General features: G+C 32.4%; 6 protein-coding genes and 1 long non-coding RNA gene across 10 annotated transcripts in view; 2 read left to right on the top strand and 5 right to left on the bottom strand.

The window, feature by feature from the left end:
• Positions 1–3,011, bottom strand: part of LOC132280738 (pentatricopeptide repeat-containing protein At3g02490, mitochondrial-like) — an 8,051-nt gene extending 5,040 nt beyond the window's left edge. For 2 of the 3 annotated variants that reach the window (XR_009471685.1, XR_009471686.1), the window contains exon 1: positions 706–3,011. Coding sequence is in view for 1 of the 3 variants with exons in the window: in XM_059782459.1 (XP_059638442.1) it covers positions 775–2,745 (1,971 nt within the window). In the remaining 2 variants the exon portion in view is untranslated. Of the gene's footprint in view, positions 1–606 lie in introns of those variants that run through there. The other variant, XM_059782459.1, reaches the window with a different exon arrangement.
• Positions 3,012–22,799: 19,788 nt separating this feature from the next.
• LOC132285700 (stress-induced protein KIN2-like) lies at positions 22,800–23,522 on the bottom strand. The gene is made up of 3 exons (XM_059787888.1): positions 23,389–23,522; positions 23,176–23,244; positions 22,800–23,061 (listed from the first exon to the last, which is right to left on the bottom strand). The coding sequence occupies exons 1-3, from the start codon at positions 23,440–23,442 to the stop codon at positions 22,990–22,992; spliced, it is 195 nt and encodes a 64-aa protein (XP_059643871.1). The 5' UTR covers positions 23,443–23,522; the 3' UTR covers positions 22,800–22,989.
• Positions 23,523–25,458: 1,936 nt separating this feature from the next.
• On the bottom strand, positions 25,459–26,343 carry LOC132282405 (uncharacterized). Its single transcript, XR_009471757.1, has 3 exons — positions 26,255–26,343; positions 26,079–26,135; positions 25,459–25,850 (listed from the first exon to the last, which is right to left on the bottom strand). It is a non-coding gene; the product is annotated as an uncharacterized LOC132282405 (long non-coding RNA).
• A 5,766-nt stretch (positions 26,344–32,109) lies between these two features.
• On the top strand, positions 32,110–36,417 carry LOC132286640 (uncharacterized). Its single transcript, XM_059788997.1, has 5 exons — positions 32,110–32,254; positions 33,473–33,631; positions 33,846–34,138; positions 34,691–34,829; positions 35,498–36,417. The coding sequence occupies exons 2-4, from the start codon at positions 33,586–33,588 to the stop codon at positions 34,808–34,810; spliced, it is 459 nt and encodes a 152-aa protein (XP_059644980.1). The 5' UTR covers positions 32,110–32,254; positions 33,473–33,585; the 3' UTR covers positions 34,811–34,829; positions 35,498–36,417.
• On the bottom strand, positions 35,182–36,203 carry LOC132282170 (F-box protein At5g07610-like). The gene is made up of 2 exons (XM_059783791.1): positions 35,380–36,203; positions 35,182–35,284 (listed from the first exon to the last, which is right to left on the bottom strand). The coding sequence occupies exons 1-2, from the start codon at positions 36,201–36,203 to the stop codon at positions 35,182–35,184; spliced, it is 927 nt and encodes a 308-aa protein (XP_059639774.1).
• A 17,844-nt stretch (positions 36,418–54,261) lies between the features above and the next one.
• Positions 54,262–62,159, bottom strand: LOC132284088 (uncharacterized). 2 transcript variants are annotated; one of them, XM_059786154.1, is made up of 9 exons: positions 61,997–62,159; positions 61,149–61,402; positions 60,210–60,405; positions 59,088–59,258; positions 58,897–59,013; positions 56,851–57,048; positions 56,711–56,770; positions 56,528–56,626; positions 54,262–54,918 (listed from the first exon to the last, which is right to left on the bottom strand). In XM_059786154.1, exons 2-9 carry the CDS (start codon positions 61,286–61,288, stop codon positions 54,811–54,813), a joined length of 1,089 nt encoding a protein of 362 aa, XP_059642137.1. In that variant the 5' UTR covers positions 61,289–61,402; positions 61,997–62,159; the 3' UTR covers positions 54,262–54,810. The 2 variants fall into 2 exon arrangements, with proteins under 2 accessions (XP_059642137.1, XP_059642138.1); XM_059786155.1 differs by lacking the exon at positions 61,149–61,402 and having other exon boundaries at positions 61,997–62,158.
• Positions 62,160–63,412: 1,253 nt separating this feature from the next.
• On the top strand, positions 63,413–64,329 carry LOC132285793 (late embryogenesis abundant protein 2-like). Its single transcript, XM_059788016.1, has 3 exons — positions 63,413–63,532; positions 63,796–63,864; positions 63,977–64,329. The coding sequence occupies exons 1-3, from the start codon at positions 63,470–63,472 to the stop codon at positions 64,049–64,051; spliced, it is 207 nt and encodes a 68-aa protein (XP_059643999.1). The 5' UTR covers positions 63,413–63,469; the 3' UTR covers positions 64,052–64,329.
• Positions 64,330–72,089: the final 7,760 nt, after the last annotated feature.

Below are 72,089 nucleotides of genomic sequence, written 5' to 3'. Positions count from 1 at the left end.
ATATAATTATAATGACAAGTTAGGAGAGTAATAGCATTTATTATTATTATTATTTGTATCCATTAGTTTCATCTTCTAATTTATGCAACTTTAGCAACAAATAATAGATTAATCAAAATGCTATAATTGTCTTAGATGTATAAATGAAATTTTATATTTATATTAGCCTTGTCCACATTGTGTTTGTGACCTACCTATTTAAAATTTGATGTGTTGGTGTCCCGCGATACTTAGCTTGGAACAAGCCCAGTTGGGCAAGGCCTTCAATGAAAGCAGCGCACATAGCATGCTAACAGTAAAAGTAGCTGTAAGGAAGTTCCGAAGCTCTAGACAACTAGTGAACAATGAATACTATAGCAGATTTTGTCTTTCAATGACCTTAAACAAGCATTACCTGCATATTCTAAAGCTCAAGCGAATTGAAACTAAATCTGTAGTCTAGATGTTACCTTCAGCGAAAAATAATAACAACAATAACAATACAGATGAAGCCAACAGCCTATAATTCATTTAATCCTATGATATGTTTACTCATTCACCAATCTAGTGAGATGTTACAGGCAACTAAAAAAAAGAACATTGTTCAAAGAAAAAAAACAAGAGAAATTTTAAAAACCCCAAATTTTATTTGTTGAAATATAATATTAAATTTGATCCAACAACATCAAATTTAAAACAGGGAGACTGAAAAAAAATATATCATACCAAAATTTTCAAAGCTTGCATACTACTTCATCCTCGCAAAATACAATACAAGATACACCCAGCTAAATCCTAAGCAGCCACAGCAGTGACGGTAGCTGCTTCAGCAGATTTCATGGAAAAGAAAAGATTCAAAACATCAGCATTGTTTCGGATGTATCCCGGGCATCTAGAAAGGAGATCTTGTGCTTCATTTTTCCTTCCAGCCTTGAAATACGCTTCAAAGACATTGAGAAACACTGACGCAGACGGAAACCTCTCCGAAGTAATTGCTTTCAAGAACATCATAGCATCATCAGCAGTCCCCTTCTTTGAAAGGTATTTAATAAATGGATCTAAGAAAGGTGGGAACCCCTGATTTTTCATCAAGCCCAGAAGGTTCAAAGCTTCTTTAAAACCTCCATGAACCAGTAAATCGCTTATCAATACTTTGTATGTAGGATGCCAAGGTTTTAATTCGTTCTCAGTGACCAAATCAGAAAGAAGCTTGCACGCATCCACTGCTCTGTTCTTACGGCAATATGCATTAACCAACGGTTGGAGAGCATACCCAGCAGAGGCGGCCCCCTCCTTTTCAACCATCTTTTTGAGACAAGCAGAAGCATGATCAAGATCACCAGCAACACAGTTTCCTTCAACTAAAGACAACCACATCTTGTAATTTGGATTACACCCAGATGCTTCAATAGTATCCAAAAATTCACTTGCTCTGTCCTTTTCCCCATCACTACTAAGCCGGAAGGCAATTTTACTCTGCAAAGTAGCACCTGGTAAGAAACCAACTTCCTTCATTGCTTTCAAGATATTATTACATTCTCCAAACCTACCAACACTGATTAAGGATTTCAGAACTGCGTCAAGGGTCGAATTCTTCAACAGATTCCCAGAATTTGTAAAAGCCTTCACAACTTTCAGAAATAAGTCCATATCTAGCTCTTTATCGACCACAATTTTTCTCAAAAGAAAGGTGCAATCCTGCTCTGAAGGCTTATTTGCACCATTCAATGCAAACTCATACAAATCTACAGCATCCTTGATCATTTTCCTCTTAATAAAACGCCCCAAAACCTTAAGGTATGTTCCTCTCTCCATTTCATACCCAGCAACCTTCATTTCATCAACCACCCTCCAAAACTTATCAAGGCAGTCCTCCCTGCCCAACACACCCACCATAGCATTGTAAGTCTGCCCACCGTGTTCTAATAAATTACTCTCCTCAATCCACCGGAAAAATATCAAAGCCTTATTGGGTTCTGTCCCAATATTTTCCAAAACCATTGTGACCAAATTACTAGAAAATGGAATATTCAGTTCCCGTAACTGCTTTTCAACTTTATCACCCCACACTTCTTTCCGAATCACCTTAGAAACTCTGGAACACATTTTTTCGATCGAATTATCTATTGATCCGGATGCAAACAACTCTTTCAACTTCTCCAAATCACCAACCCGTCCTTCTTTCTCAAATTTCTCAGAAACCCTAACATGCGTGGCCCTTAACACTCCATAACCTTTCTTCTTCATAATTCCAACCAAATCCCAGAACTCCTTCACATACCCATTCACACCCAATATACCCAACATCAAATTATACGACTTCGAGCTCAATCGCTCGTTTTCTCTCTCAGAAATCCAATCAAAAAACCTCCGAGCAACATCATAAGACGTATCAGGATTTTTCAAGACCTTTAACACCAAGTCGTGGCTAATAACTACATTATTAGACTCTAATTCCATCTTAATATCATCATTACTTGTTTCGGGTTTAGAAAAAACTTCGATCACAGCACCGACTTGATCTGACCCTTTGTGTTCGATAGCGAGTTCAGATGAAGAGAAAAATCGAACACTAGTGATTTTAGGGCTTTGAGATTGAGAACCGAAAGATGGTGGGAACACGTGAGGTGCACGTGGGTGGAGGAGTGAAGAAAAGGAGCGAGAGTTGGGAGAAGAGTGTACCTGGAATTGAGAGCCGAATATGGAGATGGTGGAGTGAGAGCGAGAGTAACACCGGAGGAGAAGCAAACGCCAATGGTTTCTCATTTTCTAGGGTTAGGGTTAGGGTTTTTTGGAGGATGGAAATGGAGAGGTTTATCTATCAGTTTGGGATGGTTCCATTGGTTCGCAGACGGGGAAGAGAGAGGGGTTTCGAGTTTTGGATCGTTTTTTGGGCTCTGGATAGAGATGAAACAATGGTGGTTACACTAGGGTTCGACCGTTGGAGTCGCGCATGACATTGAAATGGGCTTGGTGGGCCTGTATGCCCTAATTAGGGCTCAAAATCTTGAAGAGAGATGAGTAGGAGCGTCAGCGGCATACAATGTTGTATTATTATATAAATATTAAATATGAAAACGTAAACAAACAATCCGCTGTAGCCAACTTAAATGTTGAAATCGTCTATCAGCTCTCTTACGAGAGCTCCGGGTTCAAGTCCCGGCAGCGGAAAAATCTTTTATCTTTTATTTTTTCAGAAAAACTTAATTAGAAAAGTCTTATAGTGAATATGGTTTAGGAAAGCAAGTCATACACAAAATTTTGATTTAATTAACCTGAAATTAAAAAAACATATAGCACAATCTAATAGCTAAATGCATCTCAAATTAATTGCTAATTTATTTAATCAAAATTTAGAAAAACAGATAGTGCAACGGATTCGAACTCAAGTTCGACCATTTTGATCCGATCATGTGTTAAAAAGAGGACAAATAGACACTATATTTCAATGATGATGAATTTTTTTGCATGCTGACCAGCCTAAACAAATTAACACAGACATTATTATATTACTTCCAAAACTTAAAAAAGGTGAAAAATGTTCAGAACGGCATTCCAAGAATTTTGAATGGTATTAGTAAATAGATAAATATGCCCAACTTATTAGCTTTGTGTAAGAAAATAATAAGTACTCCTTTTTAATATAAAAATTAGGGGTGACAAAATGGGTCAGAAACTATCAACTCGCTCATATCCGTCCGCTTTTTAATGGTTATGGGTGAACCATATTTAATTTGAGGGTCAAGATAGATTGGGTAATTTTTAACCACTTGATTTGAGGGTCAAAATGAGTTGAATATGGTCACATAATAAACATACAATGCACATCTATTCTATATTGCACTCAACTCATTTCTTTCTCTAAAATTCTCTCACTTACAATCATCTCTCTCTCTAAATTTGTCTCTCATCAATCCCCTCTTTCAAAATTTCTCTCTCTACAAATTTCTTCTAAAAAAAATAAATTTTAAAAATTAAAAATAATTTTAAATAACTAAAAGAAATAAAAAATTTAAAAATAAAAAAATTTAAAAGCTTTCGAAAAAAATAATTTAAAAAAATAATAATTAAAATTAAAAAAAATTTAAATAATAAAAAATTTTAAAAATAAATAAATAAATTTAAAAATAAATAAGAAAATTTAAAATTTAAAAAATTTTAAAACTAATTTTTAAAAAAAATAATTAAAAATAATAAAAAATTAAAAAAAAATTAAAATTAAAAAAAATTAAAATAATAAAAATTTTAAAAATGATAAATACCCCAGCTGTACTTTCACTTCCCACCATCTTTATCTTCCTTGTTTGACAAAGCTAAAAAATTGATATTGAATTTACAGAATTTTTAAGTTAATAATTTTAGAACAGATGGTAGAAAATTGAAGCAATATTCCAGCGTGTTTGTTCTTTCATAAAAACAAAATTCTCAAACGGAAAATTTTGAACCTGTTTGGGGGGGGGGGGGAAAAGAAAAAAAAATTAATAGAATAGAGCTTGCATGCATCCTTTAGTATAACTGCTTCATTCTGTCCAAACTGGTTTTGGAATCAATGTCTTACCTCTGCTGTTCTAGTGCTTTGTTTGCCTGTGGTTTTATTTGTGATCTCTTGGGTTAGTGGCCTATTTTTTTTTTTTTTTTCTTGTAAGCCACCTAAGGTATGCCCCGGTGGCCGGTACATATGTATAACTTCTCTTTTATTTTATTTTATTTTTAATTTTATTTCTATACATCTTTTTATTATTATTATTATTATTTTTTTTAATAAACACATGTACAATAATTAATTGATGGTTCATATTCATAGCTCCCATTTCTTCATTACTAAAATTTCATTATTAATAAAACTGTAAACATTTGGTAACTAATCCTACATTTTTAGTTGATGGTTTGTAATCATAACTCCTATCTCTCCATTACTAAATTTTTATTATTTTTCTAAAAATATAAAAAATAATTAAAAATAATAATTAATGGGTCAATGGGTCATAACGGGTTGACCCTGCCCATTTTCAACCAGTCCATTTTAACCCGTTCAGAACAGGTTGAATATGGATATTGACCCATATTGACCTGTCCATTTTCAACCCAACCCAAATCCGACCCAACTCGTCCATTTGTCACCCCTAATAAAAATGTTAGAGATCACATACTTGGTATCCATCAGTTCACATATTGATACAGTGATACGCTAAAAAGTGAGACCACCCAAAAATAAAAATAAACAAGTCTTAAATATATTTTTTTATGTCCAATAAATTTTTCTTTTGAATTTTTTTACTTTAAATCATAAATCATTGAATCTTCCATTTATTTATTCCCTTACTAAATAGAGATAAAATTTAGTAATTATAAATTTATTAAAGATTTGATATATAATCTATATATATATATATATATATATTTCTAATCTTTAGCTATACTTGATAATATTACATATTTTATGAATTTAAATATAATTAGTTTAATTTAAATTCAATTCAAAAACTCTGGTTTGATAGCATGGCAAAGAAATCACATGATAACGGTGGTGTAAAACTAAGTCAAAACTGTGACGGTTAATTGCCTGGTCCCAAGTATTGTCCTATATATAAAATGTTTAATCTACGAGTGAAAATAAATAAATAAAAAATAATCGTTTTGCTTAAGAATTCAATAATCCCGCTTTTGATGGTTCAAATAAAACTTAAGACTAATTGCACATTATCTATTAGGAAAATGATAAGGGGGCCGAAGAATAACCCCGAAAAGATGATCGAATCTGACATGGATTTCTTGCGCGTGAAAAGTAAATTGAATAAAAAAAATTATTTTAAAAGAAAACGAGGATGGTAATGGAGCCATGGACACGTAAGAAGGTGGGTATATGCAAATAGAAATATATATATACATACACACACAATACAATTACATATATGTTAATGTTGTTGTTGCTTTTTTTTTTTTTTTTTTTTTTTTTTTTGAAAAGTAAAGCAAACACACATACACTTTTTTGCCCACGCTGAGACTCGAACCCTTCCCCTTTTCTTTGAAGATGAGGAGGTTATACCATTGGGCCAAATGCCCTTTGGTCATATATGTTTTGGTAATAAATCATAAATATTTTTAAAAAAAAAAAATCCTACAAATTTCTCAATAAATTTAAGTATTACTCAATAATTTAATTTTAAGAATTACATGATCATATTGTATTCGAATCACGCACAAAAATTCAAGAGTATTCACAACATCACTCTTTGATTCAGGATTGGCTCTCTCTCCATCTAGGTTTTTGAATCAGTGTTTTTTTTCCAACTGCAATTCAACCGGTATAGTGATTTAATTTGATATATTTAGTCTAAAATCTAAAATATACCAATTATGAAAAGAAAAAAAAAAAAAAAATCTAAAATATACTACGTAACAAGACAAAGATAAGTAGATTCCTAAAAACAAAAGATAAAGATCAAGTTCGATGATTAATTCGGGGGATACCTTTCGGTTCCCCTATCACTGTTCTATTTATTATTAGTACTAAAAAATAAAATACATTACTAATGTAGCCCTAGTCAAACAAGCCAAATTCTTAATTAGTTAAGCTTAAACTTCAATTGAATTATCAGTGGCCGAGCCAAAACATCTAATCATGATAAATTTCATAATTAATCATGCAACCTTAGAATATTTCTAATTATTTTGTTTTTCAAAAATTAATTTTTTTTCTGATTGTTCCACTCTTATCTCTTTCTCTCTCTCTCTCTCCTCTTTTCCAGTTTTGGATCGTTTTTTGGGCCCTGGATAGAGATGAAACAATGGTGGTTACACAAGGGTTCGACCGTTCAAGTCGCGTATGACATTGAAATGGGCTTGATGGGCCTGTATGCCCTAATTAGGGCTCAAAATCTTGAAGAGAGATGAGTAGTAACGTCGGCGGCACACAATGTTGTATTAGTATTATATAGATATTAAATATGAAAATGTAAACAAACAATCCGCTGTAGCCAACTTAAATGTCGAAATGGTCTATCAGCTCTCTCACGAGAGCTCCGGGTTCAAGTCCCGGCAGCGGAAAAATCTTTTATCTTTTATTTTTTCAAAAAAAACTTAATTAGAAAAGTCTTATAGTGAAAATGGTTTAGGAAAGCAAGTCATACACAAAATTTTGATTTAATTAACCTGAAATTAGAAAAACAGATAGCACAATCTAATTGCTAAATGCATCTCAAATTAATTGCTAATTTAATTAATCAAAAATTTAAAAAACAAATAGTACATCGGATATGTCAAAAAGAGGATAAATAGACACTACATCTCAATGATGATGAATTTTTTTACATGCTAACCAGCCTAAACAAATTAACACAGGCATTATTATTATATTATTATATTTTGAATTGAATTTAAATTTTTTTAGTTTAATTTAAATTCAATTCAAAAACTCTGGTACAGAAACCCAATTTTAGTACCCAAAAAAGAATTTTAATTTATAAAAAATCAATAAAAAGTATTTCTTTTCTTTTTTATTTAAATTTGATAGGATGGCAAAGAAATCACATGGTGAGAATGGTGTAAAAGCTAAGTCAAAACTGTGACAATTAATTGACTGGTCCCAAGTATTGTCCTATATATAAACTGTTTTACGAGTGAGTGATGAAAAAAAAAAAAATCGTTTTGCTTAAGAATTCATTAATCCCGCATTATTCCCGCTTTTGATGGTTCAAATAAAACTTAAGACTAATTCCATATTATTTATTTTTAGCACTAAAATATAAAATACATTACTACTGTAGCCCTAGTCAAACAAGCCACATTTTTAATTAGCTAAGCTTAAACTTCAATTGAATTATCAGTGGCCGACCCAAAACAACTAATCATGTTAAATTTCATAATTAATCATGTAACCTTAGAATTTTTCTAATTATTTTGTTTTTCAAAAATTAAATTTTTTTTATTTTTTATTGTTCCACTCTTATCTAGGTATTTTATCCTGCTCCATGAATTCACAGTATTTTAATACTTTTATCTTTTTTATTTTTTTAAGAAAAACTTAATTAGAAGAGTCTTATAGTGAATATGGTTTAGGAAAGCAAGTCATACACAAAATTTTGATTTAATTAACCTGAAATTAAAAAAACATATAGCACAATCTAATAGCTAAATGCATCTCAAATTAATTGCTAATTTATTTAATCAAAATTTAGAAAAACAGATAGTGCAACGGATTCGAACTCAAGTTCGACCATTTTGATCCGATCATGTGTTAAAAAGAGGACAAATAGACACTATATTTCAATGATGATGAATTTTTTTGCATGCTGACCAGCCTAAACAAATTAACACAGACATTATTATATTACTTCCAAAACTTAAAAAAGGTTAAAAATGTTCAGAAGGGCATTCCAAGAATTTTGAATGGTATTAGTAAATAGAGAAATATGCCCAACTTATTAGCTTTGTGTAAGAAAATAATAAGTACTCCTTTTTAATATAAACATTATGGGTGGCAAAATGGGTCAGGAACTATCAACCCGCTCATATACGTCCGTTTTTTAATGATTATGGGTGAACCATATTTAATTTGAAGGTCAAGATGGGTTGGATAATTTTTAACCACTTGATTTGAGGGTCAAAATGAGTTGAATATGATCACATAATAAACACACGATGCACATCTATTCTATATTGCACTCAACTCATTTTCCTCTCTCTCTAAATTTGTCTCTCATCAATCCCCTCTCTCAAAGTTTCTCTCTCTACAAATTTCTTCTAAAAAAAATAAATTTAAAAAATTAAAAATAATTTTAAATAACTAAAAGAAATAAAAAATTTAAAACCTTTTGAAAAAAATAATTTTAAAAAATAATAATTAAAATTTTTTTTAAAAAAAATTTTGAAAATAAATAAATTAATTTAAAAATAAATAAGAAAATTTAAAATTTAAAAACTAATTTAAAAAAAAATAATAAAAAATAATAAAAAAATTAAAATTAAAATAATAAAAATTTTAAAAATGATAAATACCCCAGCTGTACTTTCACTTCCCACCATCTTTATCTTTCCTTGTTTGACAAAGCTAAAAAATTGATATTGAATTTACAGAATTTTTAAGTTAATAATTTTATAACAGATGGTAGAAAATTGAAGCAATATTCCAGCGTGTTTGTTCTTTCATAAAAACAAAATTCTCAAACGGAAAATTTTGAACCTGTTTGGGGGGAAATAAAAAAAAAAAATTAATAGAATAGAGCTTGCTTGCATCCTTTAGTATAACTGCTTCATTCTGTCCAAACTGGTTTTGGAATCAATGGCTTAGCTCTATTCTATTAATTTTTTTCCTTTAGTAACGTACTGCTTCATTCTGTCCAAACTGGTTTTGGAATCAATGGCTTAGCTCTGCTGTTCTAGTGCTTTGTTTGCCTGTGGTTTTATTTGTGATCTCTTGGGTTAGTGGCCTATTTTTTTTTTTTTCTTGTAAGCCACCTAAGGTATGCCCCGGTGGCCGGTACATATGTATAACTTCTCTTTTATTTTATTTTATTTTTAATTTTATTTCTATTCATCTTTTTATTATTATTTTACTTTTTTTAATATACACATGTACAATAATTAATTGATAGTTCATATTCATAACTCTTATCTCTTCATTACTAAAATTTCATTATTAATAAAACTATAAACATTTGGTAACTAATCCTACATTTTTAGTTGATGGTTTGTAATCATAACTCCTATCTCTTCATTACTAAAATTTCATTATTAATAAAACTGTAAACATTTGGTAACTAATCCTACATTTTTAGTTGATGGTTTGTAATCATAACTCCTATCTCTCCATTACTAAATTTTTATTATTTTTCTAAAAATATATAAAAAAATTTAAAATAAAAATAATTAAAAATAATAATTAATGGGTCATAACGGGTTGACCCTGTCCATTTTCAACCCGTCCATTTTAACTCGTTCAGAATGGGTTGAATATGGGTATTGACCCATGTTGACCCGTCCATTTTCAACCCAACCCAAATCTGACCCAATTCGTCCATTTGTCACCCCTAATAAAAATGTTAGAGATCACATACTTGGTATCCATCAGTTCACATATTGATACGGTGATACGCTAAAAAGTGAGACCACCCAAAAATAAAAATAAACAAGTCTTAAATATATTTTTTTATGTCCAATAAATTTTACTTTTGAATTTTTTTACTTTAAATCATAAATCATTGAATCTTCCATTTATTTATTCCCTTACTAAATAGAGATAAAATTTAGTAATTATAAATTTATTAAAGATTTGATATATAATCTATATATATATATATATATATATATATATATATATATATATATTTCTAAGCTTTAGCTATACTTGATAATATTACATATTTTATGAATTTAAATATAATTAGTTTAATTTAAATTCAATTTCAAAACTCTGGTTTCCAATTTTAGTACCTAAAAAAAAAATTAATTTATAAAAAATCAATAGAAAGTATTTCTTTTCTTTTTATTTAAATTTGATAGGATGGCAAAGAAATCACATGGTGAGGGTGGTGTAAAACTAAGTCAAAACTGTGACGGTTAATTGCCTGGTCCCAAGTATTGTCCTATATATAAACTGTTCGATCTACGAGTGGAAATAAATAAATAAAAAATAATCGTTTTGCTTAAGAATTCAATAATCCCGCTTTTGATGGTTCAAATAAAACTTAAGACTAATTCCATATTATCTATTAGGAAAATGATAAGGGGGCCGAAGGATGATGATCGAATCTGACATGGATTTCTTGCGCGTGAAAAGTAATGGAATAAAAAAATTATTTGAGAAGAATACGAGAATGGTAATGGAGCCATGGACACGTAAGAAGGTGGGTGCACACAATACAATTACATGTATGTTAGTTGTTGTTGTTGTTTTGTTTTTGGAAAGTAAAGCAAACACACATATACTTTTTTGCCTACGCTGGGACTCGAACCCCTCCCATTTTCTTTGAAAATGAGGAGGTTATACCATTGGGCCAAATGCCCTTTTGTCATATATGTTTTGGTAATAGATCATAAATATTAAAAAAAAAAATCCTACAAATTTTTCAATAAATTTAAGTATTACTCAATAATTTAATTTTAAGAATTACATGATCATATTGTATTCGAATCACGCACAAATATTCAAGAGTATTCATAACATCACTCTTTGATTCGGGATTGGCTCTCTCTCTATCTAGGGTTTTGAATCAGTGTTTTTTTCCAACCGCAATTCAACTGGTATAGTGATTTAATTTGATATATTTAGTCTAAAATCTAAAATATACCAATTATGAAAAGAAAAAAAAAAAAAAAATTCTAAAATATACTACATAACAAGACAAAGATAAGTAGATTCCTTAAAAAAAAAAAGATAAAGATCAAATTCGATGATTAATTCGGGGGATACCTTTCGGTTCCCCTATCACTGTTCTATTTATTATTAGTACTAAAAAATAAAATACATTACTAATGTAGCCCTAGTCAAACAAGCCACATTCTTAATTAGTTAAGCTTAAACTTCAATTGAATTATCAGTGGCCGAGCCAAAACATCTAATCATGTTAAATTTCATAATTAATCATGCAACCTTAGAATATTTCTAATTATTTTGTTTTTCAAAAATTAATTTTTTTTCTGATTGTTCCACTCTTATCTCTTTCTCTCTCTCCTCTTTTCCAGTTTTGGATCGTTTTTTGGGCCCTGGATAGAGATGAAACAATGGTGGTTACACAAGGGTTCGACCGTTCAAGTCGCGTATGACATTGAAATGGGCTTGATGGGCCTGTATGCCCTAATTAGGGCTCAAAATCTTGAAGAGAGATGAGTAGTAGCGTCGGCGGCACACAATGTTGTATTAGTATTATATAGATATTAAATATGAAAATGTAAACAAACAATCCGCTGTAGCCAACTTAAATGTCGAAATGGTCTATCAGCTCTCTCACGAGAGCTCCGGGTTCAAGTCCCGGCAGCGGAAAAATCTTTTATCTTTTATTTTTTCAAAAAAAACTTAATTAGAAAAGTCTTATAGTGAATTTAAATTTTTTTAGTTTAATTTAAATTCAATTCAAAAACTCTGGTACAGAAACCCAATTTTAGTACCCAAAAAAGAATTTTAATTTATAAAAAATCAATAAAAAGTATTTCTTTTCTTTTTTATTTAAATTTGATAGGATGGCAAAGAAATCACATGGTGAGAATGGTGTAAAAGCTAAGTCAAAACTGTGACAATTAATTGACTGGTCCCAAGTATTGTCCTATATATAAACTGTTTTACGAGTGAGTGATGAAAAAAAAAAAAAAAAATCGTTTTGCTTAAGAATTCAGTAATCCTGCATTATTCCCGCTATTGATGGTTCAAATACAACTTAAGACTAATTCCATATTATTTATTTTTAGCACTAAAATATAAAATACATTACTACTGTAGCCCTAGTCAAACAAGCCACATTTTTAATTAGATAAGCTTAAACTTCAATTGAATTATCAGTGGCCGACCCAAAACAACTAATCATGTTAAATTTCATAATTAATCATGTAACCTTAGAATTTTTCTAATTATTTGTTTTTCAAAAATTAAATTTTTTTATTTATTGTTCCACTCTTATCTAGGTATTTTATCCTGCTCCATGAATTCACAGTATTTTAATACTGTTTACATATTGGACAAAAGACATATTCTATTATTATATATATACATGTACCATCTCAGCCACAAGATGAGTTGATCTTGGTTCAATTAAATTGCTGAGAAGATGCGGAAAGAAACTAAAAACTTGTAATTTAATTTTAGTCCGATATAGGGGGTTTGAATGGACTTTTTATAAGATACCCAATTTTCCTTTATTTTCTTCTAGCATTTCTCAACTAACAAACATTGCATTTGGCACGTTGTGGAATCATTTTTTGGTCTCCTTTTTATTTTATTTTTTCAGAGTCTGATCGATCACAAGATGCTTTGACAAATAATGAAATATTATGGTTATATTAATTGTTCTCTACAGCATGCTTGTAGCCCAAAAGACCTCTCCTCGTCAATTCAAGTTGTCACAGATTAATTAAGATACGGAGTATTAATTAGTGCATCTTATAGGTAAAACAACAATAAATATGGATCACAATGATATCAGGTCGTTGAATCATTATCATAGTCAATATAAAATAGAAATATTATGAAGGAATTGCAAAAATTAAAAAACAAGAAAAAAAATCTCATTTATTTTATTAAGATGATAAATCATCCATCAGAGCTCTCTTTTTTAGTCAAAAACAGGCCAAACGTACAAACACTACATCATAATGATGATGAAAAACTGCTAATGGTAGAAAACCAAAACTGAAAAACTCCGAATTCGGATCGGAAAAAGAAGATGATGGAGGACATGAGCTAGGGGATCCATGGGAGGAGGATCCATGTAGCTTCAATTGTTCATGCCAGCTGCATTCCCGGCAGAGTCCGCTGCCCCTTGTGCCTTGTTCTTCACCTGCTGACCAGCCTAAACAAAATAACACAACCCTAACATTAATTCCAAAGGCTATATATATATATATATATATATATATTAGTTTTGAAGTATATATCTCATATATATTGATTATGCAGTACCACAAAACCTTCCCTCCTGCGCGGAATCCTTGCAAGCTTGTGCAGCATTGCTAGCCTTGTCCGACATCTGGTTGCCCTTTTGCTGAAATGTAATATTACAATACATCAATGTCATGTACCGCAAACATAAACTCGAATCACATAAAGAAAAAGCTTCTCAATCCATCTTGGTTAAGTAGATTGCTAAGTTAAGTTCACCTGGGCTTGGCCCTTGGCCTGGCCAGCTTGTTGGCTCAAGTTAGATTGGTCCATCTTTTGATTTTCACTGCGCAACACAAATACACACTTTTGGGAATTCTTTGTTGGCTAAGAAAAACTACTCGTTTTTTGTGATGGGATACTGCATTTGGTGGCCTATATTTATGGTTTCTGAAAGTGATTCTTTGCTTGGCACGTGTCGTGCCATGTGGAAACCCAGTTTGACATGTGTTGTCTATTCCTTAGATTAAGGTTTATTCGCATTTTACCAGGTTTATATGTGATGGGCCTAGATGCCCTAAAAGCATTTACACCAAACTCTTTTAATTTTGACTCTTTAAAAATATCACTTCAACTTTTTTAAAAGTCACGTTAAAAACAAGTACTCCATCCACCTTTTTGGATTTTTACTCTCCAAAAAAGAATTATTATTATTATTATTTAATAGCTATGTTTTTCATCTTAATATTATGAATACTCTCATTTGCTCATCTAATAATCATCAATACATTCCTCTCAAACGAAAATATTTTTTAATCAAATAATATCTTATTAAAAAGTTAGAATTAATATTATAAACAATATATTATCCGATTAAAAAAATATGATTGATATTATAACTTTAAACAATACATTATTCATTATATAGATTAAATAAGATTGATGTTATAACTTTAAACAATACATGCATTATCCATTATATGGATTAAAAACGTTATGATTAATATTATAACTTTAAACAATACATCATCTATTATATGGATAATAAATTAGGACTAATGTTATACTTCATGATATGTCAATAAGTTTCTAACTTAAAATCACCACCTGTTTAACTACGAACATATCTTTAACTTCTGTCATCTACACGAAAAAATTAAGAATAAATTAAAAATAAAATGTTTAAAATATTTACGAGTTATATTTAAAACAATAAATAACTTACCATATCATCAGTGCTGAAGCCACTTGGGCAATTCATATGTTAGTCATGCACCCAGAAATTTTGCTGATTTGTTTTTGGATGGTGGACCAATGATTCATCGAAACTCCTGCATTTTGCGAAGATTGAACACCAAGATGTTGTACGTAACTTTCGATGATTCGCTCCCATGTATTTTTCTTACTTTGATATGCCCCTGCAATTGCATCGGAGGTATTGGACATCCACACCTGATATAAAGTCTCATTTTCGGCCGTGGACCAATTTAGATTTCGGATACTCGATCGGTTGTTATGTGGAAGGTTGCGAGTTACTTGGTCAAGGATCAATAGAATCGGATTAAGTTTGAAAATAATAACTAAGATTAAGAAAATAGAAGATAAAGTAGTTTGAATGATAAATAATAGAGATGTGTTAGATGTGAGGTGAATGGTGGTAGGAGTTGGAGTATTTATAAAGAGAAATGAATTTATTATTTTTTTTTATTTTTATTTTTTTGAAAAGTTTTTTTTTTAAAAATTGATATTTTAAAAAAAAAATTATAACCATTAAGACACTATTTGTGTTAGCCAAACAGTGAACAATGCCTTATTGGCCAAATGCACTATTTGTGACCAAATTTTAAAATTCAAACAAAAAAAAAAAGTTATAAAATCAATTTTTATGGACAAAAAAAAATTTTAATTTATTTTTGGCCCAAATCAAAATTTTTTTGGACAAATAGTGCCAAAACAATATATTTTTTATTTAAAAAAATTTGAGCTCAAAATAACCCATTTTTGAATTTTTTTTTACTTTTTTCCAATCAAGCATGCTGCCAAATAGTGCCTTATGGCACTGTTCAGATCGTTGCTACCTAATTAAAAAAAAAAGAAAAAAATATCCTCAAAAATGACGTAGTTTTGGCAAAGAAAAAAAAAAATTACCGCGATCCGGCTTGCACTATTCCGCGAGTCAGCCGGTGAGCTCTTGTGGGCCTGCCCAATTAGCGCGAGCCAGCTGTGGAATTATTGGGCCATTTTTCTCGCAAAAATTGGGTTTGACGATAGGGTTGCGGATACTCTAATAAGGGCTTAAAAACTTAAAAGAGAAATATAAATCTTATGCGGAGTGGCCTGCATACAATTACAATGTTGTATTAGTATAAAAAAAAACAAAGAAGGTAAATTGTACTGCCATCCTTAGGTTTGAGTTAAAAGACAATCATTTACAATTTAATTACTTTTTGGATAATGACACCCTCAAGTTTAATAAACTGAATAAAGACACTCTCAACCATAATAAAAGTACATATTTGCCTTTTAACTTCTGAATTGACTTATTATGTGAATCATTAAAGATCAAAATTTCTCACAAGAATGAAAAAACAAATAAAAGCCATCTTAATTAGTGCATCTTATAGGTAAAACAACAATAAAGATGTATCACAATGATGATGGTCCTTGAATTGATCATTATCATAGTCAATACAAAAAAGAATTATGAAGGAATTGCGAAAATTAAAGAACAAAAAAGTATCATTTATTTGATTAAGGTGATAAAATCATCCATGAGAGAGCTCTCTTTTTCAGTCAGAAAGTGGCCAAACAAACAGTACATCTTAATGATGATGAAAAACTGCAAAAATTGAAATGGTAGAAAACCAAAACTGAAAAACTCCTAATTAGCCGGCCGGGTTGGAAAAAGAAGATGACGGAGGACATGAGGGGATCCCATTCATGTAGCTTCAATTGTTCATGCCAGCTGCATTCCTGGCAGCGTCCGCTGCCCCTTGTACCTTGTCCTTCGCCTGCTGACCAGCCTTAACCAAAATATAACACAAACATAATAACATTATTATACATGCCCCCTTTATTGGCTATATATATATATATATATATATAATAGTTTTGATGTATATATATATATATATTTCATAAATAACTTATATATTGATTATGCAGTACAGTACTCCAAAACCTTACCTCCTGCGCCGAATCCTTGCAAGCTTGTGCAACATTGCTAGCCTTGTCTGACATCTGATTGCCCTTTTGCTGAAATGTAACATAACCACACATCAATGTCAATGTCACTCTACCGCCAACACAAACTCGAATCACATAAAGAAAAAGTCTTGGTTAATTGGTCATTGCCATCACCACAAATGTGGAAGGTGCATACATATATATATATATATATATATAGATTTATAAGTTAAGCTCACCTGGGCTTGGCCCTTGGCCTGGCCAGCTTGTTGGCTCAAGTTAGATTGGTCCATCTTTTGATTTTCACTGCACAACACCAATACACACCTTTGGAAATTCTTTGTTGGCTGAGGAAAGATACTCGTTTTTTGGTGATGGAGTATAGTGCATACGGTGGCCTAAATTTATAGTTTCTGAAAGTGATTCTCTGATTGACACGTGTTGTCTATTCCTAAAATTAAGGTTTATTTGGTCGTTTGACAAGGTTTATATGCGGTGGGCCTGATGCCCTAATAACAGCTCAAAATCTTGAAGGGAGAACAAACTTATATGTAGTGAGCCTGCTTACAATTACAATGTTGTATAAGTATATAAAAAATAAAAATGATAAATAATAAGCAAAAAAATCCGCTGTAGCCAACTTAAATGTTGAAATGGTCTTTCTGCTCTCTCACGGAAGCCCCCGCAGCGGAATTTTATTTTTCTTTTCTTTTTTCCATTAAAAAAACTTAATTAGAAAAGACTTTAGGCCTGTGTAATTTACATTCTAACGTTTATGGGCTCGTGATGTTGGATTGCTAAGAAAAGCAAATTCAAATATGTGGTATGGGTTAGGCCCAACTCAAAATGATACAGTGATAAGCTAAGAAGTAGACAACATAAGATTATATATATATATATATATATATATATATATATATATATATATATATATAACACCTTTTTAGGAGTTACTGACTTTTTGCAAAGGTGTGTATATATGAAAACTGAAAAGAAAGGTCATATATACCATATTTTGATTCAATTAACAAATGTTTTCATTCCATCATAAACGTAAAATTATAAAAATTGATAGCACAATCTAATTGCTAATTGCATCTCAAATTAATTATTTTCGAGTCTATAAGACTTAAAATTCATTATTAGTATTTTTTTTCTAATTAAATGATAACAAATTGATTGATTATCATTAAATACTCTTATGTATGTTTAGAAATACTGACAAAAATTGTTGAGATTTTTAAATATTAGTAAGAAGTTAATTGAATTATTAAAAAGATCATATCTAATGCTTAGTTTGATTCTAACTTCAAGCTAGACCCGATATAAAGCAAAGCAAATTTAAAATAACATACTTTGGACAAAAAAAAATATAATATACAAATTATATGATCACAATAAAAATGTAATTTTTGCATCTTAAAAGTAAAGCAACTATATTGATAACAATGAATCAATGATGATGGTGATTGAATCATTATTATCATAGCCACAATAAAATGAATTATATGGAGGAAGTATTAAATTTTCTATAAAAAAGAAATCTCATTTAGTTGATTAAGGTGAATACTTCATGAGATCTCACTACTTCCAAAACTTAAAAATGGTGCTGGTGCAAGGAAAAAGTAGGATTTTAAAAACTTTCTTAGTTTGAATTAATTATTTGATATGTTTGCAGTACATATCACAATTCTCATGTGTAGAAAACACTTTAATTTGGTGCAATTAAGTCTCCTTAACACATTTAAATCATAAGTTGACTAAATTATCCCAATTGAGCCATTTTATAAAATATATAAAAATAAATAATTTTATCAAAATACCAAAATACCCACCATGCAGTGACGTCGTTTTGCACACCCCCATTTGCACAAGTTGAGTCCGTCCATATTCTAATTCGCATCATCAGAGCGCCTCGTGTTCTTGAGAGGAGACCACAAACCATAGCTCTATGTTTTGTCGTTGGCCATTTACACAAGCAAGGAATGACCGGCGACAAAACCAGCAAGTTTGATGACAGTGATCAGAACGAGAGGATTTTAGTGGTGACACAAGACACTTCAACGACGATGACGAGGTTTAACGATTCCGGCGGGGAAAGAGGACTGAACTACGGACAATTGATCGGCGAGCAAGGATCACTACGCCACGACCATAGAACGGAACGGCGGACGGCGATGCCAACGGGAAGTGGATCTGAACTGCGGTTTTTGGGTGTTTAGTTCACAGTAGGGTCTTTGGTTTTGGGATTCGTTTTGTTAAAGATGGATTTGTGGTTTTTGCAATTTGGTTCTCGTTCAATGGTTTTGTTGGTGGTGATGGAGGTTTTGGGTATAGCAACAAAACCTTTTTTTTTTTTTTTTTTTCAATTGGGGTTTGTGATGAAGGTTTTGGGTGATGGCGGTCGGTGGTGCTAAGTGGGCTGTGGAGTTCAGGACGGTGGTCGGCGGTGGCAGCTAAGGGGTTCTGCTACTGGAATTTTTTTATTTTTTATTTTTAAAGGTTTTACAGTCTGTTCACAGGTTCACTGGTCGGGATCTGTTCTGTTTGTCTTCTGGGATTACCTACAACTCCTACAGATAAAAAAGAGAAAGAAAAATTAAGATGAAAAAATAATAATAATAATAATAATATGAAAGAAATTATTATTATTATTATTTTCAAAATTGTACCAAGATAAAAGATATAATCATCAGAGCATTAGATAAATAAAAAATAAACGGTTGTAATTCAGATATTTGTCTTACATTGTATAAAAAATAAAATTTCTTATAATCAATTTATTAAAAATGTAGAGTGATAAGCCGGTCAAATACACAATCAAGCGAGGAACCCTAATTTTAAAAATAATCTTTTTGAATTTTGTCACTAATTAATTAAATAAAATTACTTCTAAATAAATTTAATCAAGATATGGATAAAAACCTCGAATGAAGATGATCCATATAAATAAATAGTCTACTTTTCTTATATAATTTTTCCTCAGTTAAATAAAACACTCCACTAATCTAATTAGAACTTGAAAAAATAAGAAATACATAAAGAAATACAATGCTAGAGAGATAAAACATTCATCATTAAAAAAATATATGTAGAGTTTAAAATATATATATATGGGTAAAAGGCAATAAACCCCCTTGAATTATTAGAGTATTTCACAAAACCCCCCTATATTAACAATTGCCCCCTCAACTATTAAAAATGTGCAATTTAAGGACAGTAGTCTAACAGCAGTTGACAGAAAAATTAATTGACCATTTTGCCCTTACAATAGACTGGTATGTCATTTTGTTGTTTTTTAACCTTCATCTGCTAATCCCTCTTGCCAACATTGACAGCACATCAAGTTTTATCACATATTACTGTTATGTGTGCTTTTTGCTAAAATTTGCGCCAAACAATCCCCATCTCTTTGATCATTGAAACCCTAAATTTGTTGCTCTGACCAGTGACCATTGAAACCCTAAATTTGCCAAAATCAAATAGTCATAAGCAACCAAATGCACAACAAGAAAAACAATTTAAAAAAAAAAAAAACCAGTAACAGGGCAAATTTATACCGAAAGCCAGCAACTAAAAATATCCCAAACATCATAGTGTTATCTCTCCTTCGATACAATCTCTGGCTATGAATCGCAATCATTAACAACCCAATCACAAAACCCCAAACTCTAGCCGCAATATCCAATTACAAAAGTTGCCAACCCAATCACAAAACCCAAGAATATGTTGTCAATCATCAAGTAATCCCAATCGCAAAATCTAAAAAATATGTTGTCGTCGATCAACAAGCAAACCAATCGCAAAACCCCAAGAGTGATCACCAGGCAAACCCAATCGCGACCGTAAAATTCTCAACCCATCATCGCCAAACCCATATAAGAGAACTTTCACTGAAACCACTGCCGCTGCAACAGGCACATTGGTGGGTCTCGCCGTCGAAACACCATCGCCATCACGATCGCCAATTATCAGGCTTTATCGTCGTTAGTTCAGACTTTCAACCTTGTCGCCACCATGTTGATTCTTGCTGTCACCATCAGAATCTATTGTTGTTATATTCCTTGGCTGATCTTCGCCGTCATCAGATCTGCTGGTAGGATCTGCTTGAGAACGAGAGAGAGAGAGTCTGGTAGAGAGAAGGAGTTTCTTTGACGAAGCTGACTAGATTTGGGAGTTGGAGTGGGTTTTAAATCGGGTCAAAAGACAACCCGATTTAAATGGGTAATAAGGTTATTCTTGCCATTTAAAATTTATGCTTAGCTTATGTGATGTCACACACCACTTTAACGTTGAAAATTCACCGGAATTTGAACGGAATTGGGATATTTGCAAAAAAAGGGATAGTTTAGGGGGTTAATTGTAAAAATAAAAGTTTAAGGGGGTTTCTTGCTAAAGAGAGCATAGTTTGAGGGGGTTTATTGCCCTTTACCCTATATAATATATATATAAAGCAATGTACACATAACATCTTTATAGTATGAGATTAGTAGTATATATATTTTTTGGACATTTTCGAAATATTAAGAGAACAAAACAGATATTAAAACACTAATTTATGTCAGATTTTTTATTTAGGGGTATTTTTGTACAGTATCAAAAAATTAAGAATATTTATTACACACCCTTTCAAATAGTGTGTAAAAATGTTACGCAAAATATGCTTAAGAATATTTCCTGCACTTTTCCTTAATAATTTATATCATATTAAACATGTCCATTTGTGGCCTATATCTTTTTATTATTTTTTATTTCTTCAGAAGTGGGGCATTCCGAGAATTTAGAACCAGTAAATGGAAATATGTTGTATGCTAGGCCCAACTTATTAGCTTTGCTGAAGAAAGATAATTAAGTATATAAATATTAAAATGCTAACCTAGATAACAGAAATCTGCTGTAGCCAACTTAAAATGACAATTGGAATCGGCTTTCTCATGGGAGTCCCGGCAGCAGAAATTTTTATTTTTTTTCACGTTTATTGCATGGTTAGGCTCTCAGTATACTTGTACAGTTGTATGGCTTTTTGCCACGTGATGCGTCCGACGGTCCAAGACCTAGAATATTGTAAGAGCTTTTGAATTTTTTAGTTAAATCACAAATCATTGAAACTTCCATTTATACCCTTACTAAAATAGAGATTAAATTTTGTTCATTATAAATTTCTTTAAGAGTTGATATATAATTTACATATATATATATATATATATATATATATATATATATATATATATATTTGATTTTTGTAGGTCTAAATCTAATTAATTCAACTGAAACACATCCATTTTTGAGTGAGGAGATCTGACCAAATCCTACTATATATATTTTAACTCTTCTCCCAGTGGGGAAAAAAAAAAAAAAAAAATTCGTTTTGCTGAAGAATTCAATAATCCTGCTTTTGATGGGTCAAATAAAACTTAAGACTATTTCATAGGAGTATTATTTATTATTAGCGCAAAAAAAATAAAATACATTACTAATATAGCCCTAGTCAGACAAGCCACATTCTTAATTAGCTAAGCTTAAACTCAATTGAAACAAGCCCAAACGAGTTCATCATTAAAGATCCAGACCAAACTAATCATGTTAAATTTCATAATTAATCTTGTAACCTGAGAATTTTTCTGATTATATGCCATCTCAACCACGAGATAGGTTTAAATTGCTAGAAGATGCGGAAAGAAATTAAAACTTGTAATTTCACCCGACTTAGAGGTTGAATGGACTTTTTGTAAGATACCCGGTTTTTCTTTTTTTTTTTTGTTTTTTTTTCGCATTTCTAAGCTAACAAACATTGCATATGACACTTACGTGGGACAGGTGGAATCATTTTTTTTTTTCATTGTCTGATCGATCACAAGATGAGTTGACAAATACTAATGAAATATTGTGGTTAATTATATTAATTGTTGTCCACAACATGCTTGTAGCCCAGAAGACCTCTCCTCATCGATCCATTTAAGTTGTCACAAATTAAGATATTAATTAGCGTATGTTATAGGTAAAACAACAATATTTATATATATATATGGATCACAATGATGATGGTCACTGAATCATTGTCATAGACTATATTAAAAGGAATTATGAAGGAATTGCAAAAATAAAATAAAAGAAAATCCCATTTATTTGATTAAGGTGATAAAATCATCCATGAGATAGCTCTCTTTTTCAGTCGAAAAGAGGCCAAACAAACACTACATATGAAAAACTGCAAAAATTGAAAAACTCTGAATTTTGCCGGATTGGAAAAAGAAGATGATGCGGGATCCATGCATAGAAGGAGGATCCATTTAGCTTCAATTCATGCCAGTTGCATTCTTGGCAGCGTCCGCTGCCCCTTGTGCCTTGGACTTCGCCTGCTGACCAGCCTTAACCAAAATAACACAACCATATATATAAATATATATATATTAGTTTTGAAGTATGTATATATCTCATATTTATATATTGATTATGCAGTAGTACAAACTACAAAACCTTACCTCCTGTGCTGAATCCTTGCAAGCTTGTGCAGCATTGCTAGCCTTGTCCGACATCTGGTTGCCCTTTTGCTGAAATGTAACATGGCAACAAATCAATTAATGTCATTGTACCGTGAACAAAAACTCAAATTGCGTATAAAGATTAATGTCGTGTGTGTGTGTGTGTGTGTGTGTGTGTGTGTGTGTGTAAGTAGATTGGTAAGTTAAGCTGACCTGGGCTTGGCCCTTGGCTTGGCCAGCTTGTTGGCTCAAGTTAGATTGGTCCATCTTTTGATTTCACTGCGCAACACAAACACACACTCTGGGAATTCTTTGTTGGCTAAGGAAAACTTGTCGTTTTTGGTGATGGATGATACTGCATATGGTGGTCAAAATTTATAGTTTCTGAAAGTGATTCTTTGCTTGACACGTGTATTGCAATGTGGGAAACCCAATTTGACACGTGTTGTCTCTTACTAAATTTATGATTCGTTTGGCCGTTAGACAAGGGAGCTGCTGAATAGATCCATATATTAATTGTTCAATTCAAAGATGGTTTGAGGAGTTTTAGCAACTTCTGTCGATTTGACATGTGTTTGATTAAACTTTAACGAGTATCAAATCAAACTGATTCTTTGGGTTGTGTGTGCCTTTTTTTTTTTGTTTTTTTTTTTTTTTTTTTTGGTGTGTGTGTGTGTGTGTGCGCGTTAGAGCGAGAGACCTTTTATGGGTTGACAGTAATTGATTTATATTTTCAAGAGTCATTTTATGAAAATTAGGCTATTAACACACTTTTTCTATTTCCTAAAATCCATTTCTTAAGTCATCTTACACAATTTTAATTAGGGTCATCACTAGGAAAGAACTGAGTGCTGGTATAAGATATAGAGATGAAATCTGGACAAACATTTTGTTATCAACTTAGGCCAAGAAGTTTATTACCTTTGAAGGTTTGACAGGTTTAAAATGTTGAAGATTAATCCATGAATTAATTTGCAAAAACGTATGTACATAATTAAAGTTGTTATAAATGTCAAGAACTTCTCTTTTTACATGATTAAAGGTGCTATAAATGTCAAGAACTTCTCACTCCAATCCCCCAACCTCATTTTCAATTGAGATTTATCTCTAATACCATTTATCATAACTCGTCCCAACCTGTATATATATTGTCCGTTTTACATACTTAGTTAGGGTCCGTTTGATAATCGTTTTTACTTTTACTTTTACTTTGACCTGAATCAAAAGTAGTATTTCAGTTTTAGAATTTGTCAACACTATTTTGAAACTTGTTTGATAATGTAAATTTGTTGCAAGATTTTTGAAAGTAAAAAACATGAAAATGTATTTAATAAAATGTGTTGCAAGTTGAAAAAATTAAATGGTTAGTTAAAAATATCATTTTAGATTTATTTATTTAATTTTCTTTTTAACAGTATTTTTGCCACAGTACGGTAGCAACAAAAAGTATCATTTTTATGTTTATGATTTTGACCTCTTTTTCAAAAGCATTTCGATATTATTCAAATGACAATAAATATTATTAAACATGGTTCGTGCTTTTACTTCATTACAGCACACTAACAAAAATAAAAAACACAAAATAAAAACAATTGTCTAAAAAACCCTTAACCGTTTTGCTCAAACACATCTATTGGGTTAAGGGGTATCCAAGCATAGAAATAGTAGGAACTTCTCTCCCACGATGTGAGACGCTCCTAGCCTACTACCATTCACTTGTTTCCTTTCTTTTCAATGCTGAAAGAACTATATGAGCCAAAGAGGCCCTTAAAAAAATTGTTTTTGTTTTTAATTAAAAGCTTTTTCAAACTGATAAACTTGCTTATCGATTAACTGGATATTCAACCTGCTAATTCCCAATTTTATGCTTCAAATTGTTTTGATTCTTAGTGTACTAATTGCATTGACTTATACACGATACAGTTTATCATTCATACTTGTTTCAGCATAGATTATAACTTATCATGCAGTAATGTTTTAATGTATATTGATGGCTCAATTAGATTAGGGTTGTGGTCGCAATATCAGAGCTAGATCATCATGTCACATACATAAATTAACTTTTTAATTCTGAAATTGCATTAAGGACATTCTTTCAAGCCATGGAATCAATTTTATAACGTTATAAGAAAAAAATTAAAAATAATTTTTTTTTGTCTTGATAATCAAAGTTTTTTAGCAACCATTTTTTGCAGTGGGTAGTACCAATAGAGGTGTATTTATGATTAGTGTTTGATGACAAATAGTGTTAAAATTTGTTTATATGAACCCTGATTTCAATTTTAAGACATTATGTAGAGACAGAACAAGATTAAGATTATCAAATTAGATTGGCTGTTTGTGAAATTTGTCAAGTCAAAAAACATTCATAATTAATTGGACAATGATCGATGGCAAAGTTGAATTATAGAAAGAACAAAAGAAAAATTGCTTAAAAATATTTCATTACTGCTGAAAATTTATGGATCAAGTGATGAACTCCATTAAATCAACAGCTAGCTCTTAGGGTCAAAAAAAAAAAAAAAAAAATCCCAAAATGAAAATGAAATAAATATGAGAACAAATAATAAATAGAAATACAGAAAGAGATCTATGTAGATTCATTTGTGAGTCCCAACATTGATCTTCGCAGCATCTGCTGGCTCTTGTGGCTTGGCCTTCATTTGCTGACCACCCTACACAATGTAATCGATCACCACAAATTACTACACAATCAAATAATAAATTACTTGAATCGTAACGATACATCTTTCAAATACGAAGATGATGAATGATGGTAATGTAATAGGGTCCACGTTGACTTATATCACCCTCTTTGAACATTGTCCAAATTCCGAAAATGTACCATTTTTTTCAAAATTTATAGATCTGAAAGGGGTGAAAGGAGGAGTAAAGGAACAAACCTCTTGTATTGCTTCATTGAAAGATTTGGACTTGTCCATCGTCTGGTTATATTTGGTCTGAAATGAAACATATATAACAACTACACATCACTATCATTTTACCATGATCACATGATTTATTTTATGACAACAATTCATATCATAAAATATACTGTATATAATTGAATAGAGCTCACCTGGGCTTGTTCTTTGGGCTGGCGGTATTTCATGCTCTGAGATTGGTCCATAACAAAAACACACCAAGCAATTAATTGCTGCTAAAAATGTAAGATTAATTATGCAGATACCACAATTTGCAAAACTTTATATAGTTCTTGCAACAAGTCCGTTGCTTGCCGCGTGTAATTCCGCATCCAAGGAAATTTTGACACGTGTCATATATTTCCTGAGTTGATGGATTTGAGAAAATTCGTGGTACAATATAATTCATAGGTGGTTTCTGGTTAGGTTTTCTAGACTCTCAATTTTGACTGTGTTTAATGCGTGAGAGGCTCTGGTGCATGGTTTCACTATATCTATTAAATTCAGACCCTTGGATTAAACTTGAATTGTAGAATTACAAGATCAAGTGTTTTTTTTTTTTTGCCAATTACCACTTTTGATCAAGATAAGGTCAATATGGAGAGGACACAATATATATATATATATATATAATTAAACTGAAATTCTTTTATTTTTCTTTTGCTCGTTCCTTGAACACACATCTAACACGCCATGGATATGTGTCCCACACACTTGTCCCATTCTTAGGGATTTTTAAAAAAAGTTTAGAAATAATATTGAGTTGAAGTATAAATATTAAGAATTGTTTAATAACTTTCAACAATATGATGGTAATTACTTAAGTACTTAAAAGTTGTTGTTTTATAAAATAATTTTATATTAAAATAATTAGATATTTGTCCTTATATTTTAGTTCAAGGTTCGAACTCTTGCAGGATCATCTTTGACTCTCTTATTCTCTTACCAACCAAATTTCGCTACTGTTAGATGGTCTCTCTGTCTCTCTCTCTTCTCGAACCTTTCTTTTTTTTGTTCTTCACAAATCCTAGATACTTCTTTTTTACTTTGACAATAAATTTCTTTTAGCGTTTCTTTTTCATTTTTCCTCTATTTCAAATGAATTTTTTTCTCTTATATGAATTCTTGCCTTTATTTTTAACTAAGGGTTATTTCATTTTCTCATTTTCTAACAAAAATCTAATCACAATATCATCACACCACAAATTCAGAAAAATTAGGACATGGACACCATAAATAATATTATTTATGGTGTCCATGTCCTAATTTTTCTGAATTTGTGGTGTCTCTGTATCAATGATATTTCAGTGCTTCTTAGATAGGCATCAAACTTCTATGTTTCGAAAAGTTTAAATATGAGATTTTCTTGTAACACACAATAGAAAATCAACTGACAAAAAAATATGTAAGAATTTGAATTGTGGGCTGTCAACTTTTTCGAATATCGACTGTATGTGGGCCACCAAGATAACATGTCACTATTTACTAATACCTACCTCCGGTCCAACCCAAAGACTTTTAGCAAAAAGTTTTTTTATTACAGATAAATGATTCTACTGCCGGGACTCGAACCCATAGCCCTTATAAGAGAGCCGATTTCAATACACAATTTTCTTCTTCTCCTCCAAAATTTACTCAGAAGACTTGATTTGTAGATGAACTAAACGTGCCCAAAATTTTGAGCCCTAAGTTGTAGATGAAGTTTCAAAAGACTTGATTAGTTGATCGATGAACTCAGTCACGGTGGGACAATGGAGAGCAGCTCCAAAATTTGAGCCATAATAATGAACAAAAAATGGACCGTTGCTTCACAATGGTTTTATGTATACAAATATATATATATAATTGGTAGGAACAAGGGTAGTATGGAAATTTTAATAAAATTTGTACATGATGTCAGCACATTTCATTCTTGACTGACATTAATTCTAATAGAAGGGAGATACGTATAAGATATTTTCATTATTAGAGGAGGTTCGAGTAAATTTTCAAATTATAAAAAAGGTCTATGTAATTATGACAAATCACAAGAGAAGTTTGTGTAAATTATCGAAAAAAAATATATATATATTTCTTTTTGCCCTCAATATCAATTTACAACACCTTTTGTGTCGGCTTGCTTTCCTCCTCTCTCTAGTGCGAAGATCTCATCGGGTTCAGTGAATGATAGGTTACTGTAGTAATTGTGTGTTGTACTCTCTATGATGATATGGTAAGGCCTTCTTTGCACTCGCCTTCAAGGGTTTATTTTGATTAAAAAAGGTATATTTTTTAACCCTCTTTTTTTTTTTTTCTTTTTTTTTTTTTTTCAGTCTATATGGATTGAGAAATCTAGTAACAATACATATTCTGTGTTTATATATATATTGTTTTGCTTTTCATGTATTGATTGGATTAATTTAGCTTGCATTTAATTTTCTTGAAACAAAAAAAATTGTGAATCTAGTTTTTTTTTTTTACTTGCAATTTGCAATTTTATGTGGATAGTATAGTACTTTTTGTGATACAAACAAATAGTGTTTCTTTTTTAGTTGGATATTATTCCATGGACTTTCTATTTCATATGTTAACTTGGGTGAAGGTCTGTGCTTTTGTGCTTGTTTTGTGTTAAATTTTGGGTTAAGTGCAAAAAAATCTCTGATGTATAAATTTTGTGCAAAATTAGTCTTCATTTTTTGAAAATGTGCATGCAAGTCCACTAAATTCAAAAAAGGTGCATAATTAGTCTCTCTGACCACTTTTTACAAAAAATAAAACTGAAAATCCCATTTTACCCTTTTGTTTTTCATTTTGCCCCTCACCATTTGTGCATAAAAGATCTTCAGTATTTGTGCATAAAAGGCCTCACCAATTGTGCATATGATTTTGTTGCAATTTACCCCACCAGCACATAATCTGGTACCAGAAAAAGTGAAAGACCTTTCTACCCTTATAATAAAACGACAGAGTTTTAAACTTTATGCACTTATGTTGCTGACTTGGAATGTAAAATCTCAAGGATCAATAAAATAGGGACAAGTGGACAACACGTAGATAAATGTACTTCATTGTTTCAAACTTTCAGGTTAACCCGTTTTAGAGAGAGAGAGAAGCGAAAGACAAGTAACAGGGAGGAAGGTGAAGAAGCGCTTGAAACATCTGTATTTATTATTCGGTTAGGTATAGTGGTTCATCTGGATTGGCCGGCAACGGAGGAACTGCACATCGGCGGAGATGGAATGGACCCGCGGTGAAGTGGCGGCAGCGGCGGTGGAGAAGAAATGCAGTGATGAGCTCGGCCGGCTGGTTCGTTAATTATTGTGACAAAATTATTGATAAATGACTTAAACCAAACTACCAGTGCCATTAATTGGATTGTTCGTTAATTACTCCACCATTGATGCCAAGTAATTACTCTTCTGCATTAGCCTTCCAATAACAGTCATATAACATCAATGGGGATGAGGACGGCGACTACCCATGGCCGGAACAGCATTGAAGACCCATTAGTAGCCGGAACTCCTGAATTAGACCAGTAAAAATCGATGAGACCTACCGTCGAGAACAGGAAGCGCGAATATCATTGAGAGCTACAACTTCGTTCATCAACGTGAACATGTCCAGCCAGCTTCACCTTCATAGACCCACGAGCTCCAGTGAAGTTGTAGAGACAGAACTCCGACGACAATTGCAGAACGGTGAAAGTCTCTCTTTCCAGCAACACTACTGGCGAGAAACTTGAGCTCTTGATGGCCAACTGCAGTGACAAAATCAGTGAGATGCCGAGACCCAATTGCAGCAACAGTTCCGGAGATTCCTGTGAACAAAGATAGAGCTTAATTCGAAAAACTAACAAAAAGCGTTGTAATCAACACTTGGCTTCATCTCGAAAACAGATTCAACAAACCTTCAATCGATTTGGTCTGTGAAACAAATAAAACTGACCCCTTCGATTTTCTCATTGTAAATCACAGTAGGTTGCAGAGCATAGAGAAAGATTGCGATCTCCACTTTACCTTTATTTATATTTTAAAATATGAAAGGACATGTTTAGTTTTAGATTTAATTATATTTAGGTTATTAGGTTATCCATATTTTATATAATTTGAGGTTTATTTTATCCTGTTGCCAAACAAACTCCATTTTATATAAATTTGGAAAAGAAAAAAAAGGTCATTTTATATGGTCTGTATTTATAATCATTAATTTATTCAATTGAAGTGAGGGTGTTATCGTCAGTTTACACCACCAGGGACCTATTCGCACCAAATTGATAATGTATTACTTTTTTCGTGGGCTTCAGGCAAATAATATAATTTCTAGTTTTCGGTTGTTTAGGTTAAACGAGTCTTATCTAATTTTGTTTTTATCCATTTTTTTTTTACTTTTGTTTTTACTCATGACATTGAACTATCAAAAAGAAATAAGATTTTGAAAATGAATAATATATAAAGTGGTTATGAAAGGGCAAGACAAGAATTTCATCACTATCCTTTCTTTTCTTTTCTCTCTTCTATCTTATCCAAACAAGAATAATTATCATTTCTTTTCTTTTCTTTTCTCCCCTATCTATCCAAACATGACTAAAAATTATTACTATATATATATTTTTTTTAGGGTGGGATGTTGGACTTAATATATTTCTCTGGGAATTTTTAGAGGATTTTTATGTGTTAAAGCTAAATTGAAGTCCTGATGGGAGTGGAGTGTATTTGGTGATTTGTCAGAAGTAAATCAAGATTTTAGTGATTTGTCAAAAGTTGAGGCCGTCTCTCAGTGAGAGTGATGTGGATTCTTTTTTGTCCCTTGAGATCCTGCCATTCCTTGATGTCATTTATAGTGCTATATAATACGGAGTATACCAGAATATCGTAGTTAAGTGATATTTTATTTATTTATTTTTTAAAGTAAATGATGAAGATTTAAATTTTTAAAAGAATAAAGTGTGTGTGTGAATTTTTTGTCAATAACAAATAATAATAATAATAATAATAATAATATTTGATACATAATATACCAAGGTCTTGTAATTTAGTGGTATTTTATTTATCTACTTTTCATGATGGAGTGATGGACAATGAAGGTTGAGTCTTCAAAAAAATAAAATAAGTGTGTGAGCAGTGTGTGTGAGTTTTTTTGTCAATGGCCAAAAATAAAATAAAAAGTATAGGTTAGTTTTGGTGAGTTTATTTATTTTATTTTATTTTATAATTATGTGAAGTTGGTCTTTAGTGAAGTTGGCCTTACTACATAATAATATATATACAAACATTTAGAATAGATAATTAGAAAAAGTGTCGGTTGTTATCATCTCTATTAAAATTTTGACCTTTTTGAAAGGATAGCAATTAGAAAATGAGAGATTTCAAAATTTTATTTTCTCTTCTTCTTGTTAAGAAACAAAAAAAAAAAAAAATCACTACCTCTTCTTCTTTCTTTTCTTTTCCTTCCAAATCCATCTATGCAAATAAATTCTTATCATAAGATGGTACAAAATTAATTTCCTTTAAATTCTTTTTTGAACTGTGTTGTCCTAGTGAGAAATTCTCTAACTCTCTAACCATTGTCAAATAAATAAATAAATATATATATATATTCTCTAACTCTCTAACCATTGTCAAATATCTAACTCTCTAACCATTGTCAAATAAATATATATATATATATATATATATATATATATATATTTTCCGGTATAAGATAAAATACAATGTATAAAAAGAATTTTTATTTTTTTTTGGCAAATAAATAAATAAATATATATATATATATATATATATTTATTTATTTATTTATTTGACAGAAAAAAAAATTTCCTTTTTATAAATTGTATTTTATCTTATACCGGAAAAATATGCTTCTATTTTAATTACAATTCAAATTCTAGGAATTCAATTTCAATATATATATATATATTTGACAGAAAAAAAAATATAAATTCCTTTTTATAAATTGTATTTTATCTTATACCGGAAAAATATGCTTCTATTTTAATTACAATTCAAATCCTAGGAATTCAATTTCAATTTACAACGCCTCCTGTCTTGGCATGCTTTACTCTCTCGCGTGTAAATCTCATCGGTTCGGCGAATGCTAGGGTTTCTTTCCCAATTCGGAAGTGAATCAGTCTTTTCAAACATGTGCGTTTTGATATTTCAGATCTAAAATTCATCTCTGTAAGTTCAGTTCTCTCTGTCACTGAGGTTACTGTAGTGATTGTGTGGCGTACTCCCTATGATGATATGGTAATTAAGGCCTTGTTTGCACTCGCCATCTAGGGTTTTACTTTGGTTAAAAATTGTATATTTTTATAACGATTTTTTTTTTTTTTTTTCATAGTCTATATGGATTGAGAAATCTAGTAATAATACATATCTGTATATCTGTGTGTGTGTATATATTTTTTTGCTCTTCATGTAGTGATTGGATTAATTTAACTTTTATTCAATTTTATTGAAACAAAAAAATTGTAAATCTAGTTTTTTTTTTTTTTTTTTTTTTAATTTGCAATTTTATGTGGGTAGTTACTTGTTTGTGATATAAACAATTAGTGTTTTTTTTTTTTTTTAATTGGATATTATTCCATGGACTTTCTATTTCATTTGTTAACTTGTGTAAAGCTATGTGCTTGTGCTTGTTTTTAGAGCATTGATATGACTTATGAGATATGAATGTTTTTATGATAGTTTAAATTTTTAATTGTGCGCCTAGCACACCTTGCTGTGTGCCTCGCGCCTAGGCTTCAAAAGACTTCTAGTGTGTTGGGCTTTTAATAACACTGATTGTTGCCCTAATGCCAACAATTTATGCACTAAATCAATTTATCTAATCATGTGGAAATTAAAATGGAGCAATATTTGGTGGAACTTACTTTGACTTCAATTGTGTATGGTTGAAAGTGTCAATATATGATTTATGCTGAGAATACTGATACTTGTGACTTTATCAGGAAAAAAAAAAAAAAAACAAGTTATAAATGCTGTGGGATTGGTTTTATTGTACTGCCATATGTCCCCAACACTAACTAAAAAATGAAATTTTATATTGCAATATTATCTCATAAAATGGTAAAGAATTATTTTTGATACATAAATAAGTATTCTGTAATAGCATGTGGCATTATAATCTTGAAGGTATACAATTCCAAGTGAACAATAATTGAACAATATGCAAGAATTAGAAAATATACAAATAGTTTTCAATTTCTCTAATTCTGTGAAATTGAACATGATGAAGAAAAACTATCTGACAATAGATCATATAACTTTGTCCTCGTACCTTACTAATTTCTGCTTGTGCATCAGATGTGGATCCTAAAGTATTTGTTCTCGGTAATCCTTTTTATTTTGTTTCTTTCCATACTTGGTTGTTAATATCATACCAAACTTTTGCAGTGTTTGCTGTCTTTAGCTTGGCCCATAAACTCCAGCCTGCCATTTTATTCATTGATGAGGTTGATAGTTTTTTGGGTCAGCGCCGCACGACCGACAATGAAACATTAACAAACATGAAAACTGAGTTCATGGCTTTGTGGGATGATTTCACCACGGACAGTAAGTCTCTCTCTCTCTGAAGTGCATTGATATTGTCCGGCATTTCTTTTTCATCTGTTATGTTATTTTGTTAAAAAAAAGTGGCTGTCGTACTGTCTAATGTGTATACTTGAGAGTGGTTTTTGATTTCTGTCAAATATTTTACTTGTGTTCTCTTGTTAACCTAGTTGGGCCAAGGCTTTTGGCTATGATGATATTATATATTTATATACAGAGGATGCTCGGGTGATGGTTCTTGCTGCAACCAACCGTCCATCAGAACTTGATGAAGCAATACTTAGACGTCTTCCACAAGCTTTTGAGATTGGGATACCTGACCACAGGGAGAGAGTTCAGATACTGAAGATTTTGAAGGGTGAGAGGGTAGAAGATGGCTTTGACTATGACCACATAACCAGTTTAGCCGATGGGTACACTGGTTCGGATCTTCTTGAACTATGCAAAAAAGGGGCCTATTTTCCCATCAGGGACCTACTTAATGATGAGAAGAGTGGGAAACCATCTAATGTCAGTATTTCATCTTTTTATGTTCCACCATTTAGTTTTCGAGTATTTTTTCTCCTACCCTTGGTTTCTACTAGTATTTGTTATGCTTTTAATTGGAATACTTCTATGAGTTATGTAATATACTTCTACTATGTCAGTTCACTGTCTCGTTTAATTTCAGTCTGCTTTGTATATCTGTCTTTGCATTGTTAAATTATGGGTTTTTCTTGGGAGAGGAGACATGATCCTGTCTCAATATTAATGAAAATGATAAAAGTCCCAATCGGTTGTTATTACCTAATGATGTGTAAACAAACACCTAAGAGGAGAGATACTCTAAACTTATCTAATATTGACAAGAATCCTTGTTGAACTCTCTGCTCATTGGAATCGCACAAAAACCGGTCGGACTCCAATATTAATGGCCAATTAATATGTATTTGTTTTTATTGGTTCTAGCATAGATGGAACTGGATTAACATGTCTAGGGTTCTTTATTGACCATGTAAGCTGATATTAGGATATGGCAGGATCGTATGTCTTACTGAATTTCTTGATCATTTTTTTCCCCAGGAACCAAGGGCATTGTCACAGTTGGATCTGGAGAATGTTCTCGCCACATCAAGAAAGACGATGGTTGCTGCCGGTGAATACACACTAGGATTTTCGACGCAAAGGGAGCCAGATGATTAGCAGGTGCAAGCTGCAATAGGTGAGATTGCTAAGCTTGTGGTTTCCCAATTTATAAACCTTCAACCAAGTGCCCAAGATCCCTAAAGCATATACTAGAAGAATAATAACTTCATGAATATATTTTCCTGCCTTAGTGTCTGGTTATTTTAAAATTTGAAGTGTCAGATGATATATGTGTGTGACTGTGTGTAGATATATATACATATATATATGGAGAGAGAGAGAGAGAGAGATAGATTGTAGTGTGAATATGCACATTCTACCTCTTGTGCCTAACACAATTAGGCAATTAGGGCTAAAGCATATACTAGAAGATATATCAAGCCTAACATGAGAAATGTTCCAGTCACCATTAGAAGATTCTAAACAAGCTATTTCTGCATAATGCCATACAGATTGGCAAATGTAGTGCTGTGAGGAACCAATCTGGAGTTACCACCACCAGTAACCAACATCACAACTTGTCCGTCAGTCCTATCAAATATGATTATCTCACGCCCATTCGTATTAGTAAGAAATGATCAGAAAATTCTGAGACATCCCATCGTGGGGCAGAACTCTCTCCATACCTCCTAAAAATTCCAATCGTGTTAACTCCCAGAAGCAGCTTTGTTTCAGTTCCGCTGATATTTTTTATGTAGTAGTATTCTTCTATATTGCTCATCAGTAAAATACCTGTTGCTGCAGATGGGAGACAAGAAACACACTGGGTTTTCTTCTGAATGTCGAAGGTTAGGACCATCAATCTTGTTTGTCGACTTATCCTACGCCTCTGGCTTTTAAGAAGCCAATACACCCTCCCTCGGGTGTAGAACCCACCACAAACAACTTTTGAACGCTGCTCCTTATTTCTGAAGAAATAGTGCTTCCATTCATTCTCAGAAGACGAATAGATGTCAAGGCTCAAGCCTGAACCAGTAGACGCTGCATCTATTAGGTAGAATCGTGAAACAGATGGCTCGAATGCTATTACCATTGAAGGATGTCCGGCCACTTGATTCCTGAACTTTTTGATAGAGATCCGCTGCCGATTGACTGGATTACATACATAAAAGTCAAGAATGCCTTCACACAAAAGCAGGCCACGTGAAGAGCTAACCATTTTGAATATCTCGGGTATATATGGAAGGCCCTCCTCCAAAGGAATGTTATAAGAGTAATTGTCATAAGTAAGAAAATCTGGAGGGTTGACTGAATCCTGAGAGAAGAAGCCAGAAATTTCTTTGTAGAGTTCCGACTGTCTTGCAGCTAGGTCTAGATCATCATTGCTTATCCATTCATTCCACGAACTACAGACGAGCGTACATCGGAGAAATGGTTTTGCAGGTAGACGGATAATGATCTCTGGAATGACATCAGGAGGCAACTCTTTTTGTGTATCATTTCCGGCCATTATACAACCTGGAAGATCAAACAATGCAGTAAGCCCTTGAACACACACACACACATCATAGCTAATAGAGGCAGTGGTTAATCAATAGAACCATATCATTTTGTGACATAAATGTAAACAGGGTGTAATCAATAGAACCATATCATTTTGTGAATACATGTATACAGGGAGTAATCAAAAGGCCATGAGGATTATTTTATAATACTGATACGAGTTACAAAGAGTTACAAGAAACAGAACATGTATAACTCTATTCTGGATGTGAGAATACGACGGTTTTGGGTCCTTCAATCAGATTCAATACACACAAATATGTCAAAACAAAAATTAAACCAGGCCAATTTTAGAAGCTTCTCCTAAAGCCGGTTTCAAGTCCCTTGTGATTGGATCGCTACAAACTACTAAATCAGTATAACTATATCATTGCATAATCTTTACAAAGCAGTCAAAATAAAGTAGACAATTGACACTCAACTCTATGTAATCTCATTAGTTCTACGATGAGTGTATATATATTAAAAATTGCCACATGGGCATTTATGTAATTTCAACAACCTAAATGGCTCCACCATCGCTCTCTCTCCCTATCTCAACTTCTAATCCCAAACGCCGTCGCCGCCGAGAACAAACAACTACCCCCTCACTAAACTACAACGACGCCCGTTGCCGCCACCGGGAACGATCTTGCCGCCGAAGACCACGACAGTCTTCCTCAGCACCGTTTCAATTTTTCTCTACATCAATTAATTAATCAACGTATCCCAGATCGGCGCCACCGAGAACTGACTGTATTTCGGTTCATTGGCTGGGATAAAGATAAGGGGGTGAGGATGGTGGTGATGTCACCACTGGTGGTTGTGGGTGGGATGTGGTGGCGGTTGATGCTGCTGCTGCTTCCGTCACCGTTGGTGGTGCTGCGGTGGCCGTCGGTTGTGTTGGTGGCGGCCGTCGGTCGGGTGATAAAAAGAAATTGGGGACTCTTCTACATTTGTTGAAAAGTACATAAAACCCCCAATTTACGTGGAAGGTTGTCTGTGTATATTTATATATACATATAGATGCGTATTCACAAGAATCACAAAGAAGATGAAATCAAGAATCGCAAAAAAAAAAAAAAAAACAAAACCAAACCACCAAATATATATATATAAACATTTGAACAAAGTATAAAGATCGGTAAAACTTACAATTACGGTTCTTGACTTCAGATAATTAGTCGCAAAACGCAAGAAACGTACCTTTGTCTAAGAAATAAATTGCTGAGGGTCGATCAGCGGAAATTTCTTCTTTTCCAGAGACTCACTGCAGAAACCTAATCGAAGAGAGAAAACAATTCGCTGATTCTAAGCTGCTGAACTATTACAATGTTTTTGAAAACAAGAATATATATATATAAACATTTGAACAAAGTATAAAGATAGGTAAAACTTACGATTACGGTTCTTGAGAAAACTTTTTCCAGATAATTAGTCGCAAAACGCAAGAAACAGACAATTACAAAACGCACACAGGAAGTGAATATATATAATTGTACCTTTCGTCTAAAATAGTAATGGAATGATGATCGACTGCGGAGAGACTCCCTGCAGAAACCTAATCGAAGAGAGAGAACAATTCGCTGATTCTAAGCTGCTGAACTAAATGTTTTCAGAAGAGAGATTAGGGAAAGCTGGGTTTGATAAGTAACGGTAAAAAACTAGGCGGGAGCTATGTATTTAAAAAAAAAAAAAATTCCTGGCCCCTAAGCTTTAAAAAAAAAAAAAAATTTTTGAATTAGGAAAAAAACCCCAAAGTGTCTCTGAGAAATATAGTCCAGTATATATTGAGAGATTTTTTTTTTTTGGAATTTTTGGTCTTGTCAAAAATTTGATGATTGGAAAAATAAAAAAGTAAAATGAATACAGTTAATACTTGTAGATAACATAACAACAGTAATAACGATTGCACCGTATTAAAACTAACTTGAAACTCTTTTGAAGTCGACTTAGATGGATGGAAACAAAAAATAAATAAATAAATAAATTTCCCATTGACCCATGATCCATGTTTGTAACAAGTTAATTTTTCAATGGCTTTTCTAATTATATTTTTTACTAATTTAATGGACAATAATAAATTTAAAAATTAAATAAATGAATATTTATATGATATAACATTTGGAAAAAGAAAATAAATTACCTAGTACTAATATATATATATTTTGGGTACATGATTAATAGATGAAATGCCATTGCAAAGAAAAAGAGGAAAATGCCAGAATCTCAGCTCCCATATTTTGTTAATGGCAACGTAAAAAATTATTATATCCTCAACAAAAGTATTTTTATTTTTTTTTTGTCTTGTCAGATAATTTATTCAATAAAATATATATATATATATTCATACTATATATATATGTTTTGCTGTGTGTCAAACGATTAAGCCCAAAAAAAAACTTCTACTAGCTAATATCGATATAGTGCCAAAAAAAGGTCCCCTATAGTTGGAAATTCCCTATACTATTGATTTGGTGCAAATAACCCCTCAAGACTTAAAATAACAATAACGCCTTTATGTCACTAGAATAAATTAATAGATAAAAATACAAGCAATGTAAAATGGCCATTTTGTGTAATTGTCATAGGAATTATTTATTTTGTCCAAGAATGGAATAAAGGAAAATAGAAAAAGTCCAATAAAAGAAAGAGACCCAAAGAGTCTTTTGGAAATCGCTATTAGACACAAAAATGAAGGTTTTGAGTCTTTGGGTAAAAAGTTATGCCCAAAACATTTAAGCAGGTCCAAAAAAAAATTTCCTAGTAAATAAATAAATAATTATTCTTATTTGAATAGGAAAGCTTATTTTCTTCGTATAATGACTCAAAACGAATTTTGCCTTTAAAAGTCTTGTAGAATTATCCTTGAATGATCTTGGCCATTGGATCACCTTGGATACTCCAGATCTCACGTTCTCCTTCCGTCGATTGAACTTAAAGACCCTAAAAGCAACGAAATTAACCGAATTTCTGGAAATTACCTGAAAAATGACAAAAATTAAGAAAACATCATAACTATTATGCAAGCATCATTAATGAGTTATAACATACAAGTTTATTAAATAGAAAAAATGATGGATGCAGTGACACTTTATTTTTTATTTGGTTGGAAGGAAGAAAATTAGAGTTTTTATATTTTTGACCAATACATCCTCATTATGTAAAATTATGCAAGGTAGTTTTTCATTTCAAAATTTTTGAAAAGGTTAAAATTATAAATTTAGGTAGTTATTCATTCTTTCTGTCATCTCATTCCTCCCAAAATTGGGCTGATGGGAAAACATAAAGATCCCCTTTCTCTTTTATTCCCTCTAACCAAATATGAATGGTTTCATCCCTCATCCTATGCATTCCCGCTCAATCATTCCCTTCAACCTAACATAGCATAAAGATTGGAGGGGAGAGATGGGAAAACATAAAAAATTACAAAACCACCTTATGAATCTTGAAAGTGTCCCAAACACGTCCTTATCATGTCCGAGCTATGTTTATGAAGAAAAAAAATTTAAAATTTCAACACACTTCTAACCATGTCCAATAGGACCGATACGTGTCTGAGTGTTTTTGACATTGCCACGATCAGTGACGGAGCCAGGATTTCAAGTGAGAGGGGGCACACTGGCAAAAAATAATAATAATAATATGGAGTACTTATATATATATATATATATATATATAACAACTATAAAATTAAAAAAGACAAAGAAGAAGAAAATTTTTTAAATATAAAAGGAAAGAAAAATGAAAGAACTTTAATAGGAAATAGTTAAAAAGTTTCAATTGAGGAAGAAAAATTTGACTTTTTCTACTAAAGAAATTTAAGGAATGTGAAAAGTAAAAGAGAAAATAAAGAAAAAATACAAATATAATTTTAGGAACTACAAATTTGAGGAGAGGCACTGTATAAATTTTTTCATATATATGGAATTTTTTTAAAAAATTACCACATATATTATAGGTTGCTGGCCAACTCAGGGGGGCACGTAGGCCTTTATTGGCTCTGTCCTTGGCCACGATATATCGGTGATTGTACGATAGTTTTTCAACCGAACGGTTGAGCTAATGACATGGCTTTGCCGTATGAAATTATGTTCTCGATTCAGTGATACTTTGGATGTGAATATAATTATTCTATAGAAGAAATTGTTTTAACCTAAGAAGCACGAATACTTCCCATAAGCGTGCAATATCGGATATGTGTCCAGTCCGGATACTACTTGGATACGCTGAACACGTGTTCGATTTTTTTAAATAAATTTTTAATTTTCGGATATGATTGGATACGCCTTGGATACTTTTGGGATACGGCAAGGTTCATATTGTAATATTTTAAAAGTTGTAGGTTAAAATGGAGTCGAGTTATAATAAAACAAAATTGCATTTAAAATACGGGGTTCATATTGTAATATTTAAAATTTTGTAGGTTAAAAAATGAGGGTCAATTTATAATAAAACAAACTACATTTAAAACACCTAAATTACCCAATTGATCCCCAGATTCGTCACAATATGCTTAATTGATCATTTTTTTTTTTTTTTAATCTTTTCTTGCATTTTTTTTTAGTTTTTAAGATTTAGAGTTAGGGTTTTTCTTTTTCTATGTTATTCCTACTCTTACTCTGTTAGAACTTCTCATTGTTTAATTAATTTACTTGTTTTTGTATTTGTAAACATGTTAATTAGTGCAGTGAGATTCATAATATTACAAGAAACTGATAATTATATATATATATATATATATATATATATAATTGTTTTTTTGAAAATTAAAAAAAAAACTATCGCCATACGCACGCCGTATCCTTTTTTTTATTATTTATTATATTCTCGTATCCGTATTGTAAAAAAAAACTATCGTATCCTGCCGTACCCATGCCGTATCTTTTTTTTTTTTAGATTTATTATATTCCCGTATCCGTATTGTCCTCGTGTCCCATATTCGTGCTTCTTAATTTTAATGTTTTGAGAAATAATTTTAAACGTGAATTTTTTGACATACAACTTTTTGATTAGTCCCAATCAGAAGTTATAGACCAATAAACTCAGTCTAATTAGTCCGCCTTAAGTATCAGAATTGAGTCTGTTGGGCTAGAAGCCATATGAAATCACTGGGTTGGGTGGGGTATAGTGCAAAGAGAATAGTGTCCGTATCATTGGGATACAATTTGTGATATAAACATGACGTACCGTTGTATAACTCCCACGGTTGAAGAAACCAAAAAGCAAATGCAAATGAATAATAACGATCTTATACTATCTGAACTGAGGAAATTAAATGAAAAAGAAGAAACGAAAAGCCTAGGTCAGCTACTAAAATGTTCATTAATTTTTTTTACTGACATGAATTCATTAGGACTAAAAGAGCCGAGTTCAAAATTTTGTTTTAAGCTAATCCAAAGAAATTGGCCTATTTATGATCTTCTTACAATCTCAAGTGGATATAATCTCAGTGTCCAATTACTACTAGGATCGATCGAATAGCATCCAAAAAAAAATTTGAAATGGCAATCAATTCAAATAACAGGTTTAAAGAAATAAATCGATAAAGAACAAAGATAAGTGAGTTATGTTCCACTCAAACTATTAGTATCAAGGGCAACATGTCATTCCTAGAAAGAGATGCCTCAACAAGATTTTAGGAGTACCATGCAAAACTGGAAGAAATATATATATATATATATATATATATATATATATTCAAAATTTTCAATACAAATAAACCACAGTTCCTATATTCTACCATCTAATGTGCTTGCTTTTCAAACCAAATCTTTCGAAGCCTATCATTCTTGGAAAGAAATGCCTTTGCAAGCAATAGCGATCCCATAAATATATTTTGGGGGGCTAATATATTCTGAACTAGTACTACAATTTTTCTTTTTTTCTTTTTTTTTTTTGGGGGGGGGGGGCTGGATGCAAGCATTTCATGCTGCACCAAATGGTGAAATGTTATGGCAATGAATGCCTCGATCATCAATTGTTAACATTCAACCATTCCCTAATTAACTTACTAGAATTAATTCCTGATTTTTATTGTCAATTTCTAAATTAAAAGTCAAAAGTGAAAATCATGTTTAATAAAATATCTTTATTTTTCAACTTCGAAAGAGTACTTTCTAATTTTGTGAAGGAAAGAGAAAGTGAAAAATTCCCACTTTCTGTATTTTCTGTACTGTAGCAAGGAATTAATTCTTTTACTGTAGCACACTCTCTCATATCAACAGACCCATAAGGAAGCCATCACCACCCAAAGTGGAACAGAGATTGCTCCACAAAGACTTTGGTTCTGCTTTGTGGTAACTGCTGTAGCTGTTCTGTCCTTCTTCGGCCCTTCCCAGTCCACAACAGACCTGATCTTCCCTTGATCCATCTGAATACTCATTCTCTCAGACAATAAAAGCATGCGAATCCACCGAGAAAGTCAAAACTCATCGGAGTTGGCGAAGAAGTAGACGATGAACGATTACGATGTCGAACCGTCTGCGTTTTCATGGCGGAAGTTGTGGCTGTTCATTGGGCTTGGGTTCTTCATGAGCATATCGTTTCTGGATTCAAGCAATCTGTATGTGTAGAGAGTATTGATGAACAGGTGGGTCTCGATGCCTGAGAAATTATTTCGATTAGAAGCAAGAGGCCGCTTGTAGAGGCCAGAAATTGACTGGGGTTTCAAAATTGAAGATGACACATGAAATTCTTGCGATACGATCGTTTTTGTACCATCCGATCAGAGGCCATGTGAGAAAAGCAATTACCTTAATTTCAAAAAGCGTGGGTGAAGATGCAAAGGTTGTGGGTGAAATTGGTTCGCCGAAGTTAATTTTTGGTGGTGGGATTGGATATGGTGGTGGTCGGATGTGTGGTGCTCGCCGTCGCCGAGCATAATATCGGAAGTCGTCGCCGTTTCAATCCATCTTGTCGTGCTGGTTCAACCTTGTCTTCGTCGTCTTCTTCGCGAGATTTCAGCCGCTTTTTTTAGAAAGAGAAATATAATAGGAGAGCAAAACTAAAATTAAAATTATTTAATTTACTTTCTATTCTTAACTTTCAAAATAGTAAAAATAAAATCTTCTTATTAAACATCATTTTATTTTCTATTTCATTTAAAAAAATGAAAGTAAAAAAGTAAAAGCGGACCCTAAGTATAGCAGTTACCTCTTCAAGTTTTGTTAAAATGCTTTCTAGTTTATCAGTCTCAGAAGCTAGAGATGCTATTTCTCTCGCCATGTTGTCCAAGTTAGCAGCTGAAATTTGAAACCATTCTACTTTCAACAAAAGCTTGCAAAAACATATGTAATCAGACCAAATTTCAGAAGAGGTTATTATAATTACCCAACAAAGAAACCATCTGATAGAACTACGGAGACGAAGTAAGAAAGAAGGGGCCCACTTAAATTTATGAGTGGAATATAATAAATTCTAAAGCACTGAAATTAAATTAAGTACCGTAGTATTTACCAAAGATCACACGAGTATATAGTCATCGAGTTTCTAGCGGTCCTCCTAAGTTACACGATGGAAGCTTCAAATATCAAAGAAAACGCAACCCCAGTTCAACAAAGAGCTCAAAAAAGTTTCCCAAAACAACTAATTAAGCAAAAGCATTTTAGTATCATAAATATAAATCTCATCTTATAAATATCTAATGATGTGTTTGGTATGTAATAATAGAATGAAATGTCTATTCACCCAGTCTTTTATTTAGTAAAAAAATTAAAGGAATAATCATTCCAAAGAATAAAAATTACCGCTAGATATGTATGGGAACATTGGATTAAACAATATATAATACGCAATAAAGAATGCTGGCTTTTAAATTTTTGAACTTAACAACAGATATGCATGGGAGCATTGTAATAAACGTCAATAAATAATCGCAATTTAAAAGATGACGAAGTGCATAATGTAGTTTTAAAAGTGTGCAAATAAAATCTTTGATGGTAGTTTCAAATTTCCGTAGAGAAAGACTTACTCTTAAAATTGACATGTTCGGGCCATGTGACAAAAAAGGGTCTTTAATACCAATAATGCCCTTTTGGAGTATCCAAACTATCCTTTACTCATTTTCTCTCATTTATATATATATATATATATATATATATATATAATAACCTTATTTCATTAATTTTACTTCTATAAATACTCTATTTATAATACACATATTTTCTATATATATTACTCATTATATTCAAATTTCTCTCTCCTATTTATATTATATCCCTCATTTTTATATATATAATACTCATATATATATATATATATATATATATATGTTTCTTTCCTACGTTTTTTCTTAATATTTGTATTAATTAATTTTCTTTCTATAAATAATCTATATATGATACACATATTATATATAATACTTATTGTATTCATATTTCTATTATTTATCTCTTATTTATATTATATCCCTTATTTCTATATATAGTATTTCTTTATTTATTTTAACTCTCAATATAATATAAGTTTTCTTTTCTTATTTTTATTTTTTTATTTTTTTCTCTCGCTTTCTCTAAAGATTTTTTCTCTCTCTGTATAACTGTTACAACCTGCATCTCCACCGGCGCGGCCTATCAAGATTTCTTCACCCACCCAATTCCCCCACCTCCCCCGCACCTTGTAACTTCTTATTTTTGCCAAAGAGTCTTCGTTGACGAAAACTCATACTTTCAATTTACTACCAAAGTGAGCGATTTATACTACCTTCTTCACCATGTGAGAGAGCAAATTCGGAAGGAGACGAGCAAAATGAGATTTTCCAACGTCGCTAGGGTGGATGGCCTCGATATTCACTGCCGCGAGAAGCAAGGGAGGAAGCGGCAAAGGAAACACCTATGTGTTTGTGCAGGATGGATGTGCATAGGAGGTGGAGAGATTGATTTTGGTGGATGAGCGAAGTGAGAACTTTCGGACGTTGTCGCCGAGGTGGCTATGTAAAATTGTGACTATTTCCAACTTTTAGCAATTTTTTATTATTATTATATAAAGAATATTGAGGGACATTTTGGTATATTTACATATCCTCTAAGAAGAAGTTCTTATTAGCACAATTTTAAAACTATAAGAGTGGCTTTTGAATACAATGGATGTTATTTGCACGATTTTATTTATTACGGCCTTATGTATTTTCTTGCCACTTGATACCAAAAAGTATCCCCATCCATATTGAACATATCTTACAACAGTAACAAATTATTCCACATTAAGTTAGGGGCACAAAAGCAATGATAAATCTATCTAATATGGATTTATTTCTACCCATTTAAAAAATAACACAAAAATATATATATTTGACACCAATTGAGTAATTTACACAAATTTTTCTTATGATTTTTCATAATTACACAATCTTAAATTCGGACTTTTGCTAACAATAAAAATATTTTAGCCAGACCACCCTTTCTTTTATTAGAGTCAACGTCCTTATGTATAAATTTTACTAAAATTCACATAATATCCTTTATCTCTTCCAACTGATATATATATTTCTGGGATTTTTAGATACCTGTTGTTGGTATCGGTGGCCATACCATTCCAATCCACAACCCCTGCCCTGTTATTGATCTGTTCCAATCGCAATCACCGGAAACCCTATTTGCTTTTTCGGCCATTTGATCATCAAATTTTCTTTGATACGTCGCTTGCTCTTGAACTTCAATTTGCAACCTCTGCAAATCCTGGATTTGCCTCTGCATCTCCAAACCAAACAGGAAGTCCATATGGTTCGGCGGCGCAGGCGGCTTGTGGATCAAGAATGTTAAGGATTTCATGGAAGTTTTGATGGAATTGCCAAATTCGATGAAGTTTAGATTCAATTGTGCCATCAGATTTTGAACATATACTTAACAGATAGATCGATCAATTACTATGTATATATACTTACCAGATTGATCAAGTTTAGATTCAGTTACTATGTATTACTTACCAGATCGATCAAGGGAAATTCATTGTACATGGAATCCACGTCCAAGACGGTATGTATAAGGCAACTGTATGTATACAAGGCAGTTATGACATCATGCTTAGTCAATAACATAGGGGTATTTTAGTAATTTCAGATGGTAATGTGAAGAGTAATTTTGACAAGTCCATTGGTGTGTTAAGAAATTTTCATTGTAAGGGGAGATCCGAGTAAATTCCCAAACTAGAGGGATGTCCGTGTAATTATAGCAAACTATAAGGAATGTTTGTGTAAATTACCCATACCAATTAAAGGAGTGTTTAATCAACATGAATGGATTCTTTTAAATGTTAGGGCCCGTTTGGCATGCGCTTTGCTTTAGGAGTTTTGTTTTTGGCTAAAACAAAAACAATGTGTTTGTTGTAAGAGTGTTTTGGAAAAAAAACAAGATCGAACTAAACATGCTTTTGTTGCCAAAATCGACATCGTAACTGTCCAAAAACAAAAAAGTAGTGATACATGGACCGAACTCTCAAAGTGAATTGTCTAACCTACACGTTTTTATTTGTTATCTTTATCAAATATAAGAAAGTAGAGGGTTCCACTTCCTTATATTTTGCTTACAAGACCAATCAAATCGTGTAGGTCAAACAATTAAGTAATCGGCTTGAGAATCATTTTCCAAAACAAAAATAAAATGACCTTAATGTATATACTACTACTAAAAAAAATTAAAAAATAAAAAAAATCTTTCTGAATTATTGATTTAATGGAATTAAGGAGAATCCCGGAGTTGGTCAAAACAAATTAAAAGACAAATGTACTAGTTTCAAACTTATAGCACTTAAATAAATGAGGTGGAGGATAGCAATATTAGGAACCAATCAGAGGTTGAAAACACACCAACACCATGTGAGTGACTGTTAAAATAAAAAATATAGAAAAAAAAAAAAAAAAAAATTCTCGATCCTCACCGAGTCACCACCGGCTTCTCAATCCGCCACCAACTCAGCCAACCAAAACCACCATCATCGCCCGTCAATGTGAACCAATGAACAACCATCTCTCTATCGTTGGAAACTCAAAGAATTCATACTGAAACACCACCTCAAACCGACAAACCAAAACGAAGCACACAAACCACTGCCGCCATCACCATCGCTGCCGCCTCACCAACCACGATCTTCTCTCCAGAAACTCAAACAATTCATAGTAAACCGTCAAACCCTATCGAACTCCACAAACCCACCCCACCCGACTATCCCACTTCCGCCACTACCAAAGAGAAAGATGTTACCTTTCACTCCAGCTACCAGGAATCGAAGGTCACAGAGACAGGTACATCACGACGAGAGTGGCACAAATTGTTCCAGCACGAATCAAATGTAAGGAGGTATGTCCAGCACGAACCAATATTGAGAGGTATTGAGAGGAATGAGGTTGATTTGGGCCTTCAATTTTGCTTTTTTCTGGGGTTAGGGTTCTCCAAATTTAAGGAGGGTAAGGGTTCTCCAAATTTAAGGAGTTATGTCGAGCACAAATTGTTGTTGTTGTTGTTGTTTTGGAGTAGAGCAATCACATTCTATTTTTTCGGTGTTAATTTCTTGAATTTTTGTGTGCGTAATATACAGACTCAGAGAGACGTACAGGGCGGGGCGGCAAAACGGATTAGGAACCATCAACGTTCATGTTCGTTCTTTTTTTAATGGTTATGGTTATACCATATTTAATTGAGGGTCAAGATACGTTGGGTAATTTTTAATCACTTAATTTGAAAGTGAAGATGAATTGGATATAGTTAATCATATAACTCATATTTCACCCCATCACATAATAAACACACAACACACATTTATTCTATACTGAACTCAACTCATTTCTCTCTCTATCTCTAAATTCGTTTATCATCAATTCCCTCTCTATAAGTTTCTCTCTCTAAAAATTTTTATAAAAAAATAAATAATTTAAAATTTTAAAATAAAAAATAATTAAATTTTTTTTTCAAAAAATTTAAAAAATTTAAAAATAAATAAGAAAATTAAAAAATTAAATTAAATTTTAAATAAAAAATTTTAAAATTTTAAAAAATAAAAAATAATTAAAAATTTTAAAATAAATTAAAAAATTAAAAAAATTTATAAAAAAAATTAATTAATTTGTTAAAAAATTAAAAAATAATAATTAATGGGTTCACGGATCATAACGGGTTGATCCGGCCCGTTTTTAACCCGTTCTGAACGAATTGAATGTGAATCTTAACTCATTTTGACCCGTTCATTTTCAACCTAACCTAAACTCAACCCAATCCACCCATTTGCCACCCCTCACACCATATAAATATTTATGCAGGGGCGTGTTGATTGGGTAGAAAGCATTATTGCAAAATTATCATTTAAAATATATTATTGTTAGTAAAAAAAATACTAGTTTGTCTCCCACTCCCACAAGGATTAGGGTTAGATACACGTGTATAAATAAGTTAGGAACTCCTTGGATCAATTCAATTCGATCCCTGTCCATCGATCGATTGATCTCCTCTCTGTCTCTGGCTAGGTCTTTCTCCCTCAATTCAATTCCCTCTCTCCGGCGCGGTTAGTAGTAAATATGGCGGCCACCGCAACCACAAGCAGCAGCACAAGCATAAAGGAGAGAGAGCTGTATGTTAAGGGTGTTGCCCTTTTTGGTGGGTTGGATTTTGATAAAGATAATCCTAGGATTGGTATCAGATTCCTGGTGCAGCAGTCTTATAAATCTCCAGATGGATCCATTAGAACCGAAACCGGATTCGGCCCGGGGAAAGATATCATCGGAGACATCTCATCAAGCCATCCATATGACTCCATAACCTATAATGTCCTCTCCACCATGATCTCTGGATTGAACATTCCCTTCCCATTAGACAATATGCAATGGGAAGCAGTAAACTTCCCCATCCCGTTGCAATGTCCGCAATCCTCCGAGTTGGAGAACGTCGACCAACTAATCCGTTGTGTTTTGGATATGTCTCGTGGTTCCAAGTTTTATAATAATAATCATGGCCCCAATGAGTTGAATCTAGCGGCCTTGGATTTCTACATTGAGAATATTGTTATTTTACCAGGCCATGAAATTCAAGCAATGGACCGGGCTAAGGAGAAGCAAGATCGTGTGCGACGACTTCAAGATTCTGTTTCTACCATCATACAGTTTGGTCGGTGTTTGGAGTTTTCTATGATTGCATCTCGAATACGAAATTCAGTGGGTAGAACAGCGCCAACGGATAAAGCTGTCTTGGACAGCAAGTATGAACGTGAGTTGGAATTGTCATTGCTGGAACAAGCTATGAGGGACTACTTTCAGAAAGTAGAGACTACCAAATTTCAAGGTCACGCTGAAGGTGAAGGTGATGACAAGGAGGAGGAGATACTGTGTCACATATGTAAAAATGAGATTTTGATTGGATCGAGGATAGCTCGCATGCCATGCTCTCATATATTCCATGTCCGCTGCATTGCAGATTGGCTGAAAACCAATAGTCTTACATGCCCTTTATGTCGCTTCAACTTGTCAACCAATTACACTCGCCCTCACCCTTGCAAAAAGTTCAAACTCTTTTCACCAACAGAAAAGGAAGCACATGTATCCAAATGGTAAGTAATATTGTCAATAACAATGCCTTTATCATCTTTCAATTCCGGTAGTATATCATATTATATTTTTAAAAGTATAGTGCCATGATTTTGTTTGCTCATATATTTTGTTTATAATGGTAGCAAGTCTTCCTGGGTACTAGTCTGTCATGCTCACTCTTTTATACAATTTTCAATTTTCAGATTATACGGTGATGATGGAAAGGAGGGCTTGCTGGTTCCGATTACGATGTTACCTACCATACACTCATTACAATGAATAATTTGTGACTAGTTTGGGTCTCATTGGTTTGTAGATATGAAATTATTTTTTTAAATTCTTGAGAATTGTTTTCAAAATTACGAACCAAGACTATTTTCTTTTTATTTAAATATTTGAAATTGTGGAAGCTATTTTTTATATAATGGTTGATAGTTGACTCCTCTTTTACTTTGTGGCATTTAACATACATATTTTCAATCACACTCCATACTTTGGATTTTGAGATTCACTCAAATTTTAGAGCTTTTCAAGTTTGGCCTGCTCGGGATCATTTATTATTAGAGCCTTATACACAATATAGGACTAACTAAAATTTGCAAACATGAAATCTTTAATCTTTTAAAAATTGTTTCATTCTATCCTACCTCAGAGCTAATATAAACTATTTTTTTTTCTTATTTGGAACCCACACATACATTCTTTCATGGAGGCTTGAACTCCTGACCTCTCTTTGGAAAGTAAGGAGCCTCACACCGCCTATAGAAATTAAGAGCACTACTTGAATCATATCAGCTGATTTGCAAAAATAAAAAACTTTGGCAACCATGACTTAAAATTGTAATAAAAAGTAAGTCAATTTTTAGAAATTGAGGTTAAAGGTTTATATATATATATATTTTTTTCTTAGTTGGTAAATTAAGGGCCTGATGCCGCTTATAAAAATTAAGAGGACTATTTGAATCCATATCAGCCACTTTGCAAAAGTAAAAACTCTGGCAATCATGACTTAAAATTGTAATAAAAAGTAGGTCAAATTTTAGACATTGAGGTTAAAGGTTTATAAAATCTGAAAATTGCATTTTGGATTACCAAGGCAAGACTGTCATTTTTTATTTGATTAGGGGAGGAATATCTCTCGTCCTTTTTATTTTCCGCTCCTTCTTTGGACCTTAAGGTAGTTTGGTCGGGGACCGGCGAGAGTCAAAGCTAGGAGGAGGCTACTATTAAATTTATATAGTAAGAAACTAAATTCCGAGATTCATACCAATATAGTTCTCATTTTAATGGTTGAATAACCACTTAAAGTTCCTTCATCTTATTTGGCTCTCATCTATAGTTGTCCATAATTCACTGTATAAGAAATTATTGTAAATTCGATGATTCATAAATTTAATTTGTGAATTGAAAAAATTAAATTCTTGACTTATAAAAAGATTTACTTTTAGAAAGGTGTTTCATGTATGAAGCGCGAAACTATACTATTTTAAAAGAATTGTGTAATTTATGAGAAAATTTTACACACAAAATGTCAACCTAAAGGATACCGGCTATGGCCCACCAAAAACCCTACTGGAAAAATAAAAATTAGGAAAGGTAGTGATTACAAATGTAAAATTAATTATGCAGATACCACAATTTGCAAAACTTTATATGGTTCTTGAAACAAGTACGTTGCTTGCCGCGTGTAATGCTGCATCCAAGGCAATTTTGACACGTGTCATATATTTCCCGAGTTGAGGGATTTGAGAAAATTCATGGTACAATATAATTCATAGGTGGTTTCGGGTTAGCTTTTCTAGACTGTCAATTTTGACTGTGTTTAATAGGTGAGAGGCTCTTGTGCATGGTTTCACTATATCTATTAAATTCAGACCCTTGGATTAAACTTGAATGGTGGAATTACCAAATCAAGTTTTTTTTTTTTTTTTTTTAATTACCACTTTTGATCAAGAGAAGGTCAATCTGGAGAGGACACAATTTTTTTTTTTTAAATTAAACTGAAAATTCTTTTATTTTTCTTGTGCTCTTTCCTTAAACAGGCGTCCAATATGTCATGAATATGTGTCCAACACACTTGTCCCATTCTTAGGGATTTTAAGAAAATTTTAAAAATAATATTGAGTTGAAGTATAAGTATTAGGAATTGTTTAATTACTTCCAGCAATATGATGGTAATTACTTAAGTACTTAAAAATTGTTGTTTTATAAAATAATTTGATATTAAAATAATTAGATATTTATCCTTATATTTTAGTTCAAGGTTCTAATTCTTGTAAGATCATCTTTGACTCTCTTATTTTTTTACCAACCAAGTTTCGCTACCGTTGGATGGTCTCTCTATCTCTCTCTTCTCGTACCTTCCTTTTTCTTCATCCTCTTATTTTCTTCCTTTTTCTTGTTCTTCACAAATCCTAGATATTTCTTTTTTACTTTGACAATATATTTCTTTTTGGATTTCTTTTTCATTTTTCCTCTATTTTCTATGAAATTTTTTCTCTTCTATAAATTCTTACCTTTATTTTTAACTAAGGCCTATTTCATTTTCTAACAAAACCCTAATCTTCTTAAAGTACAATATCATATATATATATATATATAAATTTATTTATTATTTGTGGTGTTCGTAACTTAATTTTTCTGAATTCGTCGTATCACCGTATCAATGGTATTTTCAGTGCTTCTTAGATAGGCATCAAACTTCTATCTTTAGAAAAGTTTAAATATGAGATTTTCTTGTAACACACAATAGAAAATCAACTGGCAACTTACTTGTATCGAACCAATTTCACTGATAGCATTTGTTTTATATTTACCGAGAAAAAAAAATATGTACGAATTTGAATTGTGTGGGCTTTCAACTTTTTCGAATGTCCACAGTATGTGGGCCACCAATATAACTTGTCACTACCCAAAGACTTTTAGGAAAAAGTTTTTTTTTTATTGTAGATAAATGATTCCGCTGCCGGGACTCGAACCCGGAGCTCTCATAAGAAAATTGGTGGATTGATGTGAAGAAAAAAGTATGAACATCTCAAAGAAGTAGTTGGTGGATTAATGTTGGGAGGTAGAAAATTGAGGAGTCAGGATTGGGTTTTGACATACTCTATTATGTTAAATTCATGCGGTCAAGTCCAAGTCCAATCATATAGGATTAATTGTTGTTGTTAATTTTGTGAATTTAACCTTACTTGTTTTGCCCATTTTAATATGTATAATATGTGGGCACGTCCAAAAATTCGTATTGTATTTACATGAATGTATGGGCTGTATGTCTGTATAGATTATTAATAGGAATTTTTTGTATTTTTTTTTAAGAATTCAAAGGGCCTCTTTCTTTATTTGCAGGTTATTTGCAGGTGTTTCTAACTCTCGAAGCTTAATTTTAGAGAGTGTGTGTTGTTGGAAGAAAAGAAACAGAGCATATTCCATATAGATTTTGATTGTATTCTCTCACCTCTGTTTCTGAATCTATCCATTTAAACAGAGCATATTCCATATAGATTTTGATGGTCATAACAAAATAATTGCCAATATGACATTTAATTCACAATATATATATATATATATACAAAAAACAGAAATAGCATTATGGAAGGGAGGGATAAAGAGGGAGCGAAGACGGCATAATGTGAGGGGTAAAATGGAAAGGCAAAAGGACAAAATCAGTTTTTTATGTTTACTTTTTGTAAAAAAGTGGTCAGATAGACTTATTTACACTTTTTTTAAATTTTATGAACTAATATGCACATTTTCAAAAAGTAAAGATTAATTTTGCACAAATCCTATATATTAGGTTTTTTTTACACTTAACCTTTAGAAGAATTGTGTAACTTACGGAAAAATTTTACCCACAAAATGTCAGCCTAAAGGATACTTATGGCCCACCAAAAACCATACCTAAAAAATAAAAATTAGGAAAGGTAGTGATTACAAATGCATTGTGTGACTATTTTTCTTTTTTCTTGTGCATGCATAGAAAAATAAACATGGTAAGGCAAAACAATTTTGAAATGTTAAATGGATAAAGTTTTAAAGATAATGATTTTGGAATCTCCATTGGATGCATTATCAAGGCTCTCCATTGGATGCATTATCAAAGCGAACTAGAAAACAAAACCATATTGGTTTGAAAACATATTCATCAAAATAAATTTACCTTTTGAGTTTGTCACGCACATTGCATAAACATGAGGAATGTGTTACGTTTCATGAAACTGAAACTTTGGAATTGGAAATTGTGAAATTTTAAAAAAATAATTAAGAAAATTGAACCAAAAATTTCTCAGAGTCCATCAATTTCAAGACTCCAATTCGATACAATTATACATACTCTAAGGCTATGTGTTGTATGAAATTAGAGTTTTGGAATTAAAAAAAAAACAACTCGCAAAATTGAATCAAAATTTTTTTTCCACTTCTGTAAGTAAAAGTATTTTATTTTAATAAATCCTATCATTATGTGTCAGTATTTAATAAGCATGTGATACCATATCATCACTACAACACTGCAACAGGCACAATTAAATTTTTCTCTTTGTTAAGTTTTAAAATATGTACAAATCCTAACCATTCATTATAAGGTTCTTCACCTATATAATAAGGAGGTGGGAGTTCATTTGCCTCTCACCAAACAACAAAGTTGTAATCAAGTTCTCTACAGTAATAAAAGTTACATTCTCATCTCATAAACTTTTCTTAAAACTAATTACACTTGACCAAGTTTCAGAGAGGTGTGAGAACATGATAATCATGTTAGCTGAGTAAACTATCTAGGAGATGAGAATGCAGAGCAATGTGTGTATATATGATTCTTGGATTGGATGACTTAAAAATATGCAACTTTACTACTAATTTGTAAACCAACCTGCACATTTCAACCTGCACATTTGTAGCTTCTGTTTTTTAGAAAGGTGCTAACTAGCTTATATGATGGATTAATCAAAGATATTTGAATCCTATAACTTTGTCTAGATTGGAGGGGCTTATGGGTAGAAAAAGTCTCTTGTTCACAAAACAAAAGAATGAAAAAAATCATGCATGTAATTCACAACTTGGCTCCCTATTATGACGCAATGTCAAGTGGCTGCTGTTTCTGCTTCACACTGGACTCTGCCAGCTTCCCATTTTTCTTTTCATACTCCTGCCTCATTTCCTCCAAACGCCTCGATACCTGACAATATACCGACACACGCATAAACACAAATTGAAACAAATATATACACACACACATCAGAACAAACTACAAAATACTCACAAGTTCTCTTATAGGAAAGTAAACTAGGAATGGTTTTTTTTTGGTCAGTAAAAGAGCTATATAAGATCAAAGGAATTTTTTTCTCTTCAATTTTAGGACAATTTTACTTAGACGCTATGAGTACAATACTTTTATATGAGAACTGTAGAGACCTGTATTGGTAATGGATACTCCGTGTTCCTGAATATTCAGAAACATGTGTGTGGACCGTTTGGTCCTTGTTAAATAAAATCATTAGTTTTAAAATAAAACTTAAATCTCAAACACAGATGAATATTCTCAGATTCTCCGGAAAACATATATGCGATGCTGGAACAGTGAAACGCAGTAATTCTTGTATAGCATCATATTACACACACATATAATTAGCTAGAAAATCATAACCACCTCGGAAGTCTCTTGATTATTTCTCACAAAGAATAACTGCAATATAAATGTCCACGCAACATAATCCGCAATTTTTTTATATGAATTTTAGTATTGTATGTTAACGTATAGACATCTGACATATTCATAAAATTTTATTGATTGTTTGTCATGTCAATAATATTTCTTAGTAACTCTAAAAATGGAAATAAGGATGTAGTAAATATTGAGGATCAAAATGTGCCAAAAGTAGAATATTTTCACCATCTAGGCTACATTATTCACAATAGAGGAGAAATTGGAGATGATGTTAACTATGCAGTCGAGGTAGAACTGATTTAATTAAGATATGTTGGACTATGCAAAGAAACCACTAAGTGCTTAAGAAAGAGTAACAATCACATTGAGGGTAGTGCTAGGGAAGAGGAACACAAAAACAAAAATGGGAAGATTTAGTAAGGGGAAAAATATGATAACATGTGATTTCACTGAGACTATGTCCTTAAATAGAACAGAATGGAAAGCTAGGTTTCATGTAGCCAATCCCAAGTAGTTGAGAAAATGCTTTGTTGAATTAAGTTCTTATGTCCTTTGTTGAAAATACTTTGTTTTTGTTTGGTATTTGCTAACAGTGACGAACACACTGGAACCCACCTTGGCACAAAACACACACAAATGTCCTGCATCTATATCCTATATTTTAGAAGTTTTCCTATTGGAATTTACATATCATGTTGTATGCATATCATAATGCATGAGCCAGCACAGTAGCACACATGGACTAATGGACAGAGACAAGTATGCTAATATACATAAATCTCTATCCCCTACCCACACCTACATTGGCATGTCATGTTAGCACTGGACTCCGGTGTAGGATAGTTCATATTCTTATATCTTTGATAATGAAAACTGATATAGATAGAAAGTCGGGCTATAGATACAAATTCAGGTCAAATATGAAGGGTAAAAAATAGAAAAACTTTTTCAAGTATGGCAAGATATACAACAAAGCACCGATAACACTTATTGGTAGTCACTGATGCAGGTTTAACGCTATAGGAGGAAGGGGAAAAGAAAATAATGCGTAAGGCTGAAATGCCTGGTGGAAATGGAATTGCAGAACAAAAGGCCTGCATCAAGAGGAGAGAGAGAGAACCTTGATTGAGTAGGCCATTGGTAATAGAGTATCCGGGTTCATTGCATCCTCGGGGAAGTTGCGCAAAGCATGTATGAGTTTCTCAAAAGGTAATTTTACCTGACCAATAATATCATTCTCTATATGAGCAAAAATTACAAGTAATCTGGATCTAATTGAGATATGAAGTCATAAAATACTTACCAAGTCATCATGGCAATATTTCAAAAGGGCCAAACCAACTTTAAAAACAATTTTTACACCCTGCCCCAATAAAAAAGAAGAAGTTATAAACAATGTATAGTGCTTCTGGGGAAAAACATACGTAGTTATAGATCACCAACCTCAAAGAGAAAGACATCCCAAATTCGAAGAGCCAAATGGAATGGAAAAGAGTATGAGAAAACAGTAATGAACCACTGGCTTGCATACATGCTAGGGTTTATCATTTCTTGAGTAAAATGCTCTCCCAGCTTCGGTAACTGCTCCCTCACCAAAAGTTCAAACTGAAAAAGATATTGTTGTACAAGAGGCAACCCGACCTACCCAGTAGCATAAGATAATAATTTTCAGAGATCTGGAATACATTTACAATGGTCACAAACAGTAAATAAAACGCTTTTACATAGCAACCAGCTAATCTAGTTTAAAAGCCATAAAGTGCACCAGATATTATTCAATGGAAAAAAAATGAGACAACCCCAAAATAGGTTTAGGGTGTAGAAAGACAACAAGATAGCATATCTAAACCTCAGTAAAACTCAAACCATCCATAAATCAAAAAATGAAACCTGGATATTGAAAAAAATTACTCAATTACTCTCCTTCCAAACATACCGAAGAAAAAAAGAGCAGCAGCTCACAGACATATTTAATGTTTATCACAATATCATGTACTATATAATTGAGTCATCGGCGCAAAGTTAATGCACAGAACACAAGACGTGCATTTTCCTATAAGACACAATACCTGTATGATAATAGTAACAGATTGACAAAAGCCAACAGAATTGCAATAATTCTTCCATTAACAGTTTAACTTCCAAAATAAAGGGACAGAGAAAGTTCAATTTACTGGAGAACCTAATTTGGTCAAGAAAGTATTGCTCCAATGGAAGAGTAATTTGATCATTTATTCTTCCTACATTTCTTATTCATATATTTTTTAAATTGGCAGTAGCATAACTGAAAAAGAACTCATGATCCATGAGCATGAAGTATCCTATCTTTCACGGCTTTACCCAGTATACTAAGATAGTCAATAACTCGATTTATATGCTACCAGTAATTCTTTATAGCCAACCACTATGGCTGTGAAAACAAACCTAATGAAGAAGAGGAATGACATGCAAAGCCATTTTTTTGCACATTGTATGCTTTCTTTTAAAAAGTCGGTATTATGGTACAAACCGATATTAAGTCCAAAGTCATAAGCACCATGCTTAGATTTATGACATTCAGGAAGTTGAGGGACAGTTTTGCTTCAACCCAGCAACAAAACCACTCTTTGCCTTTCTACTCTATATGGGGCCTCAGAATTTGCTCTGTCAAAATTTATCCAGAATAATGTCCAGTTCTGAAGCTGATGTCCCATAGATTACTAGGGACAAAAAAATGTCCAGTTTTTAAGTACAATAATTCTATTTCTTTTTTTGAGATAATAATGTCCAGTTCTGAAGCTGATGTCTCATAGATTACTAGTTGCTACAGCAGAAAAGAAATCTCTTTGATATAACGATCATATAAAATAGATCTGTGAAGAATAATGAGAGAATCGAGCATTGGAGGGAACAGCACATATAAAATAATCAATAACTGGGATAAAGAAAGGACAAAACTGTGTATTAATGTATTCTTTATCTATCACCTAAAAGAGGTTAAAAATATAAACATGTAAAATTGTATATCTTTCGTATTCTGAAATCGGACATGTACAACTGGCGGTTTTGTGAGTGGGACGTGGGGACCACAACTCTACTTGCTCACATGATGTAATGTGGCCCATGCCTCACTCACAAACTCCCCAATTCGACATGTCCCAATTCCAACGCCTATCATTGCTCGGTAAACATAGAATTGAAGGAAAGAGTGTCATGATGGGATCCATGCCGCACTCATTGTCTGAGGGGTCTTGTCTGGCAGTTGATAATAAGCATCATGCTTAGATTTATGACATTCAGGAAGTTGAGGGACAGTATTGCTTCAACACAGCAGCAAAACCACTCTTTGCCATTCTACTCTATATAGGGCCACATAATTTGCTCTATCAAAATGTATCGCCTACAGTTACTGACTGAAACTTTTCAAGTTGTTAGCTCTTAGCAGCTTAAAGTTGGTAAGCAAGGCGAGCTCACCCTAAAGACAACATATTCTAGGGCCAAGAAAGTTACCAAATATAATCCTTCCATTGGGGCATGTACAGCTCCTTTCAGTAATGCAACCAATAACCAAAATGCATCTTCTTCACTCATATAGAGAAGCAAAAGACCAGCTACAAATCCCATACCCTGTAAATTAATTATAATATCATTCAGTATCATACAAAGGGATATAGTACAGCAACAAAGTGCATGATGTAAACCTGAACATATCCAACATCCCTGTCATATACAGAGTATGCCTTTAAAACATTGTAGAGGGACCTTTGACCAGGTCCATGTCTCTGCTGGAAGAAAACATGAGAAGGAAAGGTACGAGATATATCCCGAATAATGTCCAGTTCTGAAGCTGATGTCTCATAGATTACTAGTTGCTACAGCAGAAAAAGAACATCATCAATACAATGATCATATAAAATAGATATGTGAAGAGTAATGAGAGAATCAAGCATCGGAGGGAAAAGCCCACATAACATAATCAATAACTGGGATAAGAAAGGAAGAATTTAAAATATATATATATATATCATCAGCACAATGATAATATAAAATAGATATTGAAAGACTAATGAGGGAAACAAGTATCAGATGAAAGCCCACATAAAATGCTCAAGAACTGGGATAAATAAGGAAGAATATCAACTTCACGCAAATCAGTCCATATAATCAATTCAAACCCTTAATATACTAATTCATATCACACCTCAACGAACTTGTAATACCTGACAGGCTGACAGCATTGACTGCATATGCACACCAGTGATCTTTTAGCACACATGACCAAACTCATCCTCAAGTAATTTGATACAATTATAGGCCTAATATGACATGAATTCAGTGAATACCCTAATTTGTAAGCACAGTTTCAGGAAAACAAAGTACAATATGATAATGAAATTAAGTATCTTATTAAAAAAATAAACACACACACACACACACACATATATATATATTGCTGGATAAAAAACAAAAACAATTTAGAGAAATTTTTTTGTTGAATGTACTTCTCAATATATATATATATATTTATATATTTATATATCTTGTTTTGAATGTGGTCAAAATATATAAAATAAAATAAAAGGACATAGATGTTGCATTGAAGATATATCCGCTCAACCCACACCAATCACGTCATAAGTACAAGGTAAGGGGGAGGAAAGATCATGTCAAGTTAGTTTAGTTACTTTCCAAGATAAATCTATCTCTGTTTATCTCGTATTATAAAAGGTAGGAGTGTCAAGATAATAAAGAATAATATGATATATAAAATTTGACATGGAAAAACAAAAAAAATTGAAAAAATAAAGAAAAAAAAGGATTACCTCATAAACCCCAGGGTTCATCAGCAAGAGGTCCCGACTTCCTGAGATCAACTGCCAGACAAGACCCCTTAGACAATCAGGAATTCCTTTTCTAATACGCCGTTTAACAACATGAGGTTTCCTCCTAACGTAATGCTTCCAATCACTCCCTCCGACCCCAATCATTTTCCTCCATTTTCTAATCCTCCTTTCCTCCCTGAAAAGTGCCTCGTTGATTTAATCAGCAGGAAAACACAAGACTATACACAAATTAATCATCCATCCAAAACAAATGTAGTGATTCACTTGTGCAGAAAGAAAAACCCCTAGAAGTTCAGGTATTTGTGTGTGTGCACACGCATACAAACATAGTCCTTGAAGCTCCAAGTTCAGGTCTTTAAAGATACTAAACAGATAATTCCATAGGAAGACCAGAAGTTGATATAAAAAGAATGACGATATTTTTCCTAAAAGATGATGCTTTGCTTCAGCTAAAACTTACTACTTGGAAACTCTAGACATTTACCATTTAATTAGTAGGTTGTCCTTTAAGAAAGATTCCTATTTTTTCAATATCAGTAAACATAGCAAATAACAATCAAGCCAAAGGGCGTCAAAGTTCATATCAGTACCATTTGAAGATTATTAATTTGTCCCTAATATAACTATGTAATATTGACTGCCTGTTGATGAAAATTCAAAGAAGACCTCCAAAGGAAGAAGCCAATAAGGCAAAAGACATAAGCATGAAGCTTTGTAGAAAAAAATGTTTCCCTAGCATATGGTAAAAATTACTAACGCTGTCATTTTGAAACACTATAACAATATGATCTTCTCAAAAATGTTAACCCTTAGTTAAATTCACAGGTTCAGCATATGCGCAAAACATCATAAAACAAAGCATCAAATGTTATTATAAAAGGAAAAAATTGCTAATGACTTGACAAAACAATCACATACCTCTCACACTCAAAAGCTGACCTGCCCTTGGTTAAACCATCAGGAGAGTTAATAAGTTCTTGCTTTACAAATCCAAATCTGTCAACCCTCACCGGCGGAACTGGTCGGGGTTCATGGTCTTCTATTCTTTTATTTTCCATTCTACTACCTCAGACAAGCTCCCACATCCCAAAAGACCAACAACACAACATTGTATTCCGTAAAATGTTGGCTTCGCCGGTTGGACAATGTCTAAATCACAAAGCACACCAAACCTAAAAGGGTGCAAAGAATTTTGACAAACACTGATTATAATAAATTGATGCAATTTCAAACAATATTTAAGCTAAGAGTAATCACCAACTAACGAAATCATTGGATTAGCACAAAGTATCTGAACAAAATTTATGAGAAGCACATTGATGACAGCACCATCTAAGCAAGGCACATTACAGCTATAAACGAGGGAGAAAACTACAAGACCCTTGAAGAAAGATCCTCTGTATGTGCTACCAGCATTCTATAAGACAATGTGTAAATTTTTTATATGACAGCTAATATGGAACTCACCCAACCAATAATTTACACCCAATAAAGAGATGGCAATAGGCGGATAAAACATTTAGCTACAATCCAAATTCCCATGAAAGACAACATTTACAAAGAAAATAGTGAAATCTATATCATCAATTATCAGAAAAGTACAGAGAGAGGTATTGGGTAATTAAGGATCAGTCCAAGCATTTAAAGGAAAATTTCAATTTTATTTTAATAAACATGCTCTGTGATTACTCAAATTGTGTGTGTAGAGAGATCATTAAGACATCTGAAACAGATTATGGCTAAAGATAAAATCCGAGAAAATTAACCTAGCTGATCTGAAGATCTCTGAATTTGAGAGTGATGTTGGTTTCAATCCGTCTCGCGGACCAAACAACTATTATGCGTGTGTGTGTGTGTGTGTATTTGGCTTACGAGAAATGACGACTTTCCCAGAGGGAAAAAGGGGAAACGAATAATACTTACTATGATATCTCGATGCAGTGTTTTATGGGGTGTTCGTTGTTAGACTCTTGATTTTTTTTAATTCTAAATATCTGGTTAAACTTTTACTAAACCCTTTAGTCCAACTAGGTTTATGGGTTAAAAATCAGGGGTAGAATATAAGTGGATTGGTTGTTTAAAAATAGGAAAATGACATAATAGTGAATGTTCTCTGGTTGGGCTGCTTTTCGTTGTATTCCGAGTTCAGTTTCGCACTTTTAATTTTTTAATATAACATTTTTACATTGAAAAAAAAAAAAAAAAAACTCTAATCGTTTGATAAAAATTCGACTTTTTTATTTTCTTCGCTGTCTTAAACATTAAATTGAGTTATACCTAAGTGTACAGGAATATTTTATTTCCAATAATTTTATCATATATATATATATATATATATATATATATATACACTAATTTTATCATTTAATAAGTGTAATTCAGACTACTCATAAAGTTCGTTGTTAATTTTTTTTTTTTTTTTTTTTTTAATCTCTTGTGAACAATGCACCATTTTGAATGAAGAAGAAAAAAAATTGTGAGAAATTCTCTTTCCGATTCAGTCATTTCACTAGTTGCTATTCTAAGTATATCCTTGATCTTTTAGTATCATTTACACAAAACTATTAATTGCTTATCAATTTTTAGCCCTTAAATTACTAAGGTTAAGTATTTTGTAAAAACAGGAAGAAAAAAAGTATTTTGTAAAAAATAAAAGGTTAAAAAAATAATCATATATAAAAAAATGTGTAAGAAGTCACTCACTATTTAAATATGTGTGTATAATTTTGTAACAAATTGTCCCCCGTCAATTCTTACCAATTTTTTAAATAAAAACTCCAAGGTGCCCTTAATAAAATCTGTACATATAAGTGTTCTTTTATTTTTATTTTTTGTTTTATAAGTATTTTAGGTATTTCAGTTTTTAAATTGAAAAAATGTCTTTAATTAAATATTATTATTTTTTGATCTAATATTACTAATATATAGTTATTTAAAAATAATGTAACCCAGTAAAGAGAATCAGTTTAAACCCCAATATTTTCTGATCAACTTTGAATTGAAGTAGTATTTTTATGCACAAATTAAAACCTTGGTCAAATGGCGGAAATATTCCATCTTCAACCACATAGTGACACGTGTCAACACCCTTACCGATTCGCATTACAGGTGTCGAGCAATGGGCTTGTTTCAGGACCTATAAGTACCCTTTAAGATCATGATCAATGGCATCGCCAAAAATATTTTGAGTTCGTGTAACTCGATTGTGAAGTGCGTCTATTTACCAAAGCAATCCAAATATGAACGACCAATCAAATATGAGTCAGAGCTACCATGCCGGCGAGGCCAAGGGCACAGCTACGGTATATTTAATTTCATGAATATATATATGTGTGTGTGTGTGCATATATTCCTTTCTGTTAATGCCTCGCTTTAATTCATGCATGAAACAAGAAAAATGATGCAAGATTGTCCTGAATTAGCAAGGTGACAGTGATTTGTCACCACAAATTGTAGCCTAACCTTGCGTTTTTAAAATTTTAAAATAAAAAAGTCTAGAATCCAAATTCGGATTAACAAATGGTGAATGATTTCTCACGGATAGGAGCATCACTTTTTTTTTCAGGAGAAAGCGAATCAAATGTCAGACAAAGCTTCGAATGCTGCCCAATCTGCAAAAGAATCAATGCAGGAGGTACAAAATTTCATATCTATATATGTACACACATACATATATAAACATTGTTACGACCCTCACATTTTTAAATATAAGATTGTGTTTCTGAAATGGTGTGGAATGTTTACAGACTGGTCAGCAAATGAAGGCCAAGGCACAAAATGCTGCTGATGCGGTAAAGGATGCCACTGGAATAAACAAGTGAATAAGCAAAATGATCGTCCATTCCACTCTCACTCTCAGCTCAATTTTGGTGCTTCGGTTTTTCATTACCTATTTTTTTTTTTTTTTTTTTTGCCCTTTGGGATTGAATTTTATGATGCTCTTAAAGAGCTGATGTTCTGTTTTTTTCTTTGACCAAAGAAGAGAGCTGTTATGTAGTTCTCTCGCCTCTAGTCATTCATTTTCCAAATATGCTGATGTAATTGGAGAATAGGATGTACTTTCTTTGATAATTTTATATATCTAGCACCATTCTTTTTTAATTTCATGCCACTACAATTATGTCAATTAACATCTAATTTTATCAATTCATGGTCAATCAAAATTGTACCAAAGACAAATTAATCTTGATGGATCATCAGGAATTATTTTTTTTGGAAAGTGAAATAAATAATAATAATAATAATTTCTTGATGATCCACAAATTCTGTTAAGTGGTTGGGACAATATATTTTATGAGTTGTTTGTATTACTCTTCCTAAATTGGAATAATACTAGGATGGTCCTTGATTATTCCATTTGACTCCAACCAAACCTATCGTATAAGCTTAAGAAAACTTTTGGGAACCTCAATTTACCTCAAAAGAAAAAAAAAAAAAGGAAGGGAGATTTTGAGAACCACAAAAGAGATAGTCGTTCTTCGTCCGTAAATTTCATAAATTTAGATAATTCGTCAAATCGTGTAAATCTCCTTTTGTTTATGTGTATATTTTTAACAATAATAATAATTAGAGAAGTGGATATGTATAGTATAAGATAACTTTTTTTCTTTCTTTTCCCCTTTTCTTCTTAATTTTATAATTTTCAATCAAAGGTAAGATGTACCACAATTTTAAAAGTTGAATAATACTTGGTCCAACTCAGAATGGATGGTCCAATAGATCTAAAATAAGTGTTCAAAAGCAAAAGTTAGGCAATGCCCAATTTAATTTTAACACTTGGTGATTTTATTGGATTCATCCAATTTGAGTTGGACCCAAATATTGTTCATTTTAAAATGAAAATGAAGGAGAATGTAATATAAGGCACCACACAAATAAACATTATTTGGCAGAATATTACACACGGAATACCTTATCCTATATAAACACTCAATCTTCCTTTTAAGAAGGGGAGATCATACTATCTAGACAATGCCTATTGATTATTTTACTTCATCTTATATTAATAAAATGATCAATTAAATGACATTATCTATAAAATAAAATAAAAATATGCATACAATATTTTGAATATTTACGATGTGGTTTGTTTTAAAACTACTCTTTTTATTACAACACGCGTGTTCACAGTACCTCTCGAGGCATTTACCAAGTGATACCACATGGTGGTATTCACACACATCAAGATGTTTGTATCGAGAAAGTATGCAATATTCTTGGAGGTCAGTACCTTTTTAGTTAAATAACACAATTCTTCTTAATAGATATTGCTCTTATGTTCTAAGTACACTTTTACTTTTACGCTCCGCGCACGCTCTATCTAAAATTCTCACTATTCATGACTTAATTCTGCCGCTATGAAACTCTCGCCAGGAGCAGAGCCAATTAAGGACCAGAGGGGGCACGTGTTCCCTACCCTTGCTCCAACTTACTATATATATGTATATATTTTTGCTATATACATGTACTTATATGGTAATTTTAAATAGTGCCCCCTAAAATTTTCAAAAATTTTTAATTTCTTTTTGAAAAGAAAAAAAAATTTAAAAAAGTACACCATATATTTTTCATTTTCTAATTTTTGTTTCCTTTTTCAAAAAATTTCTTTTTTCACTAATGTATAATTATGTATGGTACCATTTTTCCCTCTTCTTTCTTTTTATCGATGACATTTGTGATTGTATTTAATTAAAATATTATTAATCAATATTTTGATCCTTATATTTGTCAAGTATATTTTTTTTACAATACTTATTTACCATATTATTGTACTTTTTTTTTTTTTTCTTTTACCTTTTGATTTAAAAAAATTATATTTGTCATACTTATTGATTTTTTTTTATTTAATAAGTGCATTGTGCCCCCCTGAAATAAAATTCTGACTCCACCCCTAACTCCTACTTTCGAATTCGCTCCTGCTCCCACCCTCACTCCTCTTTATGTGACTTAGGTTTTTAGGATAGATTATACCAACCTATCTTTAGGTTTGGATAAATTACATACAGATAGAGTGTTTGACTTTTATTACTTTACTTTTGTAAAAAAAAAAAATAATAATATTCTTATCTAATTTAATTAAAAAAAATTCAAACAAAAATACTCTATTACCCTTTTATTTCCCTTACTGTAAATAATATATTACCCTACCTTGTTTTTTCTTATTATTTTTTATTTTTTAAAAAGAAACATAATCAAATCATAAAAAGAAACCTAATCAAATGTACATATATATATTTATAAAATATAATAATATGAAATTGATATGAAAATTAATACTTTACCTTTGAATGGAATTTAATGTCAAAATATAGGTTTATTGAATTTTTTTAACATAAGAAAATAGTAAATTAATCATTTTTTGAATTTTTCAAATAATAGAGGTCAAACGTTTTACCTATGTATAATTTGTTCAAATCTTAACGAAAATTGAAATAATTTATCTTAATGATTAGTAAAAAAGTATAAAATATTCTGAAAATATTTACAAAAACTCGAAAAATATTTAGGATCATGTAAACGAGACACAGGCTCAGTTTGGTAGAGTCTAAAAATGGCAGGAAATTGAAGGAAAGGGGAGAACAGAGCATAATAGACTAATGTAATACCAAATTTACCCTTGATTTTAGGGCGCTAAAATTCACTATAACCTTTGCGTCAAGGAAAGGAATGATGGCCAACCCGGAACAGAATTGCAATCGCCAGAGAAGAAAGTGTTGGAAACGGCATTAGAAAACGCAAACTTTGGAAGGATTTTTAAAAGATTCCGCTAAGAATTTTTTATGAATCTATTGACGAGCGCGTTCCTCTCTGCGAGGAGATGAACGTGGTATATTTATTTTCTCAAATCCGTTTCCAGGTGAATGAGAAATTGGCTCCAAAGTAAGTGATTTATAAAACCTAAATGTGTGTGAATAAAGTGGGAAATGCTTGTCCCACATCGAAAAAGTAGCAAAGCAACCTTGAGTATATATATGTCTAGTATGGGATTTGGGTTTGGGCCCAAGGGCACCCAAGTTTTTAAGAGGGGGAGGACCTAGGCTAGCCTGGATCCGAACCAACTACCACACACGCGCACGCCGCCAGCCCGGTCCGGGCTTGGGCGGGGCGGGGCTTAATTGTAAAATGGGTCTAACCTTTTTACACAAAGTTGGACTGGGCCTGTGTGGTTATTTTATTTAAGTGGAGCACGCTGGGCTGGGCTGCCGAAGTTTGCTTGCTGTGCTTAATCTGTTTTGGGTTTAAATTCAAATCAAAAACCATAAAACAGTTTTTGTTTAAACCAAGGGTTGCACCCTTTACAAATTAAAAACCACCAACAGATTTTTAATTTTGATTGGTCAACAATGGTTGCACCCATTCGGACTATGGGTGCACCCATTCAGAATAGGCACCAACAAGCCTATAAATACCCATCATTGGGTTCATTTCAATTCACACCAATTCAGAAATCTTCTTCTCTTCTTCTGAATTTCTTCTTCTAATTCTTCTTTGTTCGATTCAGCCACTGGTTTGGGTTCAACCTAAACTGGTTTGGATTGGGTTCGAACTTTGGTTTCCAAGTTTGGGTTCAATCTTGGTCTCCGAGTTAGGGTTTAATCCTGATCTCCTAGTCCGAGTTCAACAGAGAATACTACACCGAGCCGGTTTGCCTATTCCATTGGTTTGAAGTGCTACTACCAAATGAAGAAAAGTCGTTGTATCCTGGGAGATAGACGCCGAAGAGTCCGTTAGCACCGTAGCGGGGCGTATCTGTCTTAAGGCTATAGAATTAAATTCTAGCCTCGACTTTATCAGGTTCTTTTATAGTTTTATTTTCTTGATATTAAACTATATAAATATATATATATAGATTATTATAATAAATATTATATTTACAAATAATATTTAAATAAATTATACTATACTATATGATACATTATTTTATCAACAATCTTAAGACAGATATCTTTATACTATAGTTTTAATTATTTAATTATTATGGTTGTTATAATTATTATAATTTGACTCGTGGTCTGTATATCAATATATAACAGACAAATGGCAAGTACAAGTATTACCGTGCCTAATGTTCCCGTCAGTCATGGGGAGAAGCCCGAAAAATTCAACGGGACGGAGTTTAAAAAGTGGCAACAGAAAATGATGTTCTACCTTACAACTCTGAATCTAAGCAAGTATCTGACTGAGACTGCTCCAGTGTTAGATGAGGGTGATACAGACATTACCAAGCTTGGAGCTGTTGATACATGGAAGCATGGAGACTTCCTATGCAAGAACTACATCCTCAATGGATTGGACAACACCTTATATAATGTGTACAGTCCAATATATACTGCTAAAGAGTTTTGGGAGTCGTTAGACAAAAAGTATAAAATAGAGGATGCTGGCTTGAAGAAATTCGTGGTTGGACGATTTCTGGACTTCAAAATGATAGACTCCAAGACAGTCGTGAGCCAAGTGCAGGAGCTCCAGCTGATCCTACATGAGATACATGCTGAGAAGATGACATTGAGTGAATCCTTTCAAGTAGCTTCAATCATTGAAAAGCTGCTACCTACTTGGAAAGATTTCAAAAATTACTTGAAGCATAAGCGCAAGGAAATGGGGCTCGAAAACTTAATTGTCAAGCTGAGAATTGAAGAAGATAACCGTGCATCTGAAAAGAGAGCCGGAAATTCTTCAATGGTGTCAAAGGCAAATGTAGTGGAAGCAGGACAGAAAAATAAGAAGAGGAAGCACTCTGGAGAAGGTCCTAGCCAAGGAAACTACAAGAAGTTCACTGGGAAATGTTTCATATGCGGCAAGCTAGGACACCGAGCTAAAGATTGTTGTAGCCGCAAAACACATCATAACCCCAAGAAGAAGACCACTGAGGTGCACATAGCTGAAGAAGATAAGTTGACAGCTGATGTATCAGAGTTAAATCTTTCAGCTGTGGTTTCTGAAATCAACCTGGTAAGCAACAACAGAGAATGGTGGGTGGACACAGGAGCTACTCGTCATGTTTGCTCTGAAAAGAGGATGTTCACTACCTATGAAACTATAAATAATGAAGAACAACTCTACATGGGGAATTCTTCTACTGCAAAGGTTGAAGGACAAGGAAAGATCAAGCTACTAATGACCTCAGGGAAAGAGCTCACTCTTAATAATGTGCTGCATGTACCAGACATCAGGAAGAACTTGGTCTCTGGGTCACTACTAAGCAAGAATGGGTTCAAGCTAGTCTTTGTATCTGATAAGTTTGTGCTGACTAAGAATGGGGTGTATGTGGGCAAAGGGTATCTAAGTAATGGACTATTTAAGTTCAATGTAATGACTGTTGTACCCAAAGCTTAATGATAATAATAAAGCTAGTGCTTCTTCTGCTTATATTATTGACTCATCTGATGTATGGCATGGTAGGTTAGGACATGTTAATTATGATACTATTCGTAGATTAATTAACATGGAATCTGTACCTAAATTTAATATTGATTTAAATCAAAAATGCCAAACATGTGTAGAAGCAAAATTGACTAGAACCTCATTTCACTCCATAGAGTGAAGTACTGAACCTCTAGCATTAATTCACAGTGATATTTGTGACTTTAAATCTGTACCAACTAAAGGTGGGAAAAAGTATTTCGTTACTTTTATTGATGACTGCACAAGATATTGTTATGTATACTTGTTAAGAAGTAAAGATGAAGCCTTGGAAATGTTTAAACATTACAAGAATGAGGTTGAGAATCAACTTGGAAAAAAGATAAAGATATTTAGAAGTGATAGATGTGGTGAATACGAAGTACCATTCACTGACATTTGCTCAGAACATGGTATTATTCACCAAACTACCGCTCCTTATTCACCTCAACAGAACGGTGTTGCTGAACGCAAAAACCGTACCTTAAAAGAAATGATAAATGCTATGTTGATAAGTTCTGGTTTAACCCATAATTTGTGGGGGGAAGCTTTGCTCTCTGATAATTATGTTCTCAACAAGGTACCTCAAAAGAAATCAAATGTGACACCTTATGAATTATGGAAAGGTCAAAAACCTTCCTATAAATTCTTAAAAGTGTGGGGGTGTTTAGCTAAAGTTGCGATTCCTACTCCTAAGAAAGTTAAGATAGGACCAAAAACCTTTGATGGTATTTTCATAGGCTATGCACAGAATAGTAGTGCATATCGTTTTCTTGTGCATAAATCAGACATTCTTGATATCCATGTGAATACAATTATTGAGTCAAGGAATGCTTATTTCTTTGAGGATATATTTCCATGCAAAAATCCTCTTAAAAGAAATTATGATACTACTAATAGCAATATACAAGAGAATATAGACCAAGAGTCTATAGATGATGAAAATGAGGAAGAACCTAGACGTAACAAAAGAGCTAGAACGTCTAAGTCATTCGGTCCTGATTTTTTGACATATATATTGGAGAATGAGCCACAAAGCTACAAGGAAGCTATGTCTTCTCCTGAAGCTAATTTATGGAAAGAAGCCATAAATAGTGAAATTGAATCCATCATGCAAAATCATACTTGGGAGCTGGTGGATCTTCCTTCTGGTACTAAACCTTTAGGGTATAAGTGGATTTTCAAGAGGAAGATGAAGCCTGATGGTTCAATTGAAAAATATAAAGCCCGACTTGTTGCTAAGGGATACAGGCAAAAAGAAGGCTTGGATTATTTTGATACATATTCACCAGTCACAAGAATAACATCCATTAAATTGTTACTAGCTATTGCAGCACTGCAAAACTTAGAAATACATCAAATAGATGTTAAGACTGCCTTCTTAAATGGCGAATTAAAGGAGGAAATCTATATGGAACAACCTGAAGGGTTTATAGTTCCAGGAAAAGAAAAGAAGGTGTGCAAACTTGTAAAATCCTTATATGGATTAAAACAAGCACCTAAACAATGGCATGAAAAATTTGACAAAGTGATGTTGTCAAATGGTTTTAAAATTAATGAGTGTGATAAATGTGTGTATGTGAAAAACACTCAAAATGGATATGTCATTGTGTGCCTATATGTGGATGATATGCTAATAATGGGTAGTAATGATGTTATAATCAAAACTACTAAAAAGATGTTGACCAAAAATTTTGATATGAAAGATTTAGGCATAGCTGATGTCATACTAAGAATTAAGATTTCTAGAACATCAGATGGTCTAGTATTATCTCAATCTCACTATATTGAGAAAATATTAGAAAAGTTTAATAAAGGGGATAGTAGTCTTATAAAGACTCCTGTTGATGTAAATCTTCATTTATCGAAAAATACTGGTCCTAGCATATCACAACTTGAGTATTCTCGCATTATAGGAAGCTTAATGTATTTGACGAATTGCACACGACCAGACATAGCATACTCAGTTAATAAATTGAGTAGATATACTAGTAATCCAGGAAAGAACCATTGGACTGCAATAATTAGAGTTCTAAGGTATTTAAAATATACTATAAGTTATGGATTACATTATTCTATATATCCAGCAGTACTTGAAGGATATAGTGATGCTAATTGGATATCAGATACAAAGGATTCTAAATCCACAAGTGGCTATGTCTTCACTATTGGAGGAGGTGCCATATCTTGGAAATCTTCAAAACAAACTTGTATTGCCAGATCCACTATGGAATCTGAATTTATTGCTTTGGATAAAGCAGGTGAAGAAGCTGAGTGGCTTCGTAATTTCTTAGAAGATATTCCAAATTGGCCTAAACCGGTGCCCGCTATATGTATACATTGTGATAGTCAATCAGCAATTGGAAGGGCACAAAGTAATATGTACAACGGTAAGTCTCGACATATACGTCGACGACATAATACCGTTAGACAATTGTTCTCAAGTGGGATAATCTC

This window comes from Cornus florida, unplaced genomic scaffold (genome assembly GCF_030987335.1).
Source record: "Cornus florida cultivar Cherokee Brave unplaced genomic scaffold, ASM3098733v1 CherokeeBrave_3.0.0_Hap2_Chr11, whole genome shotgun sequence".
Classification (NCBI taxonomy): domain Eukaryota; kingdom Viridiplantae; phylum Streptophyta; class Magnoliopsida; order Cornales; family Cornaceae; genus Cornus; species Cornus florida.
The sequence above is the reverse complement of the archived record's forward strand: the minus strand, read 5'-3'. Positions and strand labels throughout refer to the sequence as shown.

Coding starts and splice junctions, on each gene's coding strand:
- LOC132285700 (XM_059787888.1), bottom strand. CDS start 23,442: ATGGACCAATCTAACTTGAGCCAACAAGCTGGCCAAGCCAAGGGCCAA. Junction 23,245..23,388: donor AAGCCAAGGGCCAAGCCCAG/GTCAGCTTAACT, acceptor GTTACATTTCAG/CAAAAGGGCAACCAGATGTC. Junction 23,062..23,175: donor GCAAGGATTCAGCACAGGAG/GTAAGGTTTTGT, acceptor ATTTTGGTTAAG/GCTGGTCAGCAGGCGAAGTC.
- LOC132286640 (XM_059788997.1), top strand. CDS start 33,586: ATGAAAACTGAGTTCATGGCTTTGTGGGATGATTTCACCACGGACA. Junction 33,632..33,845: donor GGATGATTTCACCACGGACA/GTAAGTCTCTCT, acceptor ATTTATATACAG/AGGATGCTCGGGTGATGGTT. Junction 34,139..34,690: donor AGAGTGGGAAACCATCTAAT/GTCAGTATTTCA, acceptor TTTTTTCCCCAG/GAACCAAGGGCATTGTCACA.
- LOC132282170 (XM_059783791.1), bottom strand. CDS start 36,203: ATGGCCGGAAATGATACACAAAAAGAGTTGCCTCCTGATGTCATTCCA. Junction 35,285..35,379: donor ACGATTGGAATTTTTAGGAG/GTATGGAGAGAG, acceptor CATATTTGATAG/GACTGACGGACAAGTTGTGA.
- LOC132284088 (XM_059786154.1), bottom strand. CDS start 61,288: ATGGAAAATAAAAGAATAGAAGACCATGAACCCCGACCAGTTCCGCCG. Junction 60,406..61,148: donor TCAGCTTTTGAGTGTGAGAG/GTATGTGATTGT, acceptor GGCACTTTTCAG/GGAGGAAAGGAGGATTAGAA. Junction 59,259..60,209: donor TGAACCCTGGGGTTTATGAG/GTAATCCTTTTT, acceptor TTTCTGCTGTAG/CAACTAGTAATCTATGAGAC.
- LOC132285793 (XM_059788016.1), top strand. CDS start 63,470: ATGAACGACCAATCAAATATGAGTCAGAGCTACCATGCCGGCGAGGCC. Junction 63,533..63,795: donor AGGCCAAGGGCACAGCTACG/GTATATTTAATT, acceptor TTTTTTTTTCAG/GAGAAAGCGAATCAAATGTC. Junction 63,865..63,976: donor CAAAAGAATCAATGCAGGAG/GTACAAAATTTC, acceptor GAATGTTTACAG/ACTGGTCAGCAAATGAAGGC.